Below are 66,714 nucleotides of genomic sequence, written 5' to 3' on the forward strand. Positions count from 1 at the left end.
GATGGATACTGCAATCTAATCGTAAAAGCTCTTTGACTGAGCACACACACGTATCTATGTATCACTGGCAAAAGCCAAAGCTGATCAGAACATTAGTCGAGCACTTAGCTAGAGGTATTAGTACCTTCCATAGCCCTCTTTTCGTGCCTACCCTCTTACTCCCGATTGGTTTTAGCAATCGCCATTTCTTACTGGTCAGTTGGTCTAAACGTTTTGCTGTCTTTTAATGCGTTTAAGCGTATTTTCTTTGGTTTGCTTTGCTTTGCTTCAAGTGCTTACTTGAAATTCAGTTTAGAAATTGTCGGTCAGCAGCTGCTGCTTTCCACTTGTTGCTGCTACATGGGAAGCAGCTTAAGCACCTCCACTCCCCTCCTCTGCCCCGCTGTCCATCACATGTGAGCTGATTATGTTAATACCTTGGCCCGTTTAATGCGTTGCCAAGTCAAACAGAACTTGTGACTTTGCTTCAAATTGAATTAAAAAGTTCAAATGAGAAGCGAACTGGCAATTAAATTAAAACTTTGCAATTTTATTTCAATTTTATGACTCGCAATCAGAAAGGTGAAAGTCAAAAGAAAAGTAAGTATAAAAAATCAATTTAATCTAGATTGCTCGACTAAGTGATTCCCTGTGCTCTGGCTAAATATTTACATTTAAAAGTTTACAGTTTATATAGAACACCTTGACTCCGGAAAATAAATCAAGCTGTTATACAGAATGACAAAGTTTTTAATTCTTATTTTAAGTGGCAAGCGTTGAAACTATGAAACATTAAGAATAAATTTGCTTTATGTAAGTTTAAAACAAGATAAATATCTAATTGACTACGTGTATTTGTCAATAATATAATTGTCTCTTATACACATTTACACATAACTAGCTAAATAACTACTTTTATTGGTCAATAATATAATTATAAAATATATATGAGTTTTTTAGTGAATTCAACTCCTTCTTGTTTATTTTTAGTGCGCATGATATAATTAATTGATTAATATAATAATTCGAAGTCTGTTTCTATGAAAACTAAAGATTAAATATTAACAGGGATTAATTTATTTATCAATAATTAAAATGTCAAAATCGATTGATACAGAAATAATGTCAACAAAAATGAAAGTCTTTGAGGCAGGTTTGCATATTATTTATAATTAATAATTGGATTTTCTCTAATATTCAGTTCAAGTTATTTTACATTGTTGTGAGCTTAAATTATTAACAACGCAGTACGTAAACATTTATAATCCTAGGTGAAAGGTTAATAAACATTCATTTACCGTTTCTTGGAGCTTTTGTTTTCTTCAACCTCTTATCGCAAATGGAAAGCAGCTCCGAAAGTTGACCTGCATTTAAAGCTGCTTAAGTGGTCGCCAACCCTCGGGCAAAGATGGCAATGGAATGTGGTTCACTCGGGTAGGGATGGGGGCAGGACCGTCTGTGCGGCAAACAAAAATTCATTAAAATTTTGCATATTTTTAAAACTTGAGTGACCCGCGTCGCGCCTTGGGGCACTTTCGGCCTTTAAAGTTCGCTTGCTCCCACAACAACAACAACAACAACAACAATAGCAGCAAATTCTCTTGTTTATGCCACGTAATGTGGCAGCTTAAGTCTGCTGCCCCCGAAAAGTAGGCAACGAAATCCTCTAGCCGAGTGTAAAATTTAAGCGCACAGCAAACAAAACAAGCTAAAAAAAAGTTTTTAATATGCGGATAGCTTTAATTAAATATGTTTTCCACTTGGCAAGCCCAAACAAAACGAAAAGAAAAAAAAGTGAAAATATAAAACAACAAAAACAAAAATTACAAAACTGTGCGTTGGTGTCTGTGCGTGTTGGTGTGTTTACATTTTGGTTTTGTTTTTGTTTTACATAAACATTAATGTTGGTTTGGTGTGGCAAACAACAAACAAGTTGTTGTTATTTTCCACTATTAAATGCTTTGGGAATGTTGGGTTGTTTTCTGTTGTTGTTAGTTTAGAAATTTATTGCGTGGAAAGCTTTGAAGGACTTGTTACTTTCTAGCATATTGTTGTCATAGGAAAAGCGACTGTTAAATGCTTCCAATTCCAATTAAACTTAAAATATTATGGTTAAACAACAATATTGTCCAAAAAGATTGGATACATTTTGCTGCGATTTTGTAGAAAGCAAATACAATTTTCAATATTTTAATAATATAATTTAATATTTTAAATTTCAAGCCAACGAAATTATTTCTATTAAATAATGGTAACATTAAGTATGTTAGATAGCTCAGGATCTTGGTTTACAGTCAAGTACCTAATTAATTGTATATATTTAAGTTACTTTTATCCATTCAGCTTTAACTTTAAATTAAAATATTAATATTTTTAATTGGTAGCTTATAAAAACATAATATAAAAGCAAGAAATAAAACAACAAATATTCGAGATTCCGTAATAAAATGAATCCATTGGGGTATCATAAATACGGCAATCCGGGATTTTCAAAATACTCGATTTAAGCATGATTTTATATTAGGCTCTCAGCATATATTTTGAATTTGATATATTTAAATTTCTCTGTTGTTTTTTAATGCAGGATAATTGGTATACATATAACTAGACAAAGAAAATATGAAGTAAAAGATATTATTTTTTATTTTATTTATTTAGGCCAGCTATTTGCGGAACTTTCCTGTGGAGTTCTTTTGTTGTTGAAATGATATTGTGTAATTTATTTAATTTTCAGCGCTTCTTTTCCATTATCGGCTGTATGAAATCCTTATTATTAATTTCATTATTAAATATATATTTTCGTATTGTCTTTTTATACACTCATTGTATTCAGTGTCAGTACTGTCTTTGCGCTTTTTTGAGCTGGTCTGGTCTGGGAAATGTGCTGAAAGCCTTTTTTTCACATTGATAATAATTCATTATGAATTTCTTTATTATTTTTCGGTGTCGCCAGCTTCGTTTCAGTGGGCATTGTTGTGTTGCTTTTTTACACTTCTGTTCGCATCTCGTCCCACTCCCACTTCCACCGCACTTCTCCATTTCTTCTCTCGTTCATTTCGTAAGCCTACAAGGAAGTTTAAATAAACATAAAATGACGACACGCGTATGAATAAGGCAACAGCTACGATGTCTGCATATGCAGTATATATACAATTTATATGTACCCTTCACACCCATACACACACACACACACACACACACACTCGCACAGTTGCCATATGAAAAACAAACAAATTGACATGTCGATGCCGATGCCGAAAATGCAAACAAAGTGTGTGCAGGAGAGCGGTAGGGATCTTTTTGCTGCTGTTTGGTAAATGTTTTAAAAATTGTTGTAAAATTCATCGGATATGAAAATCTAATGATTTGTAAAGTCGCCGATAAGCGTAGAGCGCCCTCTGGCGCCAAGAATCAACAGGAACGGCAGCGGCAACAGCAACAGCAACAAAAACTGTTGTTGCAAAAGTGTTAAAGGATTTTCCGCATTTATTCAAATATTAATATTTGCTTTTTATCCAGCCCATCCATATGATTGCGATTGAGATTGTGATTGCGTGTGTGTCTGTGGAATTATTGAAAACTTTGAATACAAAAGTTTGTCTTGTGTTAGGCAGTTTCGAGAACCCTTAAGTTTTCCCATTCCCTTTCCATACAGAATATGCTACAAGAAATGTTTGCATAGAGAATTCAATGGGCAAATAAGTTAGCCCAGTCTAAAGTAAAGTTTTGCAACGATTTTCTAGTATTTCTTATGTGGGTCAATTCCAAACCCGAACCCCTGCACTGATAAGACATCTGGGATCCCGTACGTATAAGCAAATTAACGGCCATTATGTAGTAAATAATGTATCTGAGTTCCTACGAATATATTCGCACTTAGACAATGTATTGTGTAAATTGTGTTTATTTGTAGATTTATATTTTTTCTCTTAAGCGAAATCTCTGTACAGTTTCAAGCGTGCGGCATTAAAAAATATTTACTGTGTCTAGACTTTGCTACGCATAAATCAAATGCATCGGCCAAAGACTCGGCTACTGCAGTTTTCGGTCACAAAAAAAAACAAAAAAACGACAGTTGAAAGGAAAACAGAAGTGCTTGAGGGTTGAAAGGACTAAACTAGTTTATACCCTCTGCCTATTTACTTTGTGCTAGGTAAAACAAGAGAGAGTTGTATTTAGTTCGTAGTTTAAAATCTGTAAAAATCTTTTTTTATTGTTATATACTCCATCTATCTTCAAGTTACTAATAATAAATATTCCCTTTGTTACTTTTTACAACTTTAATATACCCTTATAATGCATTATTTATAGGGTATGAAAATAAAAAAATAAATAAAATTGTAGCCATAATGTAGTTCCCGTTGCATGCGTGTGTTTTCGTGAGTGTCTCTGGGTTGCGTATACTTAATGTGCAATGTGTGTGGAGTCAAGTTCTACTAAAGTGGCAAAATGTGCAAAGTCTGTGCGTGTGCGTGTGTGTGTGTGTTTGTGTGCATTGGAATTTTATAAATTTTATTTATATGCTTTTGAGTCAAGTTTTAGTTGGTTTGCTTTTAGGTTTTACTGTAAAGCACCGCAAATGTGCTTAAAAGTCGAAGTAAAGAAAACAGGAAATGGCAATTAGTTTGATCAAGTGCTGAGCATTAAATATAATTTAAGCTTTTTATCGATTTCAAGATGTATTTACAGTTGAAGTATTTAAAAGGAATGTTACTAGACCGATGGAAAATAGACTTGGAGTTGTAGTAATAGTAATTCATCATTATTATTGAAGTTTAAGAAATAGAACAATTGAACAATTATATAAAATTCCGAAATTGTACTGCATGAATACATTATTTATTTACTACTCGCTTTTATTTAAAACCCAAACATTACTTGAACTCTGTACGACATGCTATCTAATAATTTGGTAAAAAATATAATTCAAACAAGAAGAACATCTCAAGCGTTTCATTCGCCGCGTCTCAAACCGCTTGGATCGAGTATAAATCGCATTCCAAACGCAAAACGATCCGTGGGCAGACTCATGACCACACTAAAGCCCATCTGCAGTGGTATATAAGAGAGATATCTGGAAAGCACAAATATTAATAAAGGCGAATAAAGTCGAATAAAGGAATAATGATAATATTACGAACCGGGTCCACATGAAACCCACAAGGGCACCCGAGTCGATCATTCCGTGAACAGAGCAGTTCCAGAAATTCCACTGATAACAAATCGTGGCAATGGTTTGCCGAGTGTTACGATTCCAGGCCAACATGTTGGCCATTTGAATTTGTGGATGAATGCGTTGCCAGTAGCTGACATCAAGACCCTGACGTGAGGCAGATGCCGCAAATGAGTAATTATGATGCGAGTAGCTGCAAATTGTATAGGATAATGCAATTAGATCATTTAGATGAGGAAAGGACAACAAACCGCGCTGCAAAAGCCAAGTCTGTCATGAGTCTTTTGGGTTCGTTCCACTCCAGAAGCAGCTCGCCTCCAATTGCCCAGTGTTGCGTAATGGAGCGCATTCCCGAGAGCGTGCAACGTCCACGGTCATTGCGTACATTATAAAAATTTGCTGTCCAGGTATCATTGGGTCGTGTCCACTCAATAGTATACTCCGTCTGGACGGGCATCTCCTCGGCGTGTTTCTGTAGAGCGGCCTCCAGGCGCAGCGGCTTGAACGGATAATAAATGATATTTAAATTGGCTGCCAATGTTGTTGGATGCACATCGCCAAAGATTGTGGGTGTCAGCTAAAGGAGTACATATATTAAAATGGCTCACATTGCATGGACTGTCAACTTGCCATGAAATCATCTGCCACCCGAAATGTATAGAGTCCCCCAAAACGAAAGCCGGCAGGCTTAACATGGCTTAATACCCAAGTGGCTAAAATGAACTTGTTGGGCGCCAATCGATGATTATAGTCCAACTCGATGCCTTCGTAGAACTTGGGCATCACATTATGGGCCAGACTGTGCAGGGACTTTACATTGCCGGGATTTTTGGTATTGTTGATGCCGCCATAACGCTCAAAGCAGGATGGGAACTTATAGCCACCGAACGGTGGACAAGAATTACAGGACATGCCTTGACAAAAAACTAAATCAGATCCAGATGTGCAACTCTATAAATGCAGCGTAAAGAAAAATGTTTTTCGAATTCGAATTGAACTTAGCTTTAGGCCTTAGAAATTTTGGGCTTATTTGTTTGTTTGTCTGGAAAACTGTTACTGTATTTCAATATTCGTAGTTTTCAGCATTCAACGAACAGCAAACGAGATGTTATATAGATCTCTATACTCAGTTCACACATCGAATCAAAAATGTATGAACAAGTCCCAACATCAGCTGACAATTGTCATTTTATGCGACATTTCAGCGTGTTTTTCCCCTGCCACTTTCCACTTTCCACTTTCCAAATAAGTCTGAAAAAAAACTGTCATCCTTTTCGTCCTTTTGGCACACCATTAGGCGCATTCCACACTTTTACATTATTTATAAGCCATACACTTTGCCACGCCACTTTATCTCTCACTCTGTCACCCACAGCCTCCATCTCTCTTTTTCTCTCTTAAAACTGTGTCTCTGTTTTTCTTCGCTCGTCTCATTGGCGATTCGTTACTTCATGAAATATTTAAAGCAACCACGAGCCTGTCTGATTAAGTTGTAGTCGCGCTGCCGTTGAAGGATCAGCGAAGTGAGTGCCGGAATAGTGAGCAAATTCCCTCAGAATGTAGACAACCGTACCGAAGAATCCATAAATTTATGATGTGTCAAAGCGTTTGGCGTTTTTCCAGGCCATTTAGTCAAGCGCTGAAAGTGTGAAAACTCATTGATTAATTATACCCGTTACTCAAAAAATAAGTAAAAGGGTATATTGTGCAAGGCTACAAACCACCAAAATATTGCCATAGAGCAAGGCTTAGGTTCGGTTCTCAAACCGGTTTATATACCTCCTAAGCCCAAGGTTTGGGTTCGAACCTTGGTTCAATTATGTGCAAAAAAAATATTTTTTTTGTATATAATTTTTATTGATTTTTATATCGAATAAGTTTTATAAAAAAATATATATTATCTTATAACATAATTTAAGTGAAATTGTTTTGTTTTCCCCCGATATAGTTCACTTCACTTCTCAACAAGCACAAAATTCCAAGAAAAGTTGGAAGTAGATCATTGAGTTCTGCAAATGAACTACAATGAACAAACTCCATCGAAATTCGAGTTGTCGATATTTCGATGTATTGTAATGTAACTATTTTTATTTCGAACCGAACCTTTTATTTAAGAAATGGGTTAGGTGCAGGTTCGGATTCATGGAGTAAACAACATCAAATTTTCGGTTCATAATCCGATTCGGATTGCTTAAAAACCCGAACCGAACCGGTTCAGCGAGGTTCGTTTCAGAACCGGTTTGCAGTCTTGATATTGTGTTCGTTGAAATGTATGTAACATAAAGTATACAAATATTCTTGATCAGCAACAGCAGAAGTGTCGATATCTATCATCCTGTTTAAAAGCAGCAGGATCGGTTAAACAGAACGGCAAAAATAACTGTTTACATTTTTAAAGCAATTCTAGCTCCTAAAATTATGTAACGGGTATCTTATAGGAAAGATCTCGACTATATCCTTTCTGACTAGTTTTCTTTTCTATTTTTTTTACCAATCTTTCCTTATTCGAGCAAAATGCGTTTTTGGTTTCTTTGTCTCATAGGTTTCTCCTCTGGCGCACAGATTAATATATGTTTTATCTTGTCTTCGACAATTGATACCGGGACTGACACCCCATTTGTATATCCATTGACCGTCCTGATTGTCCGTGCCAAAAACGCAACTAAGGATAACATAATAGTATACATCATTCCAATAGCGCAGAGCAGCGCATCCGAACTGAGTGTTATGCTCAATTAGCAGCAATGCGGCTGAAAGGATGCCACTAAAATGGAATTAACATTATTCTCAGGATTAGGATCGATTTGGCAATTCAGAATAATAAACCTTTCTTTGGCTGCGACAGCCAAATGGAGCGTATCCAAACGCGTTATGCTACGAATATCCTTGAACCAATTGAGGGCGATACTCTGAATCGCTTCGGCCATCTTTGAGGTGGAATTGTCAGGTACATATTCGGTCACACCAGCTAGACTACTAATCAGATCGAAGTTGGATGAGCTCATGCAGGGTCTGGGACTAACTTCGCATCGGCTCACATCCAGTTTGGCAAAGTAGGCCAATTCCTTATTCCAGATCATCCTACCCATGCGTGCTGCTGTCGGCAGATTTCTATAAGTTTTTCCTCCAGCGACATTATTCCTAAGCTTATTAAAGGTGTCTTGAAGGATATACCTGTAGTCCTTTTCCCTCAATAGCTTAGCATTTGTATAACATTGCTTGACTTTCTGCAAGAGAATTAAACAACTAATTTCTTGAACTTAATTGTGATATATTTAAAACTCACTCCTTTGTTATCACAAGGTAAGTTAACAGTATAACAAGGACCCACTTCACAGTACGGAATGTTCTTTTCATCCTTTCCTTGCAATACCGAAACGGCACTCAGTAAATCAATTAGCCAGTAAACTTGCAGCACTTGATATGTTCTCATTGTGTAGCTATACATGAACTATATATATTCTTGCCTTATTTATAGAATTTTATTAAAATATTAATGCTCTGCTTTCCACACATGTCGCTCGCATTGTTTGCAAATAAGCCTAAAACAGCTGGGAAATTTAATATCAATAAGCTATCACATTCCTAACCACACAATGAATGCAGAGAACGAGCGATGATGTGTTTTTATGCATTTCACTTATAAGAAACATTTTCTATTGAATTACCTTACAAATTATATATTGTTTAAAATCATTGAAAATCTTCAGGAAAATTGACAGATAGACAGTTTTCTTCCCGAAATTGCTTACTAGGAAATTGCCTTATTTACTGATTGATTGATGGACTGATTGACTCACTTATTGATTTATAGATTGAATGAATAAATGACAGACTGAATGAATAATTAACTGACCGATTTAATAATAAATAGACTGACTGACTCCATTATATTTTGATTGACTTATTGATTGAGTCACTAATTGATTGACCGACTGACTGACTAATTGACCGACTGATTGTCTGACTGATTGACTGACTGATTGTTTGACTGACAGATTTACAGACTGATTGACTGACTGCTTGATTGACTGACTGATTGACTGACTAATTGACTGATTAATTGTTGAAATATCTGACAAACTGATTGACTCATTTGTTGATTGATTGACTGACTGATTAATTGACTGATTGTCTGACTGACTGACAGACTGATTGTTTGACTGACTGACAGACTGATTGTTTGACTGACTGATTGACAGACTGATTGACTGACTGATTGATTGACTGACTGATTGACTGACTGACTGATTGACTGACTAATTGAATGATTAATTGATGAAATGGCTAAATGTTGATTGATTACCTGACTGATTAAATGACTGATTGTCTGACTGACTGACTGATTGATTGACTGACTCATTGACTGACTAATTGACTGATTAATTGACTATTTTATTGATAAAATGGCTAACAAACTGACTAATTCATTTGTTGATTAATTGACTGACTGATAGACTGATAGACCATCTGATGTCTGAGTAACTAAAAAAATGTTATTATTTGTATGTAGATATTTTCCGTCTCTATTTTTTTTTGCATTTGATAATTATTACCGAATTTCTATGACAAATATTATTCTATACATATTTAAAGTGATCTGCTATCTGTTATTTTAACAAGTAATCAGAAAAGTTTTTCGCAATTGAGTAACAAAGGTAATATGCCAATTATTAGGGTATATAGTAAAACCAACGACAATGTCGCTTCAGTTGGCCGTCTAAGCCGATTTACAGTTGAGTTCATGAAAGCAAATGCAAAAGTTGTTTATTCAACAGCTAAGTCGCGGCTTGGACTTAAGCATTATTCTTTCCTTTTAAGAATGGACGTAGAGAGTGCAGAGAGACAGAGAACCAGAGAGACAGAGAGAACAAGTGTGGGGGACTTACTCGTCCATTACTTATTTAGATGTCGCACTTAAATTTGTCACTCAACCAACAGACGCCGTTCAACCATCCCCCATGACGACTTTGCGTCTCAGATTCCACTTCCATTTCCATTTCCATTTGCCGCCATTTGCTTTAATTTAATATGCTAAAATATTGCAGGCCATATTCGCAATCTCAAAATCAAAGCACAGCGACCACAAGACTTTTGTTAACCGCAAAACAGACTAAACAGTCTAAAAAGAGGGAGAAAGTCATAGATGAAGATGTAGATAGGAAGACAGGGAAACAGATAAATAGATGGGAGCAGAGAGACAACATTATAATCAGAAGTAAAGTCAGCAAGTCTAAATGTTTTCAACAATTTCTTTGATTTGTTTAATGTAATTTAATTACAGCAAATTGAGTTAATTTAAACGTATCGTAGGTCTTCATAATCTTTATTATTATTATTATCTTATTCTATTTTTTTTTATTGACCGCTAGAACAGCAATAGTTTTTATGTTTTTATAAAGGTCAAAGACAATAAACAATTGAATTTTCAATATTCACAAATACAGTTTTGTCAGTGTACGCCCCCGGACCACGCCCCAATGCGGCACACATTTAACTTATGCACTTTTTCTATCAATCAGTATGGTGGGAGGGAGGATGGGGAAAAACCCTGCCCGAAACAAATACAGTTTATATTCGGGAGCATATAAATTAAAATTGAAATATATAAATGATAGGGAAAAAAAGCAGCAACATTTAAAATATTTACTGTCCTGGATTGTGGAAATTGTAAAACATTTCTCATATGTACGAGATATCAGAAAAAGGCGAAAAATCTGTGGGAGTCAGTACGCGACTAGCCGATGCCCTCTAATGCAAGGCTGCAAGGTTGACTGTAAAATAATTAAAAATAAATTTGTAAATAAAAATGTAAATGCTGATGAAACTAACTATTATTACAGTATAATTTTACTTATTTATTTTACTATCTACTGTTCAACAACATATAAACATAAATAAAACAGGGTATATTTAATGCAATCCGAATACCAATTTAATCGTATTGTAATCTACAAAAGTGTATTTATTTATATTTATTTTATTTGTTTGATTTTTATTGTCGGACTTGTGTAAAATGCTTACAAACGTGTTTATTTTTTAAATTGATCATTGTTTTTTATGCATTCTGCAAATAATTTAATTTTATTTATTGCGTGTTAAAAAAAACTTTTGCAAGAGCGCATTGAAGGCGCGCGTAATAAATTTTAAATATTTCTTTTGATTTTTATTTGTTATTATTTTTTATTACGCGCATTTGCATTGATGAACTTTTTCGATGTTGTTGTGGGAGTAGGAGGCGTGGCAACGCCAGTTGGCAACACTTGCAAATTCGTTATCAATAAATGTTATTTGTGTGTTATGTAAACTTGTTGGATGGCTCCGGGGAAATGCGACTGTTACACAGCAAAAATAATTAACTTTCAATTTATTTGGCTCAAAATGTGCAAAATTCAAAACGCAAGGCATTAGAAGCTTCTGTTTTATCGTTCATTTAGTAATTGACAGCTCTATCCCATTTATTTTTTTTAAATATAAAATGATGAACATATAAATTAACAAAATTTTCTTTAAGATATGTTGTAATCTCTTAGCCAACTATAATTTATAGGACTGTCATACGCCTTTAGTCAGGATATGTTTTATCAGTTCAGTTCACACCGTAAACAGAGTTTTAATTTCATTTTACTTTGTGGTAAGCCCCAAGGGTTTATCTTTTCATAGCACTTTCTTTTATTGGTTCACTTAATATGGTTTCAATTTTTCAATTGCCCGCAAACAGATAGAAAGCAAGAAAGCAAATACACAGACAGAAAGACAGCAATCTGTAATTACCAAAAATTGCTAAGCTGTCAGAAAATAGTCAACACCTTTGCAAATATTCGTTAGGTAAAGCATACACACATCACACACATATGTTGACGCACACACACACAACATATACTCTTTATTGAATGAAAAATCCCATGTGCATTTTCCTTCTATTTGGTGGTGGCCTGAATAGGCGCTTTGTGTATGGATTTTGAACTGTTCTGTCAATGCCATCAATAGGAGTCAATTCTCTAGGCGCCAAGTCCAAGTAAGCTGCACACATAAAAAAGGCCCACAGGAAACGGAAAAAGGCTTAACAGCTGCGTTTATATGGCTGAAAGAGTCGGGCCAAAGGGAAGACAGAAGTGGTTGGCTGGACACTCGTGGTAGGAGCATAAGCGGCATAATCATGAAAATTGTCAGTACATAATGCCTCAAAGGACCTCATCGAAGCCGAAAGGCGGAAAAGGTTTTTATTCGCAACTTTACTTACTTGACACGCTTGACTCGAGGAGGAGAATTTGTAGAGCGGAAAGTAATTTTCTTGCGCTTTTCTTTTTTATTTGCAACGTTCCCATTTACTTTTTTCCTTTTTTATGAGACTCGATTTTCGCTTAGCGTCCCACTCCGAAGAATCTTGATGAAAAAAAAAATAAGAGCAGGAAAAGGGAAAAAGAAAAAGGAAAAGTTCACATGCCGGCCGCACTTTGATTTTGTTGTCTGACTCCTTTGTTGTTATTGTTATTGTTGTAGTTGTAGTTGTTGTTGTTGTTGCTGCTGGCGTTGGCAAAAAGCAACTTTTGCACGTTTCGATTGTGTAAAGTTTTTATGGCTTTTTGATTTTTTCACTTATTGGCCATGGCCAAGTGGAGTGGGACGGAAGTGGATGGGAATCGGCGGGCCTTGGCCTGTTTTCCCCTAAAGGCACTTAAATAATTACGAAATAATGGATGGGCGTCCAACTGGAGACACTTTACTGAAGCTACTTGAACAACAAAAGAAAAAAAAAAAAAAAAAAAAATATTGTGTGAAAGATGAAATGGATTTCTGGCTCTGAAATCGCCGCTTTATCGATGGCCATAAGTAATGCAAATCGTGCCTAAGTGCCAACAGGCACTAAGAACTCTTTCATTCGGCAATTCACGTGAAGAGTTGCCCCTCTATTCCAATCTCCATCTTTCTGTCATTCAGTCAATGGTATGCAAATATTGTGAAAAGAGAAAATCAGCGAAAGTGCCTCGGGTTCCTCAGTTTGTCAGCCCTTTGTGCAGCTATGTGTGTGTGTGTGTGTGTGTGTGTGTCACTTTGATTTGTCGCCCCTTTCTGTAAATATTTAATGGAGCAGAAGTAAGAGGCAGCTTCAAGTTGAAGCATGTGCTTACATTTCAGTTTACTATTCAAACATAAGTTTCAAAAGACTCTCTTTCTCTCTCTTTCTCATAACATTTAAAATGACGCTTACAAGTATGCAACCATAAAGTTCTACGAATTGTATCGAAGGTGTCTAAGATAAATATGGGTTAACAATAACTTTTTTAATGACAATAAAAATTTATAATTATAAATATTATTCAAGGCACGTAAATAATAGGTAATCTCATATTCCAGGACAACATCATTTTTAGTTTTAAAAAATAATAATGTCCAGCTGTAGTTTATATTTTTAGAGTCTTTATCTTCTACAGATATTTGTACAATGTTCTTAAATAATTACACGGAAACAAAACTATTTTCAAAGTTTTTTTTATGAAAAACTCCGTATTTAGAGTCATCAATAATTCCACTTATTTGCATTATATATAGCAAACTCTCGTCAATAGAAAAATAAAAGCAAATCAACTGTTTGTCCAACCACATTTAGATTAATTTTATTTACATCTACGACAAATAACACAAACAGAATAAGAACATAAGAGCATGACACTTTTTTCATTAGCTTCGAAAGGACTCCCGACAATTGTCATAACTGCAAACTTATTGTGACATTGGCAAGAATAGAAAAAATTAAGGAAATTGGCAGCTGTGTTCGTTGTTACCTTTGTGATATTGAAGTTGGTTAATTTACAGTGACTACAATATGCCAAATATGCAACATAAATAATGTTGAGCATTTGACATAAATAACTAACGATGGCAGAACGGACTATGCTCCAGCTGCTCTTATGTAATATACTCGACACAGCTGTTGTTGTCGAGCGAAACTCCCTCTCTGTCTCTGTCTCCGTCTCCGTCTTCGTCTCTGTGTAAATGTTACAATTAATTAGAAACTAACAAAGTTCCACTTGGCAAGGCGCTAAACTTGTCCCAGCAGCCGCCAAGCCAAAGACTGTCGCGCACATAAAGCGCTTTTAATTGATTTTCGTGTTACGTGCAATGGCAAATTGTCCTCGACTCGACTCGACTCGAATCGAATCGAATCGACTTGACTCGTAAGTCGACTGTGGTTGTGACTGTGTGGCTGTGGCAACTTCTTCTGCTTCGAGTAATCGTTCATTCATTCATTCGAATTGTAGTTAATTAATAAATTATTCCATGCGATTGAACTAACAATGGAAAGCTGCTACTTTCGTTACGTGTCTGTCTTCTCTCTTTGCCAAACTGAACATGACTTGGACTTCAATTATATTGTTCCCCTCCACATTTTCACATTTCAGCTGGGGCAGTACTCACACACACGCGCACGTTTATAAATTACATTTTTCCCAATTAAACGCATTTTATGTTGTATGTGAGAAAGAAGCAAGTGCTCCAAAATGTTTACGGTCCGCACATGCTGCGTATACGCAATGTGCTAAACTCGTGAGTCTCGCAAATGGCGACTATTCAGCGAATCTGTGTATTCTTTGCGCTGTTTAAGAGAGATATGACCCGGAGTATTAAAATTGTAGCCCTGACCCCTGCCACCTCGGTCTCCGTTGTCCCCTGCTAGCCAATAAATTACATTTTCATTTTATTTCATGTCCATTTGGGGTCCCAGCTTTGGACTCTTCGAGTTGGATCAGGTGTGCCGCACATATTGGAAATTTATTAAAAGCTGACTATAAACTTTGCGAAAATATCTCGCGCTTTTATACTCGCTGCTTTGTGGTGAAGTTGAAATTAATTTTGTGGCTTGAAAATGTTTTAACCATTAAACGAAATGTTGATTAAAGAAATTAAATGTACAAATTACTTCCACGTCAATTAAATTGAAACACACTGTCAATGAAATACACTATTTATTTGTATAGTATTAAAATGTTATGTAAAGTAATTTGAACATAAATATTCTGTTATTGTTTCAATAGAATTGAAAAGCTCTTAATCATGGTTGAGGCTGTCGAATACCAAATATATGCTTTAAATGGTAATTGTGAGCTTAAAGTTGGCAAAAGTCAAGTGGAAACATATTGTATACGGCATGCGGCATGCGACTGAGCTCTGTTGCATACAAATTGCATGAAACCGAAGGCAACCAAATGAAAAATACAATTTTCATAAAAAATAATTGAATAAACAACCGCAGAACATCAAGAGAAAGAGGAGACAGAGACAGAGCCTGGAAGTAAAAGGCATTAGCAACAGATTACTGTCAGACTCTGAAGGATTCAGGACACAGAGCACAGCAGGCACAGCTGTTTCAACTGGGCATCGACATCTTTCCAAGGACCGACAACTCTGGCCGACAGTCATTAGCAATGTGACCCAGAAATGAACTAAACCACATAAAATTTTATGCTGTTTGCAATAATAAATTTAATTAAAATTTTTAAATTGACTAAAAGAGCCCCCAAAAAGTCAAGATGGCATTAGTTGCACTCACAGACATTGGAGTGTCCTTACAGCCTGCACAGGCAGTGATTTTTCTCTGTAGTTTGCAAAATAAAACTCACGTTTTAAGCCTTATAACCGGAAGTGGCCGAAATGCTTTTCAATTAATTTTTCAATTGCCTTTTTCTTTTCGCCCTATTTTTCCACTTGCAAGCCATAAAAATCAATTGCTTTGGTTTCTTTCCTTTCCGACTTTTATGAGCGAGTTACTTGCAGTTAATTAGAGAATGAAAGTGCGACGGCTAATCAAGTGAAAGATGCTCAAACTCCAGCACGAACTGCAGGTCGAAGGTGTTGTCTGGCTGTCAAGTAGCTGATGACGACGTCTTCGATAAGCCAGCAAGCCATATTGTACCGGAAATGAGAAAAAGAAGAGTGAAGAAGTGAAAATAAAAGAAAACGCAGCAATCGACAGATATCTAGGGGGATAATCCTTAATGATTGCCTCGATGATGGCCATTGTGTACTGCTAAAAAGGGTGAACTAGACTTCACATCCGTCTTATAATAGATGAAACCAAGTGTTAAAGCGTTGGCAACTCAATAAGCTTAAAGCATGATACTTGATATAAAGTATACGCACTACATAATGTTCTGTACAGAATGTTAACATTTTGATTCTTTGATAGAGTGCATTGAAATATTTTGGATTTCGAATTTCTTTATATCATATAAATAGGTTAAGCTCAACTAGTTTTAATAATCTGTAAAATATATTATATATTTTTGGTTTTTGGCTTCCTACTACTACACGAATAACTATAAATTATTGTGCTAGTCACGACTACAATTCTGATACAATGAAAAATATATGATCTCTTAAAACTAAAATTTAAAATTTAAATATACACATACTTTTGGAAACAATTATTCTACTTATAGTATATTTGGTTAGGAAATTGAATAAATTATTATTATAATATTTAAGAATATATATTTTATTAAGTGTACATTTTATTAGATTACATTTATTGATTTTTATTAAAAATAACTTAAGTCAAGTGCCAAGTCCTTGATCGATGAAATAAAATAAAAAAGTATTATAGAACATTATGACTGTATATTGATACAATTTTGTTAAAGTATTCTAATAGGTTAAAATTAATAAAAAATAAATAAATATGCTCTGCTGAAATTTCGACACTTAACAATTTCGCAGCACACTCGTTTGTTAAAAAGTGCGCATCTTTTCCAAAAAGTCATCAATGAATTCCATTTCCCTGGAATTAAGACGCTTCGCCTGATAAATACTTTCCTCGTAGTTTTTCTCATCATTCAAGCGTTTATAGGCAATAGCTCTGTAGAGAAAGGCGCGAAGATACTTTGGATCCAGTTTGGTTAATATATTATTACACTCTATTATGGCTAGATTAAAGTTGCGTAGTCTATATGAATAATATTATAAAGTAGACAACATCAATGTGATATTATAAGTATTACCCACTTTAGATAGCAGCATGCGCGATTTATATAGAGAACCGGAGTATCCTTGATGTATTCCAGGCCTCTGGTATACATTTCAATGGCGTTGCTAAATTGTTCCTTGCGATAAGCAGAGTTGCCCAGTCTGAGGAAGAATTGATCGATTCAAGTTAGGCAAAAAAATAATCTTTCTTTCTTTCTTCTCTTTTGTATTGTAGTTAGTGGAATAGGTAAATGTCTATTAGTTCAGTTTTACCACAAAATATAAAAATTTAAAAAAACCTAACAAATTTGATGAATATAGAAGTTCAAATTTTTTTGGGCTCACGTCTAGTTATTTTTTAATTTAATTTTGAAATTTCAATACAAAATGATCATTTTTATTGTTGATTTGTGCAACTTTTCTATATTATGTCCCGTTTACCAACACTAATTTCCTCGACTTATCTTCTTTATGATCTTTTTATCAGCTACATCTATAGGGTTTGTCAATTGAATTGTGAAAAATATTAATATGAAAATATTATCATGAAAAATTATGAATGCATTGGATATGTGGCGAAGTTACCATTTAAAAAGAAGTTCGAGGTCATGAGGTATCTTTTCAACCATGTAAAATATTTCACAATACAAAAGTATATGGAAATTTTAAACTAAATAAAAAACTAATTCTTACGGTTAAATTGATGATAAATCACACCCTATTTAGGATTTTTTTTTATTTCGAAATACCGAGCTTATCGACAATTACCGTGGAAGTTTTCTTAGGAAGCTCTTCTCTCACCTGCGAAAATTGTTGGCGACTCGCTCGCGTTCAATACGCGTCTGAGTGCGTTGCTCGAGAGTTTGATCAATTTGCCGCATGAATGTAAACTGATTTAAGTTGGCAAGTGCTTTGCTTCTTGACCTGGTTCTCCTTGTTGATCGGCGACCGAGATTCTGACTGCGACCGCGAGATGTGATAAAAAAGCTATCATCTGTTACATCCGCACTGATATCAGCAAACGACGTTTGTGGTTCCTTCTTCTTCTTACCTTCTCGCTTGCTAATTAAAATCAAAAGACATCTTAGATGCAAATATTGTTGAACTTTCACTTACTCTTCCATTTTGTTTGAATTTACCATCACATCCAAGGTCTCGATCAATTCCACAACTTTAGATGGTTCATTGAGGAAACTTTCATCAAATTCGGGATAATTAAGACCATCCATTGTCTTGTATATATTATTTTGTTTGTTTTGCTTTTTCGCTTTTTATTGTACTTTTATGTTTATTTTGTTGTGTATTTTGTGCAGTTTTTTTAGTTTATGAAATTCATTTCATTGACAGCATACTCTCTTTCATAATAAAATCAAGTTATAAAAACTTCAAAATAAGTTAAATAAAGTTATTAATTTGATTAAGATTAAATAAATAGTTTTATAATGATCGAGCAATAAACGATGAAGATATTGCAGAAAAATGTGAAACATGGAAATCAACACTGGCGCCATCTATGTCTCGCAGCTATCAAGGTTTCTGATATACATAAATGTATGATAGGCATAAAAAAGTCGTTTGCAGTGTTTTATTTGATTTTATTTAATGTAAAAAAATCACTTTAGCTGCTCCATTTGCACTGACACCTCACCTTCTGTCCCTTGAATCTGTTGCAGTTGCCACAAATTTTTTTTTAATTTGAATTAAAAATGCATCAATGAACCGAGCTTAATGCACGCAATTAAAAAAGCAAGTCAGGAAATTGCATTGAATGCATTTAAAATTCCCCGAGAAAATCAGAAAAGCGAATGAGTGAAATCAATGAGCGATGGCAAATTGCAAATTGCGGTAACAACAACAAAACCAACACCATCAGCAGCAGCAACAACAACGACAGCTGTAAATTTGTAGAGAATGCAAATAAAAGAAGTTGCGACCGAATCAAACTAATGTGCAGTTGTCAACAAGGCATTCCCCCTAACAAACACACACACACATACATTCCCTATACATGTGTGTGTGTGTGTGGGAGTGTGTGGGTGTGGGAGCCAGTGTAAGTTAACGCTTAAAAGTTTTACACGCTAATCGCTAATTGCTTTGAAAGACAGTGTTTGGTGGATCGCGGGTGGTTTATTTGGTGGGTCACAGGGAGGCGGGTGGAGACGAAGCGAATGGAAGGGTAGGGAGGGAAAAGCTTTCGTTGTCACTGTAATTGTCGCTCTTTATAATGCGCAATTTGCAATGCAAATGTACGCATTAGTTTTAGTGGCAACAGCTAACAGCAGACTCCCGCCAACAGATGGCGCCAGTTACGAGGGCGCTCACAAATGGCAGCAATAGTAGTAGAAAGAAGGGGTCGTTCAGGCGGCTGCCTTTTGCAAAGTGTTTGGCAACAGCTTAGCCTGCAATCAATTAAAGTGTTTTATTGACACTTTTTCCACTCACACACTGAGAAATTTAATGGGGAATAGTTTTGTCAATAAAAATACGTACATGACTTTTCAGAAGATGGTAGGATCAAAAGTCAGTTACTTTTGGCTAATCGATCAATGATTTTAGAACACATTAATTTACTTATGAAATCTGCTATTTTTTAAAAGATTTCGTTCTACTCGACATCAGGCGATGCTCCAATAGGGGCTACAGCCCATAAAATAATAATTATTATTGTAATAAAAATAATCAATATACTCATTCTCATTCTCATGACAAATCTAAAAGAATTTGACAAGTGTATTTTGAGTTATTTCAACTCACACACTCAGTAAAAGTTGCAATTAGTTAACTTAACTTCTGCCACGAGTATGACACACAATTGGAAACGTATTGGGGCGCAACAAAGACGCTGTGGCAAGGAAATTAAGTGTCCCTTACAAAAAGGGGATTTATTTATGGTTCATAGATTAAATACTAATTAACACCAGGCAAACAGAAATGGCCAAAAAAACAACACACACTCACACGATAGAGTGCGAGGTATTTGATTTATGCCAAATGAATGCTGAGACTCTCGATCTGTGTGTCTGGCTCGGTGTCCTGTAAGGATTAGACGCAGACAACGACAACAACAACAACATAAAAAAAAAGCAAACACAACATTTGCCTGCCGTTTTTGTCTGGGCCATTGACCATTTTCCCATTGAGGATGGGAAGAGAGGAAAAACAGCCATTGGTCAGCTCACTGCGTATCTTTAGCTTAATGCCATAAATTGTGCTTAAATTATTGGGGTTGGTTAACGCACACACCCATGTACACACACACACTCATACACTCATACTCATACACTCATACATATATATTTTGCGGCATTTTCTCTTTCATTTTGGGTATTTACTTTGTGTGTCGTTCAACTTTTGTTGCTCATTTGCTTTGCTTTAATGTCCACTTGACCATGCCTGCACTTTCAGGTCGAAATCGAGCTACTCGTAAATGAATTGCCATAACCTTAAGAAATTAAAGCATGCACAACTTTCCAAGCAGTAGTATTTTTCTGAAATTTTGTAAGGTTCTTAAAAAAAAACCCTGAGACTTTAATTCGTATCAAAAAAGTAACTGCAGTCAAAGTGAAGTCGCTGCCTCTTTCCATCTCAGCATTTATATTCACAGTGTTAAATGTAAATTGTTGCGTATTCATGCGGCAGTCGCCTTTGGTGTGGCATGAAGTTGACTCTTCTGAAATTTATGTGTCTGCGTTGTCATGAGCTGAGGCACATACTCGTATAAAAAGCGGCCCCAGAATCAAAATCTGCCGGGCATAATCAAGCGAGACAATGCGCCAACAATGGAACATAGAGAGTTCTACGAGAGTTGCCTCCCAGAGGATGGCAGGTAGTTTGAGTGGGTTGATTAACGTTGGCAATGGCTCGGAGAGTACTGTACTGTCTTTAATCCCAGCAAGCATGTTCGACTCGACTAACGACCAACGCGACCAACTGTCATTTAATTGGAATTTTTCAATGTTGGCTTCAATTTAAAAGTCCGGCTTTCGGTTAATGCACAACATTAAGCGAGCTTAAAATGCGCTTAAAAAATAATTGCACAATTTTAAAATAGCATTTAACTGATCGAATGCATTTCCATTGCACAGGAGGCAGACTGTACACTAGCCGACAAAATTATTTTGACAATTGTACCTGATTTCAAACAACGAAAAAAGGTAAAAAAAAAAATTTAAGCATATTTTTAAAATCTATCTTTAATATATAATAATTCAATATGCAACATAAGTATTTCAAAAAGAGATTGCTTAGCTTTTAATTATACAGAACAAATTTAAGCTTGTTCATAATGTTAAAAATTTATTGTACACATTGTCAACAAATGTGTATTTTTTGCGGTGTACAGAGGTATAAGGTAAAGCAATAACTGTTTAATGTGTCGCTTTGACTAACCTGTCCATTTGCAATCAACTATTTTAATGATTTATTATAGTGCCGAGTGTGCCGTTTAATAATCCATTGAGCGGTAAATGATTGAAAATTAATTTCGTGGCACTAATTAAATGCAATGCAAATGTGCAACTAAATGTTTAACTCCAGCCGACAGCAGCATTGATTTTAAATGAAATAAAACTGGGATGAAAAGACAGTTTTAGCTAGATGACTATAAATTACTCTAACAGATTTCATCGACAGCAGCTATATACTTAATAAAATATGGTAAAATTATCGTTGGTCAACCGATTATTCTTATGTCAACTTAAGGTTTCAGTCGGATAATTTTGATAAACCTAAGTGATAATATCTAGGACGTGATAATATGTTTTTGGGAGCTACAAGAAAGTAAGTAATATACCAGTATTATTTATTTACAGTTAAATATCTTAAGTCTTCTCCCATGCGCTGCACAATTCATGATTTAGTTATAATTCTCTCCGTAAGGGTATAATGAATTACTACAGAATTGATTTTAGTTGGTGACAGATTCGCTTCCTCTTTCTAGATCTACCTCGCTTTCTCTCTCTGAATTTTTATAAATATCTTTCTTTCTTTGTTTTTGAATTAATGAAATCACAATTGCAGCAAAAAAAGTGAGCATAGGCTTTTGAATTTCTCTCATTTGTTTGATTTTGCGACTTAATCGAATTAATTAAAATTTCATAACAATTAAATTGCAATAAACGAAAACCCGAAACCGCAAATAGCATGCTTTAAAATTTGATTAAATTCGGCACAATACGATGCATTTGAATTAAACTTAAGGTTATATTTATTTAAATTTAATTATAAAAGTGTTTAAATGATCAGCTTCGATTTCTTTTATTTTATACAAATTAAATACACGCAAGAGGAATGAGTGAGTGTGTGGGTGTATGCAAATATCTGCAATTAAGTAATAATAATAATAAGCATCATTAATAAATCATTGCAGAAAATGGTTCGGCTTCAGTTGAGGGAATATACAAAGAGTAACAATGTGGCTTAATTTTTTTTCCTGTGAAAGAAATTGCCATATTGTTTGTATGTATGAATGTGAGTGACGTGAATGTGTGTGTGTATAAGCTGGCTATTGTATTGGACGTTGAGCAGTCCAATTAACTTTTAAAAACTCGATTCATGCAGTTGAATTCCACATTTTGAAGCATGAAAAGTTCAATCACTGCGGACAGCAGTTCGCGCTAGTGACGAAAGCAGCACGAAGGGTGCGAAAGGCGACTAGCAATATATACAGCTAATATGGAAAATTTTGCTATGACTGTCCGATCAGATCGATTTATATACCGATCAAAAGGTTTAGTCCTAACTTACATAATGGCATACTAAAACTTTTGCTTACTTGCCTGGTTCATGAGATAAGGGTGTAAGTGGGAGGGGAAAAATTTCAATGATTGCACCTAATGGGGCTGTTGGGGCTTATTGGTTAAATTTTTTATTTGTAAAAAATCTAATTAAAAATACGCGTCGATTGATACCTCGATCACCCAAATCCGACAACTGGTTTATAAGATAAATATATTTGAAATTTTTAGTGGTTTTCTCAAAATGAGATCAAAAGTCAGTTTGCTTGTTTATTCGTATGTTTGCATCAAAGCGCTAAGAAACCCTAGATGATGGGGTTTCATTCCTTTTCGAAAATCAAGAACATTTTTTTTTTACGACTTTTTGGAAAAACCGCTAGTTTAGCGGGAAAATGCTAAATCCCGCTTAAATTTAATATAGTTTCCAAACCATTGAATCTACAGATACGTATATGCCCCATATATCATTGGTGAGTTTGAGGGCTTTTAGGCGTACCTTTAAACTTTTTTTCTAAAATACTCAGGTAACATTTTACAGGTTAAACAAAGTTTTTTTGCTTACATTTTAGCGATTTTTGAAAAATTGACATATGACATCTTTATCAAAATTCAATAGAATTCCGCGAATGCCAATTCTCGTGTTTTGAATTTGATTTCAGAAATTTTGGGGCTGGAATATGCTGGAATATAAGATAAATATATTTGAAATTTTTAGTGGTTTTCTCAAAATGAGATCGAAAGTCAGTTTTTTTGTTTATTCGTATGTTTGCATCAAAGCGCTAAGAAACCTTAGATGTAATGATGGCGATTCATTCCTTTTCGAAAATCTAGAAAAATTTTTTTTACGACTTTTTGGAAAAACCGCTAGTTTAGCGGGAAAACGCTAAGTCCCGCGTAAATGTAATAAAGTTTCCAAACCATTGAATCTACAGATACGTATATGTCCTATATATCATTGGTTAGTTTGTGGGCTTTTAAGCGTACCTTTAAACTTTGTTTCTAAAATACTCAGGTAACATTTTACAGGTAAAACAAAGTTTTTCAGCTTACACATGACATCTTTATCAAATTTCAATAGAATTCCGCGAATGCCAATTCTCGTGTTTTGAATTTGATTTCAGAAATTTTGGGGCTGGAATATGCTTTCATCACTAGACTTTTACCTCGTGTAGAGGTTTTTTTGTGGGACTTAATTAACAGTCATATTAGCACTTATAACTGTCAATACATTAAAATTAGACAACTGCGAATTAGAATGTGAAATTCACTCTATAATTTTAATTATTATTATTATTTTTCTTTTTTAAGATTCTTACCTTAATCGCTGTAAATTTTTTTTGCGCTTCTGTATGCAATGAAGATAAAGATTATTTTCAATACGAGTGGCATTTAAGACTTGCGCGTCAATTTCCTAAAATTTTACCTGTTTCAATATATATACAAATGTACTTTAAAGAATTTACTAGCTAATAAAAACTATTGTATACTTTTAGGTGATTGTATTGAAATAATAGCTTTATTAATAACTTTGGTTAGCCATTACTCCCGTTCTACTTGTCCGATCTTGCTGTGGTTAAGTGAGATGATAGATTATATTAAAAGATAACGTGAGCTACCATAAAAATTGTATTATCTTAAAAACTGTGTTTGGTGGTTTTTCGCGATTTGTGGGGTCGGAAAGGGACGTGGCAAAAATTTAAAACAAACTTGACCTGCTCCAAAGTATTGGAGTCTGTGGGTGAAAGTTTGGTATCTCTATTTTATAGTCTCTGTGATCTATACGCTCACGGACGGACGGACAGACGTACGGACAGACGGACATGGCTATATCGATTCGGCTGTTGATGCTGATCAAGAATATATATACTTTATGGGGTCGGAGATGCCTCCTTCTCCCTGTTATATACATTCCAACGAACACAATATACCCATTTACTTTTTTTTTTTAAGTAACTTGTATAAAATTTGAAATACATATATTCGTACTACATATGCTCTCCATCTACCACGAACATATGGAGATGACTTCCGAATAAATCAGAAATTATTTCCATAATGTAGAGCAAATATTTTTGAATATTTAGTTACTGAGTTAGGGATTGGCTCAGTTTGAAAACATCTTTTATTAAATATACACTTATAAACTTTATATATCTGTAAGTTGAAGTACCATTCAATCATGTTCATGCTCAATCTTTGGCTGTCAGCAATCTATCAAGAGAGCTCGCATGTTGAAGTGCATTAAATTTCGGTTGGGCCAAGTTCGAAATTCAATTTAGCCGTTTCTAGCCATAACTCATCTATCATAGAAGCCAAGCCCTGGACACGATACGACACAATACGATAGGACTAGACACGTTGCGACTTGTTGCCAAAGGGAAATTGCGCGTTGTGAGTTGCACAAAAGCAATTAAAACAGTTTTGTTACCCTGTTTCTTGACTAGTTTTTTCTTTCCCCCAAACACTATCTTTATAAACCATCTCATGCTTGCTCACTCTCTCTCTCTCTCTGTCGATTGTTTGTCTTGTTTTTGTTGGAGCGCAAAGCTTAGGAGAAGTTAAGCGCATTCTTTTTCAATGCTTTCTCGTAAATTTCGCCATGGACGTTTTTATGTGTGTTTGGCGGGCACTTCAAATAATTTTCTGCACTAAAAATTTATTGCAATTTTCGGTAATGAGAGTGCCGAGTGCAACAGGAGAAGAGCAGAGGGAAGAAGCTCTACTGCCCAGCCCTGCCTTAAGCTTTAATTTTGTTAGTGTTTGCTTGACTGTGGTTTTTCCCTCTGTTCGTTGTTTGAACTTTGTGGCATTTCCGTTGCATTTCTTTTGTGTGTCTGTCTGTGTGTGCGTCCGGAAACGGAAGTTTTTAATGTTGCCCATTGGCCATTGCCGTGAGCTGGCTCTTGCGTTTGTCTCGTCCTTTCGCTGTGTCCCTCCCCCATTCACATTGCTTCCTTTGCTCCGTTGAAATTAAATGTTTTAATGGTATACCAAAAGGTTGCTTAAATGCTTTAAAGTTAACATGCTTACCATAGCCACACCTCCCTTTGGCTTTCTCTTCTCCCTCCCGCTTTCTTTCCATTTCCCTCCGCTCCTGTGCAATTGGTATAAAGCGCATTTCCCTCTTTTATTTTCCAGTTTTTGAAGCGGCTACCCGCATTTTTGTTGTTTTGCTGCTCTTATGCCAAAGGCCTAACAGAAAGCCTGCCAGTCCACGGCTGGGCAAGATAAACACACACACATATGTACATATATATATATATATACAACACACACACATACACTCAAGTGCGTTTTACGTTTTAGCCAAAATGCATGTCGCTCGTAAATCTCGCGCGTGAAAACATCAGTTGTTGTGCCTTTTGTTGTTGTTTTTATCATCGTTGTTGCTGTTGCCTGTTCTGTTAGCACAAAGTTAGTGAGAACTGCGCTGCTACTCTTCTTCTTCTTCCCATGCGCCAAGTTGTTGGCTTAAATCCCTTTATAAATCTGGGCATAAAATGCACAATATGTGAGGTAAAATGTGTTTGGAATTAGGATTGAATGATGCTTTACCCTGTAATTGGGCATCTTACCAACTGAAAGTGCGTTTATAAGCATAAAGCAAACGAAAAGTTGAATGCAGTCAAATTGAGATCAATATAATTTGGATAATCACATGATACAAAATTTAGTTGAAGAAGCCTTTAGTTAGGGTAATTAACAGTGGTTTTTTTCGTTAAATTAATGCACACAATATTATTATATATTCTTGATTTTATTAATTTTTCCTTTAATTAAAGAGCCGTTAAAATGACTAAAACGCCATTTATATATATTAAACAATTTTACTTAAGATTATAAATTAAATGTGATTGCTCATTAGGGTGCATCGATTTGTATGACACAAAAATATTTAAAAATGGTAACGCAAATTCGTAATCTACGGTCAATTCTCAGATGTTTTCACCAAGAAACCATAGTTCTAAAATCAATTCCTAGTCCCCGCTTTTTGAGTTAAAAATTGTATTTTTATTTTTAATTGTTAGCATGTTATTATTGGCATATCTTTAGTGTTTTTAGTTTGATTCTGACAAGATTGGTATCAAAACTCTTGGTAGGACCAGGACCTTCAAATTTCAAGTAATAAAACCAATTGACCTTAAAATGTAACTGTCGTCCATGCAAGGATTTAATCATCTCAAAAAGCGAAAACTTCTAGGATTTTATTGAAGAATTTTTGTTTCTTGGAAAAACATCTTATAATTGAGCGAAGATTACGAATTTGGGTTACCATTTTATGTGAAAAAAAGTCAATGGATACCATTGCTCACATTGCGCTTTTTCCTATCGGAAATTCAAAAAAATTGTTAAAAATAAACAATGCATAAAATGCAAGCAACTAATTTTATCGAAAAAAGTAATTGTTTTTAACTTTCAGCTCTCTTAATACCTTGTATTTAGTGTTCTTTTCAATGCTCTTGTCTTTAGTTCATACGATCTGTAGGCAAATATCTCGATATATATACATACATGTATTCTTATTTATGTATCCTTTTGTGCCACTGAATGTTGCAGCTGTCACAGACACGCTTGCCACTTGTGGTGATGGTGGTGCTGGTCGCACCACATACGGCTTATACACCGGCCAGCCGTTGCCCCCATATGTTGCCCAACCTCATCGACCGCCGGATATTGCCGAGCTGCCCATTTTCTATTTGATTTTCTATCTGCTTTTTTTTTTGTTTTCTGGCAGCTTTTGATGTTTGCTGTTTGTTTTGGTTTCATTTTTAATGCTCGAGTGTCTGAAGCAACCCTTGCGTGGCAGGCCGAGCATGCCCTCACCTGGGGCACTTCAGTTGAAATTAATTGCGTGGATCGAGTGGCAACAACTGGTTGCCGAGTGCAGCGGGAGGGAGACAGGAAGTGAGGTATAGAGTGTTGCCAAAATGTTGACGCATGCTATGCCAGAATCACACACACGCACATACACCACACACACACACACGCACACACACACTCAGAACCGCAGAACGTTCTGCCACAAGTGACAAACGCAAACACATTTACCGAGGCTATCCGACAAATATTGTATCTGTATCTGTATCTGTATTCGTATCTATGTGAGTGGCGAGCACTTGACGAGATTTGTTTATTTGTCTAAGCGAAATGCTCGTCTGTGTTTGGATTTGTAGTCTGGCGAAATATGTATAAAATATAAAAAAAAATATAAAGTAATAGCGCACAAAAAAAAATGTAGGTAAATGCATATATGTATAAAGTCCAAATCTCAGAGAAAACAACAAAGCAGACAACTCAAATCCGGCTCTAGTTCTTTTGTGATGTCTAGTGCATAAAATACTGTGATAGACTCGACCCGCAGAAAACTTAATTCTTTGAAGCGGACGGTCTTTCAAACCAACTGTTTAAAATTATTTAAAATTTCTAATATAATAGAATTTTAGAACAAGAAAAACAGGCAAATATATAAAATGGTTATACGAACATTTTGTAGATATGAACAAGAAACACATATAACAAAAAGAAAGGTGCATACAATTTAAATATCACCTCAATTTTGACGAAATAGAAGCGATTTCGCTTATGGGAATAGCCTGTTCGCATTAATGCAACCAATCTGTATGTTTTCGCAATGTATTTAATGAAGTGTTGCATTTCAGGCACGTGCAAATTTTCATTAAGTTTTGCAATTTCAATTTTGATTGAATTTTCGTACCCTCATCAAATGATTTGCACTGATTGAGTGCGCAATTTGTTAATTCGATTTGCAACCTATTGCCGTCTCGCTTTAATGCACGCACTCTTCAATGGCAATGGTCGTTGTGCGAGCGGGAAAACAAGAAATTAAGTATATTTAATCTGATTTAATTATTTAATTTGAGGCTCGCTTTATGCAATTTTGAACATGAAATGAGCCGAGAGCCTGAATTGAGGATTATTAATTATGCAACAGCGTGTCTTTCTATCTTTCACTCTCTCTCTCTCTCTCTCTCTCTCTCTCTCTCTCTCTTTCTCTCTCTTTTTAGTTGTTGTATATGGTGAATAAATTAATACAGATTGTTTTTCTACATTATACATTTGTTTGCACGTTTATTATTTATTATTTAGCTTGTCGAATAAAAATAGTTTGCATATTTTAATGATAAAATAATAATAACAATTGTAGAAATGCGTTTCATAAAATTTAAATAGCATTTGTTAAATGGCATAACGTTCTTTGTACATTTCTCTTTCTTTTTACCTAACCATGTTTATCTCTCTCTCTTTTTGACTCAGAAATTTATTTGATTCGTAGTACGAATTAAAATGTTTGTAAATTAAAGTGAATATTCTATTCGAATTAAATTACTTGGCCATCATTGATCAAAGTTAAGTTAGGCCATTAATAAAACCAAGTTAGCGGCTTACTTTCCACATGAGGTACTATAATTTTTACTCAGCTTGTACAATAAAATGGTTCAAATCAAGCTAGAGCCCCCAACAGGGGGGCTTCTCCTTGATATATATGACAAAATTTTTCTCAAATCGAATCAATCAATCATCATATAAACAAAATAATACCGAAATGCGAATAAAATGTATAGAAAAAACCTGTACCCTGTACTTCCCAGCGTTACCATATGGTATCACGAAAATGAATAGCGTAAATTTAGCAAAAAAAAGTGTTATTTTTAGAATTTTTTTATAATTAAAATGAGCACCCTTTTACCTTTCTAATTATGTGTGCATTGCATAGAGCTCAGTACTAAAATTAGTTAAGTGATTGAAATTTACTTGCGACGAATTGCCAAATGCCTAACAAAATATAGTGAGCAACTTAAAGCGCATTTTTTGATCAGCTAACTTCAAGAGATTGTTTTAATCAACTTTATTTTGGTTAGAGACAACAATTTACTCTTAGAATATCATATAAAAGTTAATCTAAGTTGTCTAAAAAAGTTTTAGTAAATGCCTATTGCTTGTTACCATATAGCAACGCTAGGACTATTCGGGTTAAGATACGTCCATGGATTAGGCCATTAATTTGTGCCCATGCCGCGTAAATATTTATACGCAGTTGCATATGTTGAGGCGCTGGGCAGGATTTTCGGCATTTGCTCATTTGTGTAAGTCAACACAATTTCCATAATGCCAATGCATTGCGCTGGGTACAGCTGAAGCTCCCTAAGACGGACAGCCCCTAAGGAGGGGGAGTCGCAGCTGCAGCAATTGGATTTCCATGTGTGTGCGTGTGTGTGTGTGTGTGTGTGTCTCTGCTTCGATGCCGTTTGGATATTTGTGTATTTTGATTTATGCATTCGCATCGTCCTCGGCTTGGCTTCTTGGTCTACCTGTGAGTCAGTCTCCCCTTCTTTTACCCCCTCTCCCTCTCTCTCTCTCTCTCTCTCTCTGTGTGTGTATCTTGCTCTCGCCTACGCTTGAGGCGGAATTGCAGTTGCATTATTCAAAAGCCAGAGGCATGCAACGAACCAACAGACAGAGCCCCCCAATGGTTGCCCCCGTTGAGTGATTTAGCGTGTGCCTCGCCCGTTAACCGCAATGCAATTGTAATTACCCGAACTGCTTCCGTGCACCCCATTTTCCCCCGTTTTCTTCGTCATTACATTATGTACCCCCTCTTCTCCTCCCACAGCTTTATAGAGCTTGCCACGCCCTGCTGTTTTTCTGCTGTATTTACTGGTCGTGCAGCGCGTTGCAATTAGTTCCAAATCATAAACGTGGCTTCCGTTTGGTCAACTGGTCCAGCAACAGCTTCACATCCATCCACCGCCTCCCCTTTCAACCCCCTCTCAACCCCATCTCATCCCTATCAATTGACTGCACAATTGCGTGTAAATTTAAAATTTTAATCGTTTTTGTGCACGCACTTGAACAACAGCAACATCGCTTTGAAATTGTATGCAATTTTTGTAATATGCATTTACAGGACTTTTGTTAGAAATGAGTTCTTATTGGGTTGGCATTGGACCAGAGAGTTGAATAACACCATTGATAGCATTTAATGTGGAAAATTTAAGAGTCTTCTATTTAAACATAAATAAACAACAATTAAATTAAAAGTCGCCCTACAATTGAGAAAATATTTTTTTATATTGAGATATAGGTTTCTTTTTCTTCAATAAAAAACTTTCTTATTTTTAGGAAGGTACCCTAAATGTATGAATTAAATGTAAGTATTTGTGAGGTTTATTATTTAGGTCGTATCATCTTAAAATATAGAAAAAACTTTTAATAATTCAGAAAGTTCGCTCCAAGTTTATAAAAAATAAATGATATATTTATGGGGAATCATTTAAGAAACTTTTCTGTTAATTCAGGAACATTTTTCTAGATTTTTAGGCCGATTTTCTAAATTTTTTTGTAAAAATTGGTTTCGGTCGATTTTACGGTAAGATATTTAGGATTTTAGAACAATATGTATTTTTCATCATTGTAATCATTGTAGAATGCATTCAAAAATAATTTCTTATTTGCCACTTAAAATTATACTAAATCGACAATTTATTACATTAAGTTATTCTTTCTGAATTAAAATGATAGTAAATTTAAGTTAAAAGTCAATCATAATGATGTTATAATTATTTAAAAATTTCAGGAGCTGTGAGTGTAAAAATTTTTCTATAAGTTTAATTTATGTTTCATCAGCCTAAAATTTAGTCACAAAGATTTATTATAAAAGTCAACTAAAAATTGTATCAAATATTTTGTAAATGCAACATCTCGGCCCATGAAATTCTTATTCAAAAATAAATGTAAAATTTAATGATTTTTCATTTTCATTTTCTCTACGTTTCGACTGGTTTTTTTTTTTTTTTTGATAAGTTGAAAATGGCGATTACTATTTGAATAATTGCAAATTAAATTTTCTTTCCAATAAGTAACCCTTTTTTTGGGCAGCCTTTAATCGACTCCTTCCCATACTTTCCATTGCAATGGACATTGGACATTTATTTGCTGCATTTCCTCTCGCAACTCACACCAATGTGATTGTGCCTATCTGGGTGTGAGTGTGCGACTGAGTGCATATCGCATTCATAATTTATACGCATTGTCAGCAAGCGCAGGTTGGCAGTCCACCCCTTTCCGCTCTTGTCTTTCCACTCTCTGTTGACCATGGATCTTCCTCTGCATCCCATTGGACAATTCACGCAATGCGCATTCAGTCGTTACATGCGATTGTTTTATAAGCCAACCCCATGGTGCATTGTTGCATATTTAGCAATAATAAAATATTTAGTGGCAATGCAATAAATTTATTATCGTTGCTGTGGCTGCTGCTCTTTCCCACACACAGCGACACACACACAGACACATCACCATTACACACTGCATACAAGCACAGATTGCAGGTTAAATATTATAAATGAGCGCATAAAAATTGCAGTTACGGGGCGTATTATGAATTTCTATATAAATGCATTATGCGACAGTTTGGTCGCTCATTTCAGCTTCCCCTCCAGAGCTCGTACCCTTCCGATCCATGCAGGATTTGCAACTTTGATCAGCCAACAGTAAAAATGCTTTACAGCTTCTGCCCGCAGCTTGTGGCAGGTGGGTAAAAGGACAATCTGCATTCGATTTGAATGCATGTGCATATCTACACACTTGTATGATAAATTGCACACACCTTGGCGGTGGCAAAGGGAAGGAGCAGAAGCAGGAGTAATCGAGGGAAAGGGATTGGTATTTCTGTGCATTCCAACTGCCTTTTGTTGTGCATTGCGCAAACATTTGGTTGACATTTCACACATTTCTTGAATCCAGAGCAGAGCAAAACAAAGCCAAAAGCCAAGGCGTCATTTACCTAGCTCAGGTCTGGATGTGGGTATTATGCCATACAGGGTACCTCAACTGTAGATGGGCCAATAGTTTCAATATCTATTCATTTATTCTTCAACATGTGCATTTAAATAAGAAGTAGTCAGTACAACTTTGATATCAATATTCGAGGACAGATTTAACCTAAGGCATGGAATTAAATATCTTAGAACTACAGATTATTTTACAATAGAGCATTCTTAGCCATCACTCTGTTATTTCATTTTTATTGATTATAATGTTATAACTATATACAGTCGAACTTCCCTAACTCGAATTTCTTTAGCTCGAATTTTCTCTGAATAACTGGAACAAAAATATTGGCAGGTGCTTCTGTAAGTCAAAATTTTCGGTTAAGTCATCAATAAATTGCGTTTTATATAAATTAAAAAAAAAAAAATTATCAGACCTAAATATCAGATTTTTTAAGTTCTGTTTAGCTTGAAGAATAAAAGAAAATTTGAAAGTTAAAGTATAGTAAAGTGAGAGGTAAAGCTATTTGAAGTGTATGAATTTTAGTAACTTATTTCTGATTTTTTTAAGTTTTGCTCAACTCTAATTATAAAAAAAAAAATTAACAGCTTGATATTTGAATGTATGAGCTTGTAGTCATTAGTTTCTGATTTTTTAAGTGAGCTTGTAAGCCCTACAAAATAAAAAAAAATTAAAAAGTTCAGAATTTCACATGAATGAAATTGTAGTTTCTTTAAATAAACATAAAAAAATTCCATAAGTTGAACTTTTTCTTTGCATAATGGTGATTTGAGTTAGGAAAGTTCGACTGTAATTTTAATTTAGAGATATTTTCATCATCTTATTTTAATTTTAATCAACTGCTGTTGGTTGACACTAAATAAATAAATATATTTATTATCGATATATTTACGATCTCTTCAAGTGTATGTAGTACGTACCAATATCCTTCTACTATCTACTTTTATTTACTTACATATCATTCCAACTTTTACTGGCACTATTGTTTACCGTTTGTTCTGTTTAACGAGCAGACTGCCTTATATTATTATTGTTATTCTGATTATAAATTACCGTTTAAATAATAATCATAAAATACTTTTCCACTATCATTGAGGGTGTGTCTCTCCGCTCAGCTATGTAACTGAATGGAGAGACATACATTCCCTGGGATTGGATGATAAATGCTTTTATGGTCGCGTTAAGTGTCAATTGTGTGAATAACAGTTAAACAGATTTACACTATTTATTGTCATCTCGTAGTGTATGTATAAATATATGTGTTTATGTCTCTTTGTGTAATTATTTATTGCATCTGCTTTGGCAAATTTACACAATTCAAAAAGGTTTAATTTAACATTGAAGTTGTCAGTGGAAATGTGCAGAATGTTTAAAGTATAGCGCAATGTTATAAACTCTCTCGATTAGTGCAATTTTCTAACTGTTTTAAACTATTTTTTTTTAATTATTAATAATTATTATTAAAAAAAATAATTGTGACCTGTGAGACTGAACTGTGTTCCATCCGACCCTATTCAAATTTAACAAAACAGATAAAGTTTTATATATATACAGGCCTGTTCGGGTTTTCACTTTCTGATTTATCGGATTTAAAAAAATGTAATTTTTTACGTTGCATTTGGGCTAAACATTTTAAAATTATATTTTATCATATTATTGGACTTAAACTTAAATTCACCAACTCAAAGTAAATTCAATACCCAAAATATATCCAGTCTAAAGATTTTTACTTCCGAAAAGTCTGATAATAATTTATTGACATTTTTTTATGCATAGTTTTTTAAAATAATTTAAGAAAATTGCGAAAGTCGCATACTAAGTCTTAGAAGAATGCGACAAACGGTCACACTGTAAATTAGTCGTGATTTAAGTTGGTTAATTTTAGAAACTATCGTACGAGAAAATTGATTTCAATAGTTTCTTAACTAATCCCAATAATACATGTGTGCTTTTCATTCAAAATTACTTATTTTTTTTTGTCAATTTTATTAATCAAAATCACACACTCCTGTAGTGTAAACTCTTCCTTGATCCCAGTGCACTACTGTTAATTGTATTGACTTATATTTTCTATTCCATCACAAAATAAGAAGCGTTTGTTGTAGCTCTTGGGTAAACTAGAATGTCTTTATGAAAGTCCAACCTGCATTTATGTTAACAATGAATATAAAATAATTGAAACCAACAAAATAAAAGAAGAAGCGTACTTATTGTAAGTTTTTAAAGTTTTAAGCTCATCAATTGCTGTCGACGATACACAGAGAGAAATAAGAAGCGTTATCAGGTCAGGACAAATACAGGATGCAGTGCATAGTACACACAGAATCATGGCCCCGGACTGCAGCTAAGCAGCTCAAGTTGCTAGAGAGCTGAGTTGGTCAGTTGGTTGGTTGGTTGGCTGGTTGGCTGCTTGGTTGGTTGCAGCACGCAGTTCCTTTTGTTAATGATACTCTTGCTGAACGCAAGGAGCAGCAGCATCATCATTTCATCCACATTCCCAACCTCATCATTATCAAAAGGATGCAAGTCGGAGCCAAAGAGAAAGCCACAACAACAAGGATGTGGAAAAAACAAGAGGGACTGAGCTGGGTAGAGAGGGAAAGAGGAAGGGGTAAGAGGGGGAGAGGGGCAACCATTTTGTGGATTTATTGACATTCTGTGATGTTATTAAAGTTGATTGCTAGAGGCTGCTGCACGTTTTGGCTTAGACGAAGTGCCCGCCTGGTCATAACTGTATGGGGAGTTGGTTTCTGCTGTTGTGGCATCAACATGCAGCACAGCTGCAAATACAACTTCCTCTCTCTCTCTCTCTCTCTCTCTCCTGTGTGTGTGTGTGTGTGAGTGCATTGCAAGCGGATGAGGAGCAATTGTAGTGCGGTCAATTCGAAGGAAACAATGGTCAGGATAACACGAATTTTTCGACTGCTGTGTGAGGTAAAATTGCAACAGTCAAAGAGTCTGAACGTGCACAGCAAACAGAGACAGAAAATCAGAAAAACAGAGATATAGAGAGAGATAAAAGGAGATGGAGAACGTCATTGTCATTGCCATCGCCATCATCATCAAGTCTAATATGCGCATTATTGGTTTTTGTGTGCCTGGGCCCAAGCTGCAGTTATCCTTAATATGCCTTGCATGTTAATACGTTCATGTCCCATCCTGTGTGTCCTCGGCCTGGAAGCCCAAAGTATCCGGGCTACACTCAACATGCAAATATGAAATGCAAATTCTGTGGCACCATATTAAAAATGTTACTCTAACTATACAATCTCTCTCTTTCCCTCTTTCCCTCTTCCTCTTCTCCCTCTCTCTATCCGTTCTCCCTATCGCTTGTACTGCTTTTTGTACAAATGTAATAAAAATTGCGTGGCACACAAATCCTTTTGATCTTACTTTTTAATTTAGCATTTTATATTTAATTTTTCGGCTTTTTTTATTTTTTTTTTGTTTCTGAGGCACAACACATGGCGTATACGCAATACGCAATAAGTACACCAAGCTGCCGACTCAATATTGTCTTGTGTGTTTGGTAAAATGTATTAAGAATTTTAAATGAATTTGCATATGCCTTTCATTCTTTGGTTTTTTCTGGGGTTGTTGTTGTTATTATTTTTTCGAGCCTGCAGAAAATTTCATAAAGTGCATATTAAATTTTCATATTAATATATTTTGTTTTTGGACCATTGTTCGCCTAAACTTTGTTGTAAGTTAAAATGATTTGATTTTCGGCTTTCAAAACGAAATATTCGCTGTACGAGAAGAACACACTTTTGCGGAAAGTGATAGGCGTATACTTAATATGAGCTTTATTAAGTTTCACTTAAGGTCAATAAATAATTTAAGGCATTGAATATAGATATTTTGTTAGCTGTCAAAGCAATAAAATATTCAATTATAAAATGTTTTAATAAAAATTAAACTGATGAAAAACAAATAACGTTTTTATGTATATAAAGAATTAACATTTGATCGTTCAGCAATGGGAACTATTTTGAACTTTTACTATATTTATGAAATTTTATTGGAAAAAGACTGGAATTTGGGAATTTTAAATAAATATTTGATTAAACAGACAAATCTTTGACACATAAACTAAATTTAACGATTGATCCTACAGCAGCTATATATAATTTGATCGTTTTTAAATAGAAACAGAAGAGTTCCTAAAGTTTTGATGTAATCAAAAAGAACAGACAGATAGGCACAAACAAAATGGTTATATGTGTCCTAATGAAGAATATATATGTCTTCAGTATTTATAAATATAATGCAAATTTTGAATTGATCTACTTGTTACAGTAATCACCTGGTAAGGTGCTCTTAATGGTGTCTAACGTCTTTCAAGTCTGTGGCTTTAAGGTTTACAACATTTAGTGCAGACCTTTTGTAAGAAAGCGGAACAAATGCCTTTGGCTTGGAAACAAATTTCCACAGATTTCCAGTTTTCATATCGCAATTTTCAACAAACAAAAAGATACACAGACACACACACTCACACACAGACATATACGGGCCAGCAGAGTTGCACAGTTTGTCAACATGAAAAGGTTAACAAGGTAAATAAAACATGGCAAAGCGAAAGGTGACAGCATGAAAAGAGAATGCGCAAAAAGAAAGAAAGCGTTCAACACATACATACTCTCACATACACATACACACAAACAAAAACACAGACTGTAGAAAGTCCACGGACGAACAATGTTGCATACAATCTACAAAGGCAACTGGAATGAAGGTGGCGCCACAAACAAGCTTAAAGGTGGCAAATCACAGTCGTGGCAGGCGCGATGTTGTGTCTGTGTGTGCATGTGTGTAAGTGTATGCGAGTGTGGTGTGTGTGTGTGTGTGTGAATAACAACATTTTAAGCATGTTTACTTTTTATTTTGTTGCCGACGCCAACGTTTATGCAATTTATTTCTGCATTCCCCTCTATCTTCTTCTCTCCCCTTTCCTTTCTCTTTCCCGCTATATCCCCTTCTTTCCAACAGCAATACCAACTCCAACTCCAGCTTCATTTTCATCTTCATCAGCTTAAGCTGCCTCTTGCTCCATTACAAAGCATGCCCAGCGGCTCGGCCAGGTATAATCTTTTGCTTGTCTTTCACTTCAGCGGCAGTCGAGGCGCGCGTCCTTTGCTCAACTTCTGCCAGGCAACAAATTTTCTTATACCCTAACTAGAAAGTCTTCCAGACTGTTAATGGCGTTCAACCGTTGTTAAAAAAAATATAAAACGTTGCACTTCATTAGCCAATTTAAATTGTTTCTCTAAGAAACCAAAAACTGATCTGCAAGAATTTAGTGAATACCTCGTTAAATAATCTCTTTATATTATCGATCCACAAATATCAAAAATAGTCGATTTTGAAGAGCAATTAAAGAAAATGATTTTTTATTTTATTTTGTAGAAATTTCATTTCATTTTGTTCTATTTGATAGTATATTTTAAAGCTTTTCAAAAATAAGTGTGTGATCGTAAAATTAATTTTGTCAATTTTGAATTTTAACTTGGATTAACACTAACATTTTTATCTATTCAGCTATGAATTCAGATTTGTATATAATTTTAATGTTTATTTTACAATATTAATTTCTAATATTATTATGAAATCTTATTAATTTCTTTCTGTTGACTATTTAATATTAACAAATATATAAATAAATAAATTAAGCCATATTTTAAATATTGCTATTAAGTAATCTATCCCGAGATGTACACCAATTTAATAAAAATCACTTCACTATCAGTCACCAGTTAACACAAATAAATATCTAGCTAAGAGAAAAGCTCTATTCAAACAAATTGATTTCCAGTAAAACAAAAATAAATTCACAGTTTTTAGACACTGCTCCTATTAAAAATTAACAAAATAGGGGCATAATGTGCTTTAGAAATTTTGTAGTGTGCTAAAAAGCTTTCAATTGAGTTTTCAAATATTTAATTTTGAATTTTTGAACTTGTAGAGTCTTTATACTTGTTTTATAGAGTAGCGTATTTGGGTTTAACATAAACAGAATTTTAAAAATTCCTGGTGTAGGTTATGTTTTATTTTTGGCCAAAGAGGTGAAAAGCCAAGTTAAAAAGTCATCACAGAGCCTGCGGCGATCAGCGCTTTAACTTTAACTTGAACTTTTGCCATAGTTTCTCTGTCTGTAAAAGAATGGAAAAACGAAGGGATAAATGTGAAAAATCTGAAAATACTTGTAACAAAGTAAGCGCAAACGCTAGCGTAACTTTAAAGTTTACAAGAATGGCCAATGTAACATTAAGCTGGCAGTTGGTGGCCAACACCTAGCAACATGCCACGCCACGCCTCACTCCGCGCCGCATCGCACCGCACCGCCTCGCCTTAACTCCCACTTGCCCTCGATTGTGGCAGGCACGCGTAAACTGCTTGCTTATGCAGCTCAAGTTGCCACGCTTGACACATTTCTCAGGAGACTGGCGCACGTCGTCCAGTTGCCGTTGCCGCAGCTGGGGCAACTTGTCAACGCAGTCATCAATGTCGGCGTGACGGCATCAGCGCCTGTAAGTATGCCATGCTTTTGCAATGCTCGCACATTTCGACCTCATGCCGCATGCCACACGCCTCAAGCCGGCTTGTCGCCTGCAGGGAATCCGACATGTTGCATGCCACACAGTGGGTTTCTGTGCCAATGACCACGGCCAACATGCCAAGCACTGAAGCTCTGGCTTCACAACACTCGCAGTGACTGCTAACAAATATTAATGAGCATATTCTGGAGAAACGTGAGCAACATTTTGCGAAAATTGAAAATAATATGCGTCAATATGACGATACTCATAAAAAATGACTATAAAACAAAACGATTTTTAAATGCAATGATTCTCACGCTTCTGCCAAGTGGATGATGAACAAAAAGATAGAGAATGGCAAACTCTTTATGCGAATTTTAATGTTTAAATGTTTTATTTATTTAGATTTGGATTTTATTTATTTTTGACATGTAAAGATTTTTTTAAAAATGCCTGATTTTTCTTAATTTCCAAATTAATTTATTTTATTTTTATGAACGATACACAATTAGATTTTATTTTATTTATTTATTTTTTTTTTTTAATTGTATTGTATTTATTATTTTCGTCTTCCTAGCGCAATAAGTAGTTACATACTTATAAGTTAGTGCACTAGTCACAATTTCGTTTAATTTTATTGAATCTAGTATTCTTAAAAGCTATTCAAGAAATAGATTTTATTTTAACTTATATTAATATTAAAATTTTGATCTTTTCAGTTATGAATTTAAAGTATGAAATTTAAATTAAATTTAACAAAACAACAATGTCCTGACATGTGTTCATGTGACCATTTGAGGTAATCTTTAAGTTACTTTCACATGTAAGATATTACTTGATTTGAAGGTTTTAGTAAATTCCGCTTGGCTTCAAATTCCTGCATATTTCTAAACTTCTTCTGATATACCATCGCTTAAGGTGTTAAAGATTATATATAAATCTTTTAATTATTACCCAAGTTGCTCTGCTCATTAGTTTGCCGTGATTAGTTTCCTTGAACCCCTTGGCGTATGCGTGATTTTTATGATTATTTTACTTTTGATTGCCTTGCGGCAAGCAGAATAAATAAATAAAACGAGAATATGTATAAAAAAAAACTTTAGAAACTGCAGCACGTGCTGTGTGGCGTGTAACGTCGACAGGCTGTCGAGATTCGTTCCAAAATGAATGGAAAAAAAAGTTGCGGGTCCCCACAAAAGAGTCACGTGCAAAAACTTTCTTAATTTAAAAGAAATTTTCAAACAAACTCAATTAAATAATTTCAGGCGCAAATAAAGATGTGTCATTCTCGTATCCCTGTCTAGAATGGAGAAAATACATGTGGTTTTTACAATTTTTTTTACAATCGCCCGGCTTCCGTTTCCGACCGCTTTTTAGACTTCGTTCTGTCAATGTTTAACTCGTTTTTACAAGACAATTTTAATACCTCAAAATTTTAATTGAGTTAATCCTAAAAACCACATGCTGGCTAATGAGCCAGCTGCTTGACGTGAATTCCCAGCCAGAACTAATTTGGCCAAGACGATGATGGGGGGAGGGTTGGTTCCTCATTGCAGAAGTTGCATGGACGTGAACGTGAACTGCAACCACATTTAACAGCTGCACATAATGATTATTACTGTTCTGCAGATTAGCTTAGTTGGCTGTGCGAGAGTCAAACATGATGTTGAAGATGTTCAAAATGTCATAATATTTAGTACTCCAAGTAGAAGCATACAGCACACACATAGATACAACTTTAACACACACATTCACGCATACACAAAACAAAATGTCGACCACAAAACACAGCGAACTCAATGAGAATTTCCTCCGTCAACCGTCAAAGGTGGACGATATCATAAAGTTCCTAGCCGAAATGGCAAAGTCCAACAAAATGGAGTAAGTTTCCCGTTGCACAACTATCTACCGTATAATACCTGTTATTTCCCCAGAGGAACTAAGGAACCGGAGGTTAAAAAGGAGGTTGACATCAGCGCGAGCGTTACAGATTCCAGTTTCCTAGTAACACAAAGATCTTCAAGCAGCGGGAAGAGAAGCAAGAGTACGAGCAAGAAGCCCAACTTAAGGGCAAATATGAATCAAATGACATTCATGCGTCAGATCGATTTAACCGACGAGGAACGTATTAAAGCTCGAGAGGAACGTGTCCGTGTGGCAAACAATTTCCGCAGGTAATTTCAAATAATTTACATCCGTTCAATAATAATATCTCTTCAAATAGACTGGGAAATGCGGAGTATCGCAGGACAAACTTTGACAGTGCTATTGAATATTATACGAAGGGCTTAAATTATATTAACGATTCGCCAGTTCTTTTTGTCAATCGCAGTCTGTGCTACATCAAGTAGGTAATGCATACCTGATTGTATTCTAATTATCTGACAATATATATGTAGGAAACGTGAATATAAACGTGCCTTAATTGATCTGAATCATGTACTCAATAATCTGGACAGCTGTTGTCTGCGGGCATGGCTCTATAAGGCGGGAACTCTAAAGCGAATGAACAACGATGCCGGATACGAAGAATGCGTTGATAATGCGCGTAGATATAATAGACGCCATTTGGATTATGTTGAGTATTTTCTAGATAAAATGCGATCTGATTTCTAAAACTACATTCGAATTCCACATCAATAAATTGCACTTTTTCATTCTTCCGGTTCCTACGAATCTTCTTAAGTAAATAATTAAAATTATTATTAATAATAATTATTGGAAAAATCATTCACTTCTAGTTACTTTAAAAGAGCGTGAAATATACCAACATTTTTCTTTAAGTGTAATGTATTCAATTTTACCATGATATTCAAATTTTTGTTTTAATTTGATTTTTGAACAAAAAAATAAAACTCAAAAAATAATCATTAATCAAAAAAAAAATAATGATAATTTTTTAAATTTTATGAAAAAAAAAAATGATTACAGTCCTTGATTTTTTTCTTTCATTTTATTATTTAAGTATTATCCCGTATTATCAGAATGTTCAACGTCTGAATATTATTCTATATTTCATTCTCTTCTCTGGGCTCCCGACACATATCAGTATCTAATATTCCCTTGGTCCTTTTATGCACTTCAATTCATTTACTGTCACATGCAATTTACCCATATTTGCCCTCAAAATTTTCATAAAAAAGCAACATGAAAACGCAAAACAATTTAGAGTCAAGTTGGAATAGCCTTCTCGAGTGTGTGCACGACTTTATAGATACCTGTCATTTACTGAAGTCAACTCAGAACATGTGAATTTACACTAAAATCAACATATAGAGGGATCATTGATACACCGTATACATTTTCTCTGGTTACAGGGTATTCACGAGAGCGAAAGAGAGGAACTGTGTGGCAAATGAAATTTGCAATTTTTGCATAAATTCAATAAAAATTCCTATTGTCATGAGAATATTTGCCAATACAATATACTCGGTACATCCATACAGTGCGAGCAGATACAGCTACAGTGCCTCCTGTCACTCCCTCTGCGTCCCTTTTTACGGTATATGCGATGTGCGAGAGGAACCAGTTTGAAAGCAGCCCCAACTGCAATTCTAGCCACGATAAGGGCCACTTATACGCTTCGTTTGGACCACGTTTCTCCCCCCGATGGCAACACCACAAAAGACTGACCCTGCGGTGGGATGTGGTTGGATTGCTGGGTGTTAGGGTGGTGCGGTGGTGCGGTGCTGCGGTGGTTGGGTGGCCACAGAGTTTTCAATATGGCGCCAACACCATTTGCATTTGCTTTGGCACAAGCCTTGCAGGTTGCTCCATAATGAAATGCAGTTCAAATGCTTTGGGTATAAACTTTTGTCACAACTGTGGCAAGCCGTGGCATGGCGACTCCTGTGGCAAGCATGGAGGGTTACATTCTCATTCTCATTGTCGTTGTCGTTGACGTTGGATTGTAAACTGGCAAACAAACGCAACGGAAATGCCACAAAAAGGGTTTCACTGTTGTTTGTCAATTGTGTGTGGCCGCCAAGTTGACACCTAAGCCACTGAAAGGACCTACCCCCCACCACCCAGGCATTTCCCTTGGTCCTACTGACACGCTAACTGAGTCTGGTCACGAGCTCCCTTCCGCATTGCATCTTAGAAATGCAAAAATCCTTGTGGGCTGAACTCTAATCAACGCCAACGCCAACTGCAACTGCAACTGCAACGACAACTGCATGCGGGGGGCAGCTGCCACGCCCATTCTCTCGCCCACGTTTGTAATCAATGCTGTAAACACTTATTTTTGTGGTTGCAAGAGCTGCAACTGCATCTGCCCCAGTTTCTTCCCCTGCCTGTCTGCCTGTCTGCCTGTATGTTGTCCTTCTATTTTGTGGCACAGCAAAAGTTTGTCGCCTGCCACAACAATGTCCTGATACTCGTATTGTTCCCACTCTTGGCTCTAATTCTCTTACTGTTTCCTGTGCGACTTGTTGTTGGTGCTGTTGTGCTTTTTGCAATCAGATCCAAGGCTCATCCTTGGCTGCAACATTGCGGCTTTTTATAGGTGTGGCAAAAAGCAACCTGCTACTGTCGATTGACAATTCCCAGTTAGTCCTGCGGTTGCACGTGCCACACATTGAAGCAGTAACGGACAATGATGATGTTTACACAAATGTTGAATGGTCATTGGAAAACTGAGAAAACTGATTAATACACCTTCTTACGAGATTCAAATAGACCTTGAAAACACAAAAGGAATTGTTGTCTTCGGCACTCTGAAGTTTTGATATCAGCTATTTTATATAATTGTACGATTGTAGCCATATATCAGGCCATATAATAATAATAATTTAATATATGGAACCGTTTGGAACCCAATCTAAGAAACAAAACAAACTCTGAGATTTTTTGAGATACATTCATAATCAACAAAGCTTAGCATACTAAACGTTGATTTTCGGCTAATCATTTCTATGACAAACCTTAAATACTCTCTGCAAAGTTATAAAACGAGAGTAGATTCGTCTTCGGTTATCAGCTCCTAGGAGAAATATGCTAACTTCAATTGAGACGCCATGACTTTGGGTCGACATCAATAAACCTATTCATAAATCAGGCTAACATTACTTCGGCTGATCTCTCAGTTCACGAATTCCCACTCCAAAGGGGTTACAAGCTGGCACATTAATTTCTCAAGAGGATCACTATAAACCCATTTTCAACACAAACACATTCAAAACTATATTTTCACATTTTCAGCCTTGTTGCTCATCCTCCTAATTCCCCTGTTTTTCCCTCCGCCTGTGCTGACAAGTTGTCCAGTGTTGTGTTTAGTTTTCAGCTTGCGGTTCGTGGGTTCGCATCTTGGCAACGTCTTGGCCAAAAAGTAATTTGGCCTTTATCTGTATTGCGGTTTAAACAGCCAAACAAGACCCAAAACCAACAACAATAACAACAACAGCAACAACTTTGTTGCCATGGGGAGTTCTGGTTTCATTGGAGTCTGGAGTTTAAAAGGAAGCTTCTCCGCTTTCGACTCTTACCATGAGAATGTGGTGGAGTCCATTGTCTTTCTTAAAATAAGTATTTGTTTGCTTAGCATCGTTTCGGTATACTCTTCATATCTTGGGTATTTTGGTTTCTGCAAATATTTCGAGCACAAATTTAGACTTGGAAATTTGTGTTTTCAGATATAGTACATTGTGAGAAAATAAGAAAGTTAAGCATATATAAATGGTATACTATATTTTGCAGGGTATTTTAGTTTCGTTTTGTTTGTAATTTTTTGTTCCCATTTTTAAGCCACATCCGGGATTCATTTTGGCTGTTCTGAAACTGCAAAACTTGTAGATTTTTGGCCAAGTTTTTAGCTCGATGCGTGTTGTTATTCTGTAGTTGGTCACAACGACGTTTAACCGAAATTGAACTTGCCGCCCATCAAGATTTTCATTAAGTAGCATTTTTCACTCTCTTCTTCTGCCTCTGCATCGTTCTCCTTCCCCTCTTTTGGCCCTCTATCGAACACTTGACAATGACGCTGTCATTTGGGGCTGGCAGTTCATTTAAAGTTGTGCGTATCCCATTTTAATTAGCATGCCAATTCTTTGGCTATCTGCCCGGAACACCACACACCCCTCCACACCCCTCTCCATTCCACCCCAAGAACCTCGCAGAGCTTCAACAAGGCGAATGACCAAAAATCTATTGACACTTTTGCGCTTTATTGAATGTTTATTTGCTTTGTTGATTTCGATTTTCTCATCGACTGCGCTACGAATTTGAAATGCAAACAAAAACAACAAAAGCTCAAGGAGAACGAGGGGTGGAGGGAGGCGGTCACATCATCAGTATGTGCGGGGGCGTGTCTTTCGCTGGAAGTAGCTTAAGGCAAAGGACACACACACACACACAAACAGAGAGAGACTAGCTGAAGACAGGGAACAAATGGCGAACTATGAGCACGCCTGCGAGCAATGAACGGTAAATAAGGGAAATCTATATTGGCATACAAAGTATCTTCTTTTTCTCTCCCTCCCCTTCTACTTTCGCCTATTTGTGTGTGTGGGAGTGAGCAGGATTGGAGGAGGGAGGAAAACTGACTGTGACAATGAGTGGACAAAACAAACACAATCGACTGAAAGGCACAGACAAATGCAACACCGTTACGTCTGCCTCTGTTACTGTTACTTTTACAGTTACTGTTACTGAATTAGCAAGTGACTGGCGGGTGTCGAGGGTGTCAAGGATATCAGCAGTTGGGGTAACACTACCTGCCGGCTGTCTGTGACTGTGTCACTTCAACTATACACTAAGAAAAATTCTGTAGTAAAATCAATGATGTTTGGTAAGGAATCACTAATACCCTGTTTTCGCTCATTTTATATTTTTATTTCAGACCATATATTGTTAATGATAAATTCCAAGTCACTAGACTTATTTTTTATATTTTTAAATGTCAAAATATTGGTCGACAAAAGTATGTAGCACTTGATAAAAAGGTACACTGCAGGTAACAAATGTATGTACAGCTTATAATTATTAGATAAATGTGTAACTACTCAAGAAGGTATTAAACTTGCATGATTCAACCGAAAGCGACAAAGAAAGAGAGAGAGATTACAAATTTAACTGATCAAGAATTATTAGTTATAACTATTGTCAGTTGTACTAAATCAAAATACATTTTCTAAATAATTCATAATAATCACAAAATAAGAGTTTGATGTAAATCCAAGCGTTGGATCGAGATTCATATCGAAATAGAAAATCGTCCAAAAAAAGCTTAGAGTTGTCGATATAACGAACAAAAATAGATCGAGCTTTCTATTGAAATTGTTTTTTTTTTAAATTAAAATACGCAATCGTAATCACAAAATACACCCTCTATTTTTTTTGTGAAATCTTAGTTTTCTTTTATCACTTTAATGCTTGAATTAAACATTGACATTTTTGTAGATAATTTTTTACGATAGGTCGTGCAAAATAAAACGACTACACTTAGTTCTAAAAATTAACTACGATAAACAATTGCCAGTGAGGTGTCGATATTTCAATGTATTTTCCATCACTAGCTTTTAATAATGTTGGTACTTGAACAAATAAATAAATAAATAAATAATTTCATTTTTGTTCCCTATTTCACTGCTTAACAAAATCAAACAAACTAAGTAGATAATAGAAAATATATAATCTGTTCAAAATGTAATCATAGTTTAATTGCTGTCCTTCAAAATAGGTCAAGAAATGCGTAAAATATTTCAAGCAGTCAAAAATAATTCATAGTTTTTCTACCGTGTATTCCATTGAGTTTCATAGAGATACCACACAAACACACACACACATATGCATGCACAGTCAGACAGTGGCAGCTAAAGCTATGGGCCCGGCTAGAAGAAATGTATTCACGTTGCTTTTTCATTATTCATGACAACTTGCTCTTGGCCGTCGACTGTTCCAGCTATTGTAGATGTAACTGAGTCAAAGCAAACAGTAGACACAGACAGAGGCAGTAAAAAGGTGGCACACACGAACACACACCCTCACACACACTATAACAAATAACAAAGATGACAATAAAAAGCAGTAAAACAATTTCCCCCGCACTCCACACGACTTGGAGGAAAAGTCAGAAAAAACAGCGGACGCAAAGGAAACTAATATTTTAAGAAAACAAGACACGGACATTTATGGGGTTGGTAGAGAGATGGGATGAGATGGGATGGATTGGGAGGGGTAAAGCAGCTTAAGGGAACTTTCACGTATGTGTGCATGCATGTGTGTGCGTGGTAACAGGGGATGGCACACAAAAGCTGGCAACAGTTTTGTTTTTTCGGGTTTTCGCCCTGCGAAAGTGGCCGTCGTCAAATTCAAGTGACATATTTAGACAGCTAAGCGACTCCCAAGTGTAGCATCCACACGACACAAAGCAAAGGTGAAGTGGCACTGCCACAGAGCCACACAGCCACCGGCAACCTTCAGCTGGCAGCAATTTTGCAACTGCGAACGTAGCCAGAAAGTATGCAGCACTTTTTTGTATCCCCTTTCTCTAATTTTTTTTCTATATGCAACGCGAGGGGTTTTTGTGGCAGACAACCCCCCCAAAAGAGTCACACACACACACACACACATACAACGACGACAGTTGCTTTTAATAATAAAATCATTGAGCATCAAAGCATAAAAATCAGTCAAGTGCAACATAAGCTTAAAGACCACGTCGTGTGGGGCTGCTTTTTGAATCGAAGGTAGCTCAAAGCTACCTTAGCTACCCCTGACCCTGTCCTCAATTCGATATTACTCGTACTAGAGTATTTTCATCTCCTCTTCTCTCTTTGTATTTTATGATTGGACCAACGAAATGAATGTGATTTAATGTTATTTTTACAGCCAAATTAGTTGGCTTTTGATGTGCGTTTAACTTTTTGTGAGCGATGCCTTAACTTTAAGTCAAGTTAAGGAAATATGAGAAGAAAATTGGTATGTATGAGATATCGAAACCTAAATACCCTTGCACATTATTTTAAAATATTACATTAATTTGAATTTAGCCAAGAACAGTGAGTTTGCATTAAATAAGAATAGTTAACATAATAAACAAATCTCGTAAATATGAATTATTAAGATTGTCGAAACTAAAATGAAGTTGAAAAAAATGTGTTAATACTATTATCAGGGACTGTAATCATGATAAATTTTATTGTAAAAATTACATCATCAATTAATTAATGATTATTTTTGATTTTTGTAATTTTTTTAAAAAGAAAAATAGTATTTTGATAAGGAATAATCTTTATTTTTGAGCAAAAAAATAAAACTCATAAAATAATGATAAAATAATAAACATAAAACTCATAAAATAAGGATAACTTTTTTTCATTTTTTTTTCTTTTTTTGTTTTATGAGTAAAATAATAAAAATCTTAAATTTGAAGATTTTGGTGAAATTGCACAGACTATCCTTTGAGAAAAATTTTGGTATATTTCACGCTCTTTAAAAGTTAGGTTAAGCAAATAATTTTTCAATTGAAATATAAAAACAATATTATTTTTATTTACTCTCCCTGATAATTGTCATACGGTTTGTTGTAGTAAACAAGAAAAGTTTGTACATATTATAAACAACTTTAATTATTATAATTGCTTTAAACTATAAGAAAAACAATTTATTAGTATTCTACTAAGGTGGATGCTAAAATTCATGTATATTGAGTTTAGAAATCATTAAAATTAACAGAACAGACAACTGTTAAATTAACATAAAATCTGAGCGAACTAAACATCTTCTGAAATAATTGTAAAAATAAATGATTATGATTGATTCAAAGTAAAATGAAACTAGATTAGAAATTTGATTAGACTATCTTCAATCTGCAGACAGATGTTCATGAAATTAGGTATATATTATCAATCAAAACCCTCTGCAAGGGTATAAGCTGTCGGCAACAGTTTATTGAGCACGCGTTTTTGTTGCGTAACTTCGACTGAGACGCAGAAGGCACAAAAGGTGGCACATGCAACCATAAAGCGACACTGTACGGCCGAGCTGTGCCCCATGGTTTGCTCAACGTGCAGCCATAAAAACTCACAAACTGAATTCAAAGTGTGCGAGCTCTGAACCACACCGCACATGTGTCTGCTCTGTGCGTATCTTAAAGATACATTGCCAGTTGCTTTAACTTGTGGCAAGACGGGAAGTTTATGGCCATGCTCAAGCGCGGGTGAATTTGGGAGGGAAGTGGAAAGTAAAAGTTAAGTCAAGTGCAATCATTTCAAGCTGCTGCATTCGTAATTGCATGAAGTACTCGCAAGTACTCACAATTCATATGCCTAACTCATAATGTGGCAGCTGTTTCCCTCAAGAGAGCTTACTATATATCGAAGTGTAGATACGAGCACTTGACTCTGAAGCAGCTTGATGGGCAACACTGCAGATAGAAGTGTTCACTCTTTCCACAATTCATTAACAGCTGGTTAGCTGTTAAGACAACAATTTTATGATGTACTAGCTGTTACTTCTGCCCTATAATTACAATAGAGTCACCTCGTTCCATGGGCAGGGTACTACTAAGTCGGACATTTAGGCAATTTTCTAGCTTGTTTATTCTAGCCAAGTGCTGCTCAAAACACAATTTGCAAAATGTGCCATGAATTTTCATTTCACAAATGAAAAATTGCATATTTTGAGTGCAAAGAAGTTGTCGAGTATCAAGTTCTAACTGAATTGATAATTGATAAGCAATTCCAATGCTGATGAAAATCCCCAAGTGTCTCTCGAGTATTTTGAGTATGTGAAGACATCAGTAGTGCAATTTTAATTTAAGAAAATTGTATTTCCAAGAACCACTTTTGCCATGATTTTAATTTAAAAATAATTAGCAATCTATTTATGAAATGTGATCAATTATTTTTGCGAATATTTAAAGTGGCTGTTAGAATTCTGATCGCATTTTATTCAAAAAGTTTTCAATATATTTTAAACTTGGACTATTAAATCTGCGAGCATTATCTACGCATTCTTCATAACCGGCCTCATTGTTCATTCGCTTAAGAGTTCCCGCCTTATAGAGCCATGCCTGAAGACAGCATCCATCCAGATGATTTAACACATGGTCGAGATCTAATAAGGCGCGTTTGTACTCATGTTTTCTAAAAAGAGTAGTTAGTAGAAAAGCAATCAGTAAAATGAAAACTTCAATTTACTCACTTGATGTTGCACAGACTGCGATTGACAAATAGAACTGGCGAATCGTTGATATAATTCAAACCCTTCGTATAATAATCAATAGCCTTATCAAAGTTTGACTTGCGATACTCCGCATTTCCCAGTCTATTTGAGAAGATATTACTTTTGAACGGAAGTGTATAATATTGAATTACCTGCGGAAATTGTTTGCCACAGAGACGCGTTCCGCTCGAGCTTTCTTCCGTTCCTCCTCGCTAACATCTATCTGACGCATGAATGTCATTTGATTCATGTTTGGTTTGCTGAATATGTTCCTCTTCGATAGACTTCTGCTTTTCTTAACAACATTTTGACGTTGCATAACCACAAAACTCGTATCCGTAACGCCCTCACTGATGTCAACTTCTGCCTTATCCTTGCCAGTCTTTGCGATCTCATGAAGAAGTTTAAGGACATCATCTACCTTCGAGGGTCTAAGCAGAAAATCCTCATGTAATTCACTGTGAATGTAAGATGACATTTTCTGTGATTAGGTATATGTTTTGTTATTGTATATATCATTTAAGTTGTAGTACTGAATCTGATTTGTAATATATAAACATATATTCGACTGCTTTTATAGATGACTGATATTCACTCAGCCAACTTTGCTATTTTACTTACACTAATATATTATTTTAATAATTATTTTACTGCTGTTATTTTATTTTATTTCAGTTAACTTTTTCGGAATTAATATTTTTAAACTTATTTCATATTTCTGAGCTCTAGTCCTTAATGCTACTGTTATATTTCCCTATTACAATGTAAATCAGATGCCAATTGTAAGTACAAATTGGTTTATAATTTAAATTAAACGTTTCTCTAACACAACAATGAACAAGATAAATACCCCCATCATCTGGCCTACACTAGCCTACAGAAACAAGCCATTTAGCAAACTTAACCATGTAGCTGGAGACGGCAAACCCTTTAAGCAGTTTTGAAGATTGTCTCTTAGCCGCAATGGAAAATCAAACAAGCCAACAGACAGAGGACATTGGAAACGTGACGTCTCAATGTCGGATTCCTTGCCAAGGGAATGAGACGCAGTTTACTCAATTTCCCTCATTGTCTGGCATCTAACTGGAGGCCAACTCCATTGTCATCCTTAGTTCATTCTGTTGGCGTTGTCCCGCATAGTTTTTCCTGTCTCTTCGACTGTCTGTCTTTTTGTCTGTTGACATCATTTGCTTTGTACTTGCTATTTTCTACAAATTGTTAATTATTTTCATTGCGCTTATTATGAAACTTTTTGTGACCCCCACCCCCGTTCTATGTCCTCTTCGGACGGAATTTTCCCCTTCGCGGGCATTCTGTACGCTTGTTGTCCTTAAGGATTTTTGGCATTTAATTAAGCGCAATCAAATTGACATTTTAAACAATTTAAACAAGCAAACAGACGTCACAATTGTTCCCCCTTCCCACTCCGACCCCTTCGTTCATCACTATGCCATTAAAATCGACGACCACGCCCCCTTTTGCCGCCTTTATTTCAGTGTTTGGGGCGCATATTGAAACGCTTTATGGCCAGCGGCCAATTGGCTATGTTGCTGCTGAGAGAATCGTGAAAGCTTTGCCTTCCCCCCAGGACAGTAGAAAACAAAAATCGATAAATGAATGGACCTATCCCTCCGTGCACCTCGAACCCCGCATCCCCGCACATGCGCCTATTAATTATGTCTTTTGCCGTTTTGTCGCATTTAAAGACGACGCAATTAAGTTGCCAGCGGGACTTGAGGGGGTAAGGTAGGGGGAAATGCGGGAAAGGTTCAATGAGGAGGGAGGGTAATGTATACTCAGTCACTTTACTCACTTCCCTCAGAGTCACATAATACGTATCAATGGACACGACATGGACATGGACATGGACATGACTCCTGCCCCTGTCCCTGTCCCTGTTTCTCCCCTTTGCTACGTGACCAGCACAGTAATTCATATGAAAATTTAATTTGTTAGGCCGTACAAACTGAGCTAACGAGGAAACCACAGAGGGGTACATATAGAGATATTAGAGAGCGGGGAAACGATAGAGCTGGCCAATGAAACCAAATAATATTTGCGTTTCCAACCGCATGTGAAAATAAATATTATTAGGTTGAACCGACACAGCAAAAAGTAAAATAGGCAAACCAGGAGAAAATGATATCTAGGAGGATTCGAATTTTCAATACTGTTGCTGCCAATTTTGGGAATTGCACTTGAATACAAGTTTTTGAAAATAACAAAATTATATTCCGAAACTCCTTTTACGATTGAACCTTTGTATTACAGAGATATACGTCAAAAACAATATTTTATTTTTCAATCGTTTTAAAACTGATATTTCTTATCGTAGCTACGTTTGTGATAAAATGATTCTATCCGCAGAGTATTGACATGAAACTGTTAAAAGAAGAAACTTTTTAAACTGATATTTTCCCACTAAGAACACATATTCCATTCAAAGGTATAACAGATCACATTGACTGTTTTATCCGTTTTATGACATTTGTGTAATACCCACTGCAAGAGTATAATTCTTTACAAGTCTCTTGTCTTGGACTTGCCTGAATCAAAAATACCCTACACTCAGCGATTATTGAAATTTGAATGCGTTCGAAAATAAACATCATTTAATCTATTGTGGATTTCATTTTAAGCCGAAAGTGTTTTCTACCAACTCACTTTGATGTTGTGATAGTTACAGGGTAGTCAATAACTTGGTATCGCTAAACTTAGCATATTATTGCATATTTGGCATAAACAGGCAATTGCGGTTTAGCTTGTTTTTGTCATTGTCAACACGTGGGGAAATGCCGCAAAGTATGCAATGCACTATTTCCGCTTTTCAACAACTTTTTTGATTGCTCGTACCGCAATTTGAATGATATTTGGTTTTGTGTTGGTCAACGCATTGATACAAATCGAATGCTTTTCTGGTTAACAGCAAAAATAAAATATATTGTTATTGTTATTTGTATTTTGTTATTGATTTGATTTTCAGTTGGGTGAATTTGGTATGAAATATGATCTCATTTGTATAACTTTCCGCTGCATTTATCTACGGCCAATTGGAGTGTAAGCCATGTATTTACTCATTAGCTCAGAGTTGCAGCAAATGCAATTCAGTTAAAGCAAACGGCCAAGACAAGTCAGCTGAATGGCTTGGCAAATAAAGTCCATTGAAATAATTAACAGAGCAAGTTCCAGAGTTGGAGTCTGCCTTTAGCCGGGGATTTGCATTTGCATGGCCAACACCACCTGGCCCACATCCTGTGGTTGGTGGTTCTCGGCCAACTTTGGACAGCATTTTAAATTTCATTAAATCTGTTCACTTCGTTTGCCAATGCAATCAACATTGCGAAAATGTTGAGGAAAATCTGTAAAAAGGCCGCATTGAAGCGCCGCATTTTATTTGCAACGCCTCAAGTGCTTGAAATCTACTTAGATTCCATTTCCCCACTTCCCCCCCACCAACCCATTCTACTCCTCTTCCCGCTTCTGCTACTTGTCCGGCTGTTGGCAAGTGGCAACGCTTAACCTTACGTAATTAACTTGCTTTGCGCTTGTTTTTCATCTTCTACTCTATGCTCTCTTCAAATAAAGGGAATGCCAGCACTTTCTTGCGGTGTGAATAGTCTTCAAAAATATTTACTTTACCAATTTAGCATGACATTGAAATAAAAAGAATTTTAGAGGATTATTTTTCAAATTTTAATTTTGCAATTATTATTATGCTCTCTTTTCAGTACGAAACTTATGTAATTATTTTGTATATTTGAGTATTTTATAGTCATAGGAAAAATTTGTAAAAAGGATAAGATTTACAATTTATTAAGAAGGAAAGAGACTATAAAATAAGAATGTAACAACAAGTGCAAAATGTCTTCTGAATAGCATGAATGATATTTAAAAATAACTTTTGCAATATAGGGTACATCTTTTTCGTTCAATGTCATTTTCTTACTCATTTAGTTTGTCCTTTCTCCGCTTTCCTCTCTTTTCTACTCATTCTACTTCTTTGCTGCTTGTTTTTTGCCTCGTTTTTCTTTAGTTTGATCCACTTTACGCGAGGATTTTAGTTTAATTTCTAACAGTTTCTTAACTTTCTTCTTTCGGTTCTTCTCCCAGTTTTCTCTTTAAAAAAAACCCAACAATTGTCGGTGGGAGGCGGAAGGGAGGGGCAGGCATGACGAAGGCACTGAGTTTGTGTTGCGCTTTCGCTTTTCTCTAATTTCTTTGCGCTATTTTTCACAAATTTTTTTTACTCCCATTCGACGTTCTAAGTGAAAAAGTAAACAGAAATCCATTAGCTTGGCAATCATTGACGGCGCCGCCAATGGCAACCTGCCCCTTGCCCAGCTCTTCCCCCCACGCTCTTCTCTTGCATATGGCTGTGGTGCAAATGAGTGTTAGAGGTCAGTGGGGCGCTTATAAATTGCTGCCGTTAACGAATTTGTTCTAGTTTTTCACTCGGATTTCGATTTCCGGTTTGGGACAATAAATTAGCAAATCTATAGCAAATATATATTTTTTTGAGTTTTTAAGAGAAACATTTAAATAAATAGTTAAATTAACTTATGGCTAAAATGTAGTGACTTTTCCAAGTACTTATTCAATGTCAATCTTATAGCCCAGATCAATTGAGGCGCGTATATGCTCCTTCAGGTTGATATAACCATTTCGGAGGGACTCTTGTGTGAGAAACTCCTTGACCTTTGTCTCACTCTCGCAAAACACCAGATTGTCAGTCACATCAATGAGATGTTGCAAGTGCCCGGGAAATCTGTAGAGTATCAACAGCGTTGAACTGGATGCATCCGAGTGACGGCACAAATCACTCGACAGCTTCGATATACCCTGAGCTGCTGTATAATCTAGTCCGGTGATCTTATGTCCATCGATCACCACCGTGATCTTAAAGTCCGCCTGAGTGCAGGCTTTCAACACCAGACTTCGCAAATGATTGATAGCCGGAAAGTAGATTCCATTTCCCGGCACCACAGATATATATTGCATATCATCCAATTCCTGAATCTTGACCAGAATCTCTGGTCGCGCCCAGAGGAACAACAGATGCAGTGCGGTCACAATGATGCTCACCGAAACTCCAACCTCCACGCCAAAGAGCACACACACACAGAAGCACAACATCCATATCCCAAAGTCCCTCTTCGACTCCCTCCACAGTCGCACTGGTAACTTGAAGTCCAGCAAGGTGAAGATCGAACAGATCAGAATTGCTGCCAGTGTCGCTTCGGGTATATAGTTGAAATATGGACTCAGATAACCCAGCGCCAGCAGAACGATTATACCTGCGATTAAATACAATAATTGATGTATTCCTTTATTTGACAGTCCCAAGAGTTTCACCTACCCAGATACAAGTTGGCCATGGGAGTCTTTAGGCCACATCCCGTGCTAATGGCATATCGACTGAAGGCACCTGATGAGGGCATTGCCTGCACACAGGAACCAAACATATTGCACAATCCCACAGTCAACAGTTCGTGATTTGTATCCACTAGACCCTTGGGAGCTGCAAATGAAGAAGCTACTTAATAACAAGCCAAAATGGGGCTTATATAAAAACTAAAGATGCAGTGAAATTAACATGAATAACAAATGTGTATTCATGATACCCTTGCAGAGCAGATTCGCTACGATGACAAGAGCAATAAACCAAGACTGTAGTTAAAACCGTAATTTAACAATATATAGTACAAATAATTATTGTACTTTCTAATTTTTCATGATTTTCTATTACTTTTAAAAAACTCTTGCATAAAATATTGAGTTTATTATTCATTTTAAACTGCTATGAAGTCAAGATTAAAAAATATAATTGATATTAAAATGTATAAAGTAAAGTAGGTTTTTTATAGAAACTTTTAACGAAATAAAACACATGACCCACCTTTCAATTTAAATTTGTAATAATTTTATTTAAAATTTAAAATATTAAATTACTCTAGGTCACCGTTGACATTTAATAACAAGGGGCTCCGGCTCCTGCTCGCTTCGCACGCGGTGAGGTGCGGCTACAATCGAGCATGATCGACAGTAGGATACCCTGTACCCTGTACACTCTGCACTTAGAGTTGATTTTCGATTGATTACTCCTATGGCAGCCATATGATATATTCAACCGATGTCAGGATGTACGAAACCAAGTTAAGTGCATATTCTATTAGTTTGGCTAAGATATCTCAAAAAACAAACATTTTTTTATCCAACAACTTAATTTTTGACCGATCGTTCCTATGGCAGCTATATGATATAGTGGTCCGACTCAAAAACAAAAATAAACTTGATCTGCGTATGATATCCAGAATACATACCAAGTTTGAAGTCTCTAGCTCTTATTGTCTCTGAGATCGACGCCTTCAAACAGACAGACAGACAGACAGACAGACAGACAGACAGACAGACAGACAGACAGACAGACAGACAGACAGACAGACGGACATGGCTCAATCGACTCGGCTGTTGATCCTAATCAAGAATATTTATACTTTGGGGGTCTGCCACGCCTTAATCTGCCTGCTACATACATAAACACACAGGGTATAAAAATAAATAATATAATAAATTTCCTTATACTCACTTAATTTTCCAATTGAAATGTTGGTTAGTATTCCCACAATAGGTATGACAATAATGCCGACGCTAAGTTCACTCAAAATTTCCCAAAAGCTGTAGGTTTGTGTGGGAGTTTCAATAGTTAAACTGGGCACCGTAAAGTTGGGTAAGCTGGAAAGGGCATTCGAGCCGAGGGCATAGGGTAGCTTGTCCCTGAAGCCGAGCCAAATGTAGGAGATAATTGCGGCGATGAGGACAATAAGCGTGTTCCTTGAGGTGGACAGATATCGACAACAGACGCGCAAAGTCTTGCCACGTTTCTCATTGCGTGCCACACGCTCCAGTAACTAAGAGGAAAGATGTTGAGAACTGAAATGACTCTACCAGATCAACTCGAATACTCACCTCAAGCAATAGGAGAAAGGAGATAGCACATATGCCCATTATGAGATCTCCCATGTTGGCTTCACCGATGCGGGAGCTGAGAGTGCGCACAGAGCTGATGAGACCAGGAACCAAGTACTTAATACCTAATAGGACCTTGAGCTGGGATTCGATGACTAGGACAGCTGTCGCGGATGAGAAGGCTTTGATTACCGGCATCGATATAAACTCAAAGATGAAGCCTGTGAACAAATTAATTAGACATAAATTGAGGTGCCAATCGATCAGTCTTAAATGCGCATTTAGCGGGAAGAACTTTTAGGAAAAGGTGTGAACTTAATCCATTAACATTCAACAATGATCTTGATCTATACATATTGAACTAGATCAGGTTTGTTGGTTTGCTCAATAGTAGAATTGAGGAAAACGTTAGCTAATTTAATCGGTATCGAATCACAAATTATCAAAACGGATATTGTAGTACTAGGCCATCGATTAACATTATAATTACTGATTAACGATACTATTATAATTTCCATAGCGTTAATTTCATTGTCAGGATGCTAATTGATCGTTCCAATAAACATTTGACAGTTGTTTTCATATATCTCTCTTTTTCTCATTCTCTGCCTTTCCCTCATTAAGATTTTTGAGCTGCCTCGAGTCGGATATAGCATGCACTTAATACCTTGCTCGAGCCGCTAATCAAAATAATAATTCCAAGTTCATGTCAGGTTATCTAGTTAGAGATAGATTATACAGAAATCTTTGGAAGAGAGTGAGACAGAGGCAGAGAGACCGATCAGTGTCCGATTGTGTGGTCTCTCCCGCATTAAATGACAACAATCAAGCGACTTACGAGTCGCACTTAAGTCAATTGATAGTGACAATAAAACATACAAGATGTTTGCTCGAATAGATACATATATGAATATACCTTTGCAGGTACTGTTAATGCTGTTGGTTCACTGATAAAAAAAATGTTCTAAAATCAAGATTTTGGTCTCAGAACTAAGATTTTTGGTCTAAAAAATGCGTCGAGAACATCAAATTCTTGAATTAAGAGAACACATCTTGATTTTAAGAACATTTTAAATAAGACCAAGTTCTTATTTTAAGAATAAATGTTCTTAAAATAAAATTAAAAAATAAAATAAATGAATATTATTTTTTATATTTATATTTTTTTTATTTTTAAATTTTGATTTATTTATATTTTATTCTGTTGTAGTAATTTTATAAATGGTATTTTAATTTGTTACGAGGGGGATTCGAACCGCCGCCTACTGCTTCACAACTGAAGCGGCCTCTCTAACCAGAGCGCCACGGTGCCATCATTTGTTTGATACGAAATAGTACTTATTTATACTTTCCTAACAATTTAAGATTTTTATGCTTGTATTAAGATATTAAGATTTTTTAGATTAATAATCTTAGTTTTAGTAATTTGGTCTTAAAATAATCTTATTTTAAGAACAAAACATTTAAGTTGAATGTTCTTGATTTTAGAACTTGGTCTTTTTTTTCAGTGTTGTAGATGGTACATCTATAGTTACTTATCTAATGATATTCTAAATGGAAGCAGATACTTTTGAAGCATGTTATCTTTCAAACGGCTATGTTCGGCAGATCCGTAACTCTGATAGTGCAACTCAAATTTATACCGATCTGAAGTTGTGTCTACTCTGATAAAAAAATTCTTAAATTATGAGAACACATCTTGATTTTAAGAACATTTTAAATAAGACCAAGTTCTTATTTTAAGAATAAATGCTCTTAAAATTTTAATCAAGAATTAAAATAAATATAAATTATTTTTTTATATTTATAATTTTTCTTATTTTTAAATTTTGATTTATTTACATTTTATTCTGTTTTAGTAATTTTATAAATGTTATTTTAATTTGTTACGAGTGGGTTTCGAGCCGCCGCCTACTGCTTCACAACTTAAGCGGCATCTCTAATAAGAGAAATATACCCATTTATACTTTCCTAACAATTTAAGATTTTTATTCTTATATTAAGATTTTAAGATTTTGTTGATTAATAATTTTAGTTTTAGTAATTTGGTCTTAAAATAATCTAATTTTAAGAACAAAATATTTAAGATTAATTTTCTTGATTTTAGAAGTTGGTCTTTTTTTTCTGTGTATGCATGCCTAGATGCCGGATTTTCACTCGTTTAGATTTCTTAGAAACTTTTGCAGATGCCATGTAAAATTTAAAATTAATTCCACTATTGCTGTTGCCGATACAGGCGCTCAATTTTTTAGGTACCTTTGATGTAGCCGGTATTTAAGATAAAGCTATTTCTGGTTGACAGTTAAGGGTTAAAAATACTTAACGTATATCTGATACTGCGTTTAGTGCAAGTACAGCTAAATATGTCTTTACTTTCGAAAGTATTGCTGGTACTAAGATACTAACTTTGTAGTTGCTTTCGAAGTGTCGAATGTATTTTGAACTTTACTTTAAGGAGTTACTGTACTCCAACTATGAATATTGTTACTCACCCAATCGTAAAGTGCCCATAATGATCTGAACTATTCCACTAAGAAAGGTGAGTAGAATGGCAAACTCAATGGGACGTCCGACCGTGAATTGAAGGCTGACTAATGCCACAAGGCTGGTGGGTCCAATGATCACCTTATCGATAGATCCGAATATCAGATAAATGAGCGGTCCTATAAAGGCCGAGCACAGACCATAGCGAGCTGGTAGACCCGCTAGCAGGGCGCAGGCGATACTTTCGGGTATAATGGTGAGGCCGAGTGTGATGCCAGCTATAAAATCATCGATGCCCCATTCCATATTGTAGGCGGGCAGCCATTGAAAGACGGGCACATGACGCAACAGGGCGCGTTTCCATTTACTGGGTGGTGTCACTTTCTTGTCAATCCTATCGTCACAGGAAATGGCTTTCGGATTGTTGTGGCTGCTCAGGAGACGCACCTTGGTCGCCCTTTCCTCCAGCTGTGGCTCCTGTTCCAGCTGCGGATACATTAAAAAGCTTTGACTTGAACTTGGACTTTGACTTCGATAGGAACTGTTTCAAACGAGTCGCGACTTGATAATGATGCTGATAGCAAAGCGCGAGTCGTTGATGTACGCTTATAATCCCACATGGCACATCTCGCAGATCTCTTTGCATCCCCCTTCACCTGACAAATTATAGTCCCCATTTGTTTGCCTTAAATATCAGAGAGTCGCTCACAGCTCAATTGCCAGCTGTGTATCCAGCAGATACAGATACAGATACAGAAACAGATACAGAGCTGGCTTTGAGCTACTTATTCATATATAAATATACATAAATACATATTTGATACCAGCTGATTTCTCTCTCTCTCTCTCTCACTCTCTCTCACTCTGTATTTTTCTTTGATTTTCTCACCTGCTTCAATTGCTGATCTTTATTTTGATAATTTAGATGCTAACTGCTCTGTGCCTCCCGGTGACTAGTCGTACCAGGGGCTTGCCCTTTACTGTGCGCATAATTATTAAATTCAATGTTGAATCCAACCTGACACTTTGGTACTACGGATCGTGCTTCAAGATGCATTCGTCGGTCCAGATGAGATGATTTGCTAATTGCCCGTTAATTGAACACCCGCTGTGTCAATTGTAACACAACTCTGTAAATTATCATTCGACATACGACAACATTTGTTTATGGTACTGTAAACAGTGGCGATTTCCAATGACGTCAATGTCAAGAAATCATTGGGTGAAATAATTCTCACAGCACGTTCAAATATTCCTGTATCTATTGCGTTTGAAGACAATTAATATAGGATACGCAAATATTCTTTTTGCTTGTTTTTTAATTTAATTTTTAGAACTCACAAAAAAGCAATTCGTGTAGAGTGTAATTATGGCCACACATGGCGTATGATTAATATTTATATTTCGTGCTTTTTCATTTAATGCTATCGTGCCCTCGGTGCGTGTCTATGTTTTGAGTTATGCAAATGTGATTTTTTGTCTTTCCCCCAAAAAACTTTGACTACGAGTAGAGGATACGAGATGAACAAAACTCAGAAAACATATATTTTTATAAGGTAGAGAGGGTAAGTGGAAGAAACCAGTTGAAAAGCCATATAAATTATGTGCTAATTTCAATGTAAATTCAAATTACAAAGTTCGGATTAACTTGAGCACATTTGTATGTTAAGTGTAAAGTTTGACGCAATAAAAAACACAACAAAAATAACACCCTTTATTCAATGACATTAGATTCGAATTTACATTTGATTCCCTTCAATCTATATATCATAAATCAAAATATAAGCGACTTAAAGGATATTTGAGCCTAGCTCTTTATATAATACCAAAAGGCGTTAAATAAAATTTGTAGCAAGTTTGAGGTAAGCGGCTTTGGAGTTCCGGCACTCATATGTGCATTTATCGCTGAGCTAGCTTATTTGTTTGTCATAACTACTTTTTCGCATATGTAAAAAATTTTGAAAATTCTTATTGTCTATGAAGTTATCTGTCGCGTTGCCTAGTGCAAATCCATGCAAATCTATATTCAATCAAATCTCACGCGCTGTTTCATTTACAGTATTTTCCATAAAATGTATAAATTCGCAAATTATACATCAGATAATACGAATTTCAGGGCAAGTCTATCCGATTCAATTGAAAAAATAAAATGAAAATGTGTAAAATAATTACAGCTAAATGCGCTTCTATAACAAAAACTTCGTGCAAACAAAATAAATAGTTGAAATCATTGTAAGGCTAAAAATTGGTATTTAAATGATTTGCGAATTGATATCTGCATAAAATCAATTAAATTTAAATGCAAATGCTGCAATGTGCATAAAACATCATATCACAATTGCCCCAAAGCATAATAGTTATTCAAATATTGTTACAATCGTATTTCGAAACTTTCTAAGTGAACAACTCAATTAAATCTCGCTTAGTTTTAAGTTGCTTAACACTTTCTTTTATTATTTTTTATGTGGCATCGGAAGTAAACTCATTTATACATTAAAAATAGAAGCAGTTCGAAAATAAAAAAATAAAACATTTTTAATTACAACGAGTGGCAAATTGGGCTTTTTTTAGACTCATTGTAGACTATAAAAAAAAAAACAATAAAGACAAATGACATAAATCTAACCGATCAGCTTTAAATATATTTTCAAAAACAATATTCAGCAATTCTGACATTGTATTGTTATAAATCTGCACTCAGTAGGCTAACGCATTTTACAGGGTAACTCAAAGACAACTATACATTGATGAATATGATTGCCTGAACGTGCCCGATAGTTCTCTTATAAATATAATATTTACGAGATTCTAAGATCAAAGACATTTTGGTGTAAGTTCGTTTAATGCAATTTGGGAAATTGCTTTTCATATTCAAACTGCAACATTTTTCGCACGTATTTTCACACCCAACAACAACAATAATAATAACAACAATAGCAATAACTGGGTCTAAGAAGAGTTTACAAAATGATGCACTTAAAGTTATTATTTCAGCCGATTATTGCAACTGCCACGACGCACGATTGCACATTTAACGATGCCTTTACGGGCATGTGTGTGTGTGTGTGTGTGTGAGAGTGTGTGAGTGCGAGGCACAGCCATATTTAAATGAAATTTTAAGTGCCTCAGCATCAGCTTCAGTTTCAGCTTGCCATGAGGAAGCTGCAGCCACCAGGTGCAATCAGATGGTGGGTGTGGCATGTGGGCGTCTTGCCTGATTATTATTTCCAGGCACACTTCGTTGTGGCATTATTATAATGACTGTTGCAGCAAAATTCACAACGCACCTGACTCGCATACTACATACTACACTGTTGAATGGAAGTTGAGACAGAGATCTGAGCTCACAGCTAATGTCCTGCCAGCTGCTGGCGTTCTTCCATTAGTCGACAAACAAATAAACAGACAGACAGATAGACGGACAGATAGACAGAGAGGCATTAGATGGCTCTAGTCCAGTGCTGAGTAGTTTGTCTGGCCTCCAACGAAATGCCAGACACAATATAAATGTCAAAATGTTTTCGCTTTTCATAATAAAATTTAAAGTTTCTTATTTCATAACCACCAGAGACTCGATCTCTTACTCTCTTCCTTTCTCTTTATGAGACCGAAAAAACAATAAAATTCAAGTTATTCGATTAAAACTTGACTACAAGCGACTTTATTTGTATTTTACTGTTTGCTTCGACCCTGCTTGACTTTAGATTGTTTTCTTTTTGATAGATAATACTAATTAAAAATGGCTCAAGCACTTTTAATTAATACTTCAGCTCTTGTCAATTCTTTTTTTCCACTTTTTTTTTGAGTGTTTATTGATAACCTTTGATTAGACGCTTTGACAACAGTTAAAAGCATGTGTGAATGAATCACTCTAGAAATAATATAAATTAATTTTTTAGATGCGTCATCTTGTCTCTTGAAATGCAAATAACATTGCAATTACATGGAGAAAATTGTCTTATCAAAAAGTATATTTGATTAGAGCTTTAACAAAACAGATAATGAAATGAGAAATTATAATTCTAATAGTTCAGTTGAGTGTGCTTAACTATTAAATACTTCATACTTGTATCTGAAGCACTCTTAAGATGACCAGAGTAGTTAATAATCATCTAAATTTGGAAATGTAATATATGTTTTGAATCGAGTGAAGCTTACAGCTATGTAGATTAATTCAAAAGATTGCGGTTAAATGCCCGGATAATAAATATCCTGTACTCGAGTATGTAACACCTTAAGATTTATGAACTTTGTGTATATAGAATTTTTACATCTCAGTGTGGGACTAACATCAAAATGCAAATGTTGATTTGCCAAATGAAAAATAATCCCCACCCTCACGAGTATAATTAAAATGTTATCATGCATCACGCAGCAAACACACCTGCAGGAGCCATAAAAATATATATACACAAGATGAATGAAATTTGAAAATTTGAAATTAAACGAAATTTGATTTTAACGCATTTTTTCCGATTCGTTTTTATTTTTTATTGACGAGGCATTGGAGCGTTTGCAATTGCCCATATAATAAAAGCCAAGCAAATATTACGTATACGCCGTGTGTAGGCAAACAAAATATTATGATGCACGTACGCAACTGTCACGCCCACATGCCCCGCCCAATTGTATAAACAGAAAGATCCACTCAAATGCGACGCCTTTGATTTTTAGTTAAGGGCAACGAAGCGCGCGACGATTTTGCCAATTTTGACAGACACCGCATTATTTCCGGCAGCTGCCACGCCCACCTTGTGTGTTTGTGTGTGTGGCAAATATTGAAAATTGTTCCGTTTGTTCTATTTCTGCTGCTGCCAGTGATGCTGCTGTTTCTGCTGTTGCTGCTGCCAAACGTGCCATGGATTCGTAATGAAACGTGTGGCAAGGAGATGTGAAAATACGCATACGCCGTGTGAGCCGAACATTTTTACGAGTGTTGTTAGGCGTAATTTTAATGGCTCAAACATGCACAGGCCTCTCACTCTTGGCTAAGGGGGCCAAGAGCCCACAAAAAAGTTGGCACGGATTCCAAAGTGTGTTAGGCAGCAGCCGCACACACTCACACAAACACACGCAAACAGTCGCACACCTGGAGTTTGGTGTTATACCGGAAATTTAATTGTGTGCGTGCTGGCAGAGTCGAAATTCTCCTTTCTACTGTCTCTGTCTCTGTCTCTGTTCCCTCTGTTTGTCGTTTTGTGTTTGTAAACAGGTGTAAAAATAAAAACTAAGCCACTCCCCCCTTTCCAGCATCGACTCCGACCTCGACCTGCCCATCATTGTGCTATATTTGCGTTTATTTTTATGATCATGTCGCTCGTTAGAAATAATGCCAATGCCAACACATGACGTCTATGTGTTAAGCCCGTATTTCTCCTACGCTGAATACGGAGGCCTCTCAATGGATTAACGGCAATTTACACCCCAAACCAGCTCCCTCTTTTCCTTCCTTTTACTCGTTCTCCCTCTTCCCTTTTTGCCGTCTATTGTCTATGCCAGCTTATTCTATCTTCAATTGTAATTGGCATTTTAAATGATTTGACTGCTTGTTTTTTTCTCTGTCGCTTTGAGAACTTAGTTAATTGTTTTAATTGTGGTGTGTGAGTGGATTTTTGACACGTTTTAAATTGAGTTTATGTCTTAAATGGAATCATAATTAAATGCAAACTTCTTAATAATCGAGCTAAGGATTAACGATTTCTTTACCCATAAAAAAACAAAAAATAGTAAAAACTAATAACAATGTGTTTGATTTTGCATGTTCAATTTTAAGTAGAAAACATAAAAGAATTAAATTAGTAAATTTAAACTAAAACCATACTGAAATGTCACAGTTTATTTAAATATAATAAATGCAAAAATTAAAATATTTTACATAAAAAATTAAATATTGTTTTATAAATTCAGAAAAGATAATGAAATTTTATTTAAATTGAATATGTTTTCCGTAAGGAAAAATATTAAAAATTCTGTAATGTAAAAATATATTTTAAAATATTTTTTATTTTATATTTTTTTATAATATAAACCATATTTGAATGAAATATTTATTTTTAATACATCACCATTTTTCTCTGGGTGTTGATATTAACAATAAATAGTGCTTTAATGGGCGTTAAACATGTTTAATTATTGCAATAGGAATGCTGTGACATTTTGTCAAGTGGTAATCATCGTTGAGCTCATCAGCACTGACCGCAACAAAGTCCCCAGCCAGTTAAGCTGGATCAAATGGCAGACAAACAAAGACTCTCTCCATCTCTCTTACCCATCCTCCCTCCAATCAACGCTAATAGCAATCGTCCTCGTTTGGATCCCTGCCTGTACATTATATCCTCAAAGTGCTTAGAAAACCAAAAGCCAAAATGCTCAAGATACAAATACAGACCCCAGATACAGATACAGATACAGCTCACCACACAGGCACACTCACACTGTCACAAGACTATTAATTAATTTCCCAGTCATAGGCACTGGAGGCCATAGACATTGACAGGGAAATGGACATAAACGCCGCATGCCGTTGACATCTGTGTCAAAGGCAAAACCAATACTCAACAAATCGGAATTGTAGGAGACCATGCCGTCAATTAGTACTGGTATCCAAAATACTCGAAATACATATCAAAAGTATGACTAATTAGAATGAGATGTTGATACAGACTAGCTTTCAACTGTCAGCGATATCTTTAAAAGCTTTCAAATCACACAACATGATTAATCCAATAGCTTGACTTGAGTTTAAGCTTAACATAAGAGAAAATTAACCAGAAACTTTAAATCAAGCTGATAAAAAATAAAGAAGAGTTTCAACAATCACTTATCTCACGTGCTTTTAGAAAAATATCCCGATCTAAATCTTAAAGAAATCATGAGTAGTTCCGTAAGAGTAAGGAAA

The 66,714-nt window shown here is 35.6% G+C and overlaps 6 protein-coding genes across 6 annotated transcripts; 1 reads left to right on the forward strand and 5 right to left on the reverse strand.

Annotated features, from left to right (window-relative positions):
- Positions 1 to 4,796: 4,796 nt before the first annotated feature.
- On the reverse strand, positions 4,797 to 6,172 carry LOC117790762 (mitochondrial import receptor subunit TOM40 homolog 2). The gene is made up of 4 exons (XM_034630315.1): positions 5,783 to 6,172; positions 5,404 to 5,729; positions 5,121 to 5,345; positions 4,797 to 5,053 (listed from the first exon to the last, which is right to left on the reverse strand). The coding sequence occupies exons 1-4, from the start codon at positions 6,062 to 6,064 to the stop codon at positions 4,933 to 4,935; spliced, it is 954 nt and encodes a 317-aa protein (XP_034486206.1). The 5' UTR covers positions 6,065 to 6,172; the 3' UTR covers positions 4,797 to 4,932.
- A 1,463-nt stretch (positions 6,173 to 7,635) lies between these two features.
- LOC117792250 (allergen Tab y 5.0101) lies at positions 7,636 to 8,585 on the reverse strand. The gene is made up of 3 exons (XM_034632308.1): positions 8,439 to 8,585; positions 7,979 to 8,379; positions 7,636 to 7,916 (listed from the first exon to the last, which is right to left on the reverse strand). Exons 1-3 carry the CDS (start codon positions 8,583 to 8,585, stop codon positions 7,640 to 7,642), a joined length of 825 nt encoding a protein of 274 aa, XP_034488199.1. The 3' UTR covers positions 7,636 to 7,639.
- Positions 8,586 to 16,751: 8,166 nt separating this feature from the next.
- LOC117791089 (tetratricopeptide repeat protein 12) lies at positions 16,752 to 18,420 on the reverse strand. The gene is made up of 4 exons (XM_034630744.1): positions 18,233 to 18,420; positions 17,918 to 18,178; positions 17,156 to 17,278; positions 16,752 to 17,096 (listed from the first exon to the last, which is right to left on the reverse strand). The coding sequence occupies exons 1-4, from the start codon at positions 18,343 to 18,345 to the stop codon at positions 16,883 to 16,885; spliced, it is 711 nt and encodes a 236-aa protein (XP_034486635.1). The 5' UTR covers positions 18,346 to 18,420; the 3' UTR covers positions 16,752 to 16,882.
- Positions 18,421 to 40,950: 22,530 nt separating this feature from the next.
- Positions 40,951 to 41,885, forward strand: LOC117790748 (tetratricopeptide repeat protein 12). The gene is made up of 4 exons (XM_034630294.1): positions 40,951 to 41,081; positions 41,135 to 41,374; positions 41,425 to 41,547; positions 41,600 to 41,885. Exons 1-4 carry the CDS (start codon positions 40,972 to 40,974, stop codon positions 41,814 to 41,816), a joined length of 690 nt encoding a protein of 229 aa, XP_034486185.1. The 5' UTR covers positions 40,951 to 40,971; the 3' UTR covers positions 41,817 to 41,885.
- Positions 41,886 to 50,068: 8,183 nt separating this feature from the next.
- LOC117790765 (tetratricopeptide repeat protein 12-like) lies at positions 50,069 to 50,909 on the reverse strand. The gene is made up of 3 exons (XM_034630319.1): positions 50,519 to 50,909; positions 50,346 to 50,468; positions 50,069 to 50,287 (listed from the first exon to the last, which is right to left on the reverse strand). The coding sequence occupies exons 1-3, from the start codon at positions 50,842 to 50,844 to the stop codon at positions 50,071 to 50,073; spliced, it is 666 nt and encodes a 221-aa protein (XP_034486210.1). The 5' UTR covers positions 50,845 to 50,909; the 3' UTR covers positions 50,069 to 50,070.
- A 3,703-nt stretch (positions 50,910 to 54,612) lies between these two features.
- Positions 54,613 to 60,403, reverse strand: LOC117790407 (sodium-independent sulfate anion transporter). The gene is made up of 5 exons (XM_034629850.1): positions 59,825 to 60,403; positions 57,333 to 57,553; positions 56,953 to 57,274; positions 55,723 to 55,884; positions 54,613 to 55,660 (listed from the first exon to the last, which is right to left on the reverse strand). The coding sequence occupies exons 1-5, from the start codon at positions 60,312 to 60,314 to the stop codon at positions 54,957 to 54,959; spliced, it is 1,899 nt and encodes a 632-aa protein (XP_034485741.1). The 5' UTR covers positions 60,315 to 60,403; the 3' UTR covers positions 54,613 to 54,956.
- Between the last annotated feature and the right edge of the window lie 6,311 nt (positions 60,404 to 66,714).

This window comes from Drosophila innubila (genome assembly GCF_004354385.1).
Source record: "Drosophila innubila isolate TH190305 chromosome 3R unlocalized genomic scaffold, UK_Dinn_1.0 2_E_3R, whole genome shotgun sequence".
NCBI lineage: Eukaryota > Metazoa > Arthropoda > Insecta > Diptera > Drosophilidae > Drosophila > Drosophila innubila.

Bases quoted from the DNA above. Each gene is read 5' to 3' on its own strand.
- LOC117790762 (XM_034630315.1), bottom strand. From the start codon at position 6,064: ATGTCCTGTAATTCTTGTCCACCGTTCGGTGGCTATAAGTTCCCATCC. The intron at 5,346-5,403 runs GTTTGTTGTCCT...TACAATTTGCAG, and splicing joins GACTTGGCTTTTGCAGCGCG to CTACTCGCATCATAATTACT. The intron at 5,054-5,120 runs GTTCGTAATATT...TGTGCTTTCCAG, and splicing joins GTGGGTTTCATGTGGACCCG to ATATCTCTCTTATATACCAC.
- LOC117792250 (XM_034632308.1), bottom strand. From the start codon at position 8,585: ATGAGAACATATCAAGTGCTGCAAGTTTACTGGCTAATTGATTTACTG. The intron at 8,380-8,438 runs GTGAGTTTTAAA...ATTCTCTTGCAG, and splicing joins TACCTTGTGATAACAAAGGA to AAAGTCAAGCAATGTTATAC. The intron at 7,917-7,978 runs GTTTATTATTCT...ATTCCATTTTAG, and splicing joins GCTGTCGCAGCCAAAGAAAG to TGGCATCCTTTCAGCCGCAT.
- LOC117791089 (XM_034630744.1), bottom strand. From the start codon at position 18,345: ATGGATGGTCTTAATTATCCCGAATTTGATGAAAGTTTCCTCAATGAA. The intron at 17,279-17,917 runs GTGAGAGAAGAG...ATTCTTCCTCAG, and splicing joins GTCGCCAACAATTTTCGCAG to ACTGGGCAACTCTGCTTATC. The intron at 17,097-17,155 runs GTGGGTAATACT...TTATTCATATAG, and splicing joins CGCGCATGCTGCTATCTAAA to ACTACGCAACTTTAATCTAG.
- LOC117790748 (XM_034630294.1), top strand. From the start codon at position 40,972: ATGTCGACCACAAAACACAGCGAACTCAATGAGAATTTCCTCCGTCAA. The intron at 41,082-41,134 runs GTAAGTTTCCCG...TTATTTCCCCAG, and splicing joins GCAAAGTCCAACAAAATGGA to AGGAACTAAGGAACCGGAGG. The intron at 41,548-41,599 runs GTAGGTAATGCA...ATATATATGTAG, and splicing joins CGCAGTCTGTGCTACATCAA to GAAACGTGAATATAAACGTG.
- LOC117790765 (XM_034630319.1), bottom strand. From the start codon at position 50,844: ATGTCATCTTACATTCACAGTGAATTACATGAGGATTTTCTGCTTAGA. The intron at 50,469-50,518 runs GTAATTCAATAT...CTTCTCAAATAG, and splicing joins GTGGCAAACAATTTCCGCAG to ACTGGGAAATGCGGAGTATC. The intron at 50,288-50,345 runs GTGAGTAAATTG...TACTCTTTTTAG, and splicing joins CGCAGTCTGTGCAACATCAA to AAAACATGAGTACAAACGCG.
- LOC117790407 (XM_034629850.1), bottom strand. From the start codon at position 60,314: ATGTATCCGCAGCTGGAACAGGAGCCACAGCTGGAGGAAAGGGCGACC. The intron at 57,554-59,824 runs GTGAGTAACAAT...ATTTGTTCACAG, and splicing joins TATGGGCACTTTACGATTGG to GCTTCATCTTTGAGTTTATA. The intron at 57,275-57,332 runs GTGAGTATTCGA...CTTTCCTCTTAG, and splicing joins CCTTTCTCCTATTGCTTGAG to TTACTGGAGCGTGTGGCACG.